General features: G+C 48.0%; 4 protein-coding genes across 31 annotated transcripts; 1 reads left to right on the forward strand and 3 right to left on the reverse strand.

Moving 5' to 3' along the window:
* Positions 1 to 854: 854 nt before the first annotated feature.
* On the reverse strand, positions 855 to 10,481 carry LOC122387862 (GTP-binding protein Di-Ras2-like). Of its 2 annotated transcripts, none has more exons than XM_043378442.1 (6): positions 10,367 to 10,481; positions 7,364 to 7,696; positions 6,768 to 6,913; positions 4,264 to 4,418; positions 3,654 to 3,777; positions 855 to 1,958 (listed from the first exon to the last, which is right to left on the reverse strand). In XM_043378442.1, the coding sequence occupies exons 3-6, from the start codon at positions 6,903 to 6,905 to the stop codon at positions 1,779 to 1,781; spliced, it is 597 nt and encodes a 198-aa protein (XP_043234377.1). In that variant the 5' UTR covers positions 6,906 to 6,913; positions 7,364 to 7,696; positions 10,367 to 10,481; the 3' UTR covers positions 855 to 1,778. The 2 variants fall into 2 exon arrangements, with proteins under 2 accessions (XP_043234377.1, XP_043234378.1); XM_043378443.1 differs by having other exon boundaries at positions 877 to 1,958; positions 6,768 to 6,916; positions 10,367 to 10,480.
* A 6,178-nt stretch (positions 10,482 to 16,659) lies between these two features.
* On the forward strand, positions 16,660 to 21,864 carry LOC122387875 (mediator of RNA polymerase II transcription subunit 30-like). Of its 4 annotated transcripts, none has more exons than XM_043378489.1 (6): positions 16,660 to 16,701; positions 18,539 to 19,282; positions 20,195 to 20,445; positions 20,816 to 20,974; positions 21,108 to 21,209; positions 21,518 to 21,864. In XM_043378489.1, exons 2-6 carry the CDS (start codon positions 18,607 to 18,609, stop codon positions 21,617 to 21,619), a joined length of 1,290 nt encoding a protein of 429 aa, XP_043234424.1. In that variant the 5' UTR covers positions 16,660 to 16,701; positions 18,539 to 18,606; the 3' UTR covers positions 21,620 to 21,864. The 4 variants fall into 4 exon arrangements, with proteins under 4 accessions (XP_043234424.1, XP_043234425.1, XP_043234423.1 ...); XM_043378490.1 differs by having other exon boundaries at positions 16,678 to 16,710; XM_043378488.1 differs by having other exon boundaries at positions 16,688 to 17,346.
* On the reverse strand, positions 21,858 to 26,777 carry LOC122387884 (testin-like). Its single transcript, XM_043378503.1, has 10 exons — positions 26,560 to 26,777; positions 26,153 to 26,292; positions 25,803 to 25,876; positions 25,416 to 25,573; positions 24,501 to 24,609; positions 23,992 to 24,256; positions 23,573 to 23,723; positions 22,935 to 23,355; positions 22,395 to 22,658; positions 21,858 to 22,232 (listed from the first exon to the last, which is right to left on the reverse strand). The coding sequence occupies exons 1-10, from the start codon at positions 26,775 to 26,777 to the stop codon at positions 22,044 to 22,046; spliced, it is 1,989 nt and encodes a 662-aa protein (XP_043234438.1). The 3' UTR covers positions 21,858 to 22,043.
* A 453-nt stretch (positions 26,778 to 27,230) lies between these two features.
* On the reverse strand, positions 27,231 to 46,862 carry LOC122387872 (TBC1 domain family member 5 homolog B-like). 24 transcript variants are annotated; one of them, XR_006257702.1, is made up of 16 exons: positions 46,843 to 46,861; positions 39,698 to 39,798; positions 38,772 to 39,048; positions 37,804 to 37,974; positions 36,041 to 36,132; positions 35,412 to 35,471; positions 34,763 to 34,892; positions 34,345 to 34,481; positions 33,912 to 34,063; positions 33,441 to 33,547; positions 33,066 to 33,188; positions 32,593 to 32,719; positions 30,668 to 30,855; positions 30,235 to 30,410; positions 28,587 to 28,724; positions 27,231 to 28,439 (listed from the first exon to the last, which is right to left on the reverse strand). XR_006257702.1 is itself a non-coding variant. In XM_043378472.1 (15 exons), exons 2-14 carry the CDS (start codon positions 39,775 to 39,777, stop codon positions 28,627 to 28,629), a joined length of 2,175 nt encoding a protein of 724 aa, XP_043234407.1. In that variant the 5' UTR covers positions 39,778 to 39,798; positions 46,843 to 46,862; the 3' UTR covers positions 27,231 to 28,439; positions 28,587 to 28,626. The 24 variants fall into 24 exon arrangements, 17 of the variants coding, with proteins under 17 accessions (XP_043234407.1, XP_043234409.1, XP_043234415.1 ...); XR_006257705.1 differs by lacking the exon at positions 46,843 to 46,861 and adding an exon at positions 46,821 to 46,835; XR_006257703.1 differs by lacking the exon at positions 46,843 to 46,861 and adding an exon at positions 46,714 to 46,825.
* Positions 46,863 to 65,504: the final 18,642 nt, after the last annotated feature.

Raw genomic sequence — 65,504 nt, forward strand, 5'->3', positions numbered from 1 at the left:
TTTGTTTATTTTTTGCGACGACGTTTGCGTTGGCGTTTCGGGCGTGCGTTTTGCGCGTTTTGCGGTGTTTGCGTTTTGCGGCGGGCGGGCGTTTTTCACAATTCAAAGTCCAAACCTTCGGGCCACAGCGCTCCTCGAAAAGCGCTGCCCTCGAGTATAACCCACATACAGGTTTTACAAATTTGGATGACCTGAAGTCATCTAGGGCCTAGGGGTCACGACAAGTTCTAAGAAAATTTGTCCGAATAGCTCCAATAGTAAAAATATGATCCATTTCAACATTTTTGTGTTGTAATCCCTCAGTTTAGATCTATTTGAGATGAATTTGGTGTTTTCTTACTTCAACAACACTTCTGTCGGGTCATCTGAGTTCAAATGAGGTCAAATTACGTTTTTGCTAATAACTGGGCCCACAATGGGGCTAGAGCTTTATAAATAATGTCGTTGTGTTCCTTTTGATCAGCCGAATCGAATGATATGCGATATGATTCAGTTTGGTTAAATTGAACTAAAATGATTAATTTAACCCTCGCCGGCTGAGGGGGGATAAGTTTTTTTGCAATAGCTCAAAGGGGGCACGGTGTCCCGGTGCCCTCCCTGTTCCGCCGCCTATGGGAATACCAATCAATTTGTAATTTTTGGATACTCTGAAGTTATGAGTTATCAATCATCAAACTGTTCGACAGTGACTGGAGAAAATCAGTCAGCGCTGACTTCGTCAGCATGACTGAGATTCGACAATTCCGTATAGTTCAACGTTTTGCAGTGCCGCTTATTCTCGCCTTTCAGATTAATAAAAGTACTCAATGGTACGAAGCATCTCATTATTGGTTAACACTTATTATCTTCTTTTTTTTGCTGTTGTATTCGTAGGAATGTTGTGTGAAGTAAATATATTTTCAACAAATAGCATCATGTTTCTTGCTTAAAATTCTGACATGATAGTTATCACACAATGCATTCGATGCGCTGCCAAACTATCAAAGTAAGCAGAACTATCACTGCACAGTACGACATTATCAATAGATACACTAATCTCGAGACTTCTCTCTATCAACAGTACGCGAAGCGAGTAGATTCAACGGGCACAACATATAAAGCACCTCTCCTAATGCGACGAGGATTGGCACCCAATAGGTGTAGACTTGCATACGGCACATTACATTTCTGCACATACGTTATTCCAGCACAAGACACAAGGTCGTTTACTAGAAGGATTGTACCGTCCACGAGACGCCATATATTCGGGTGACGAGATAAAACCAGCGAGGACGAGACGAGACGAGACAGGCGTGCATACACCATTCGACAGAAGGACGCAGCCAAACGCGCTCGTAGCGAGCCGCACAGCGGCGCTGCATAGTAGTCTCGTAGTCCCAATCTTCACTCACTCCGGAGTCCGTTCTGGTCCCGCCGTCCGGCACGAATCAGATCTGAAGTGCGCTCACTTGCAAACACCACTCCAGCAGACACCGACAAAATTTAAAAATCGTTAAAGCATTGTGTCGGCCACTGGGCGCCAATGCATCCGCACTATATTGCTGTATTCTGCATAACTGCTTAGCTCAGAGTTACTAGCCAACGAGAGAGACTGGTGTTGACTGTTACACACTTCACCAACAGAGAGAGCCAGACCGCTAGGGGTCAGGTCGAGCGGGTCCATTTCCCTCTGGGCTCCCGTCTGTCGGCGTCAGTCCTGGCCAATGTCTGTAGCGACATCGAACACTCGACAGTTGGTGACAGCGACCGACACTCGCCGACCGAGGGTGGCCGCCGGGCTACATCAGCTGGCACTTCTCCTTCAGCCGCAGGGACCCCATGGCGGAGCGCGAGCGGCCGTCCAGGTGCACGGTCATGGTGCGCGTCTTGTCCAGACTGAGCAGCTCCTGGAACAGCTGGCTCACGTTGACGTTTTTCTTTGCAGAAGTCTCCAGGAAGTTACACCGCCACATCTTTGCCTGTGAAGACAGAAGAGTCAGGTTGTCGCGTGCAAAGCCGTTCAGACGCGTTGATTTTCTTTGGCGTACCCTATTCCATATGCGCGAACGAATGACTTGCAGCTGGCTTTATGGGTATGATATCCATATGTGCTTAAGCGTGCACGTTTTTGTAGTATGAAATGTCATTAGCCACCGATACCTTATCACTTACCGGGTACTAATTGCAACGGGTTTTTGTAATATTAATCGTGCATACCTCCTTTAACCCGCGCGGGGCTGGGGTCTCCAGCCGAACGCGCGGGGCTGGGGGGGGGGGGGGGTAAATTTTACCCCCCCTGTTATCTCCCGAACTAATGGTCCGATTTGGAAAATTCAAACGCCAATCGAAAGCTCTCATCACGAACTACTTAAAACATGTACTTAATTTAAAGTTTGAGGTCAAGGTCAAGGTCAGGTCAAGGGTAAAAATCTCAAGTTTCTACAGAATCGGCCTTGCACCGTAGTTGCCGAAGAATGGAGTCATGGACTGAGACTGATCGCCCAAAACGTGTTCTTAGGCTACCAAGACAATATTAGTTGCATACAATATCATTCAGAGGTCAAGGTCAAGGTCAGGTCAGGTCAGGTCAGGTCACCAAAAAACAAAATATAGAAAAGGGCATGTGCGACACATGTTTTATGGGTCATTTTACTCATAGAATTCAATAGGCACACTCAATAAGTGATATGGACCACCTCTGGATGAATTTCAGGTCGAGGTCAGGTCAAGGTCAGGTCAAGTGAGGTCAAATTTTGAAGTTGGTTGTTAAGGCCTCAAAAGGTGTATATCTGATGCAGTTTTTCACGGCGAATCGAATGGTGCTATTTTTGTTTCCGTACGAGGTCTAGAACTTCCAAAAAAGTCATTTTTCAAAATTTTTGTGTGTCGTTACGTCATAAAATTTTGAATAACTCCCACATTTTTGAACCGATTCTTCTAAAATTTGATATGTAGATGCATGTAGACCACTTCTCTGACATATATTCCGTTTTTTTTTTCGATAGACTCAAAATTTTGGATTTTATAATGATTTTCCCAAAAAAATCAGTTTTTTGAAAAAAATTTAGGCCAAAATCCAAAATTTTCAAAAAACCGAGATAGCCATTTGATAGACAAAGTAAAATTACGTATAACCTTTTTTGTTACGTCTTGATTCCTTTAAAAATGAAGATGTTAGCGGCGTTTGAACTTTTGCTGTTTTTGAGGCGAAAATGGCGAACATGACGTCACTAAAACGTCAATTTCTCAAAAAAATTTCCGACGGATTTCGCTCAAATTTTCTGGGAAGGTGTCAAATTGATGTAAGAAAAGGTACTGAAAGTTTGGCGGCGCTGCGCGCCGCCGTTTTTGAGATATCGCAAAAATTCGCGAGGGGGGGTAAAATTTACCCCCCCCCCAGCCCCGCGCGGGTTAACAAACTAAACTAAAGGTAAAAGTCACTCCACTGATTGATAGGTGTAGCAATATACGCCTCTTGTTAATCATGTCTTATACTTATACTAATCTTAATCAATGTAAGTAAGCATTTACGGGTATATTGATAAAGGAAAGTCGAGCGAAAGATCACTTCAGATTTAAAGTGCTTATTAACATTAGGCCTACATTGCCTACAAGTCATATTTACCTACACCTTGCACATTGAAAACGTAATAATCGGCAGTCGAATATCATACCTGTGCCTCCCCTTCAGCTTGTGATACCTCTCGTTTGTCATTTTCGTCGCATTTGTTGCCGACCAGAATTATTGGAATACCTTGCAGATCACCCTTTACTTCCTTTATCATGTCGAATATTGATCTGTGAATTGATAGCGTAAGATATCAGCGGAACAAAGCGGAACATTTTCTCACTTCTTAATTCGTTTAGTGCTTGCTGAATGAAAGGCATTTAAATCGTTTAATTGTTTTTGAATGACCTCCTTACAAAATTATACTTTTCATTCATGTATTTTTGAATACATGAAGTGACTTTTACCTCCTTACAAAATTATACTTTTCATTCAAAAATACATGAGTGAAAAGTATAATTTTGCAAGGAGGTCATTCAAAAACATTTAAAGGAACATTTCCTCATCCAAGCGGTGCTTCATTTGTCATCGTTTTCGCAGAGCTACCCGGAGAAGGCTATCAATAACCCGTCAGAGATGGAAGCAGATCGATAGGCGTCTAAATCTGCTTAGCAAAATTACTTTATTTCTGCAGCACAAAGGCAAGTCAGCAAGCAAAAAGAAAAGAATAAGAGCACTGAAGCAACTTAGGCATGGTATTAATTTTGTGTTCTCACCCGAGCTCCTGCAGACTCTGCCGCGATGTGATGGAATAGACCAGCACGAAGGCATGTCCCTTGGAGATGGAGAGCCGCTGCATGGCCGGGAACTGGTGGCTGCCCGTGGTGTCAGTGATCTGCAGCGTGCAGATGTTCTTGTTGCAGCTGATCACCTGAACAGACAGAAGGACCTTTTTAACCTAAGCTTTTCAACCTAACGCTTTTTAACCTAACGCTTTTTAACCTAACGCTTTTTAACCTAACACTTTTTAACCTAAGCTCAAACGTTTCAATGGACGGATTGACTAGACCCCACGTGAGGCCATGCTTGTTAGTGTGGGCCCGGCCCCGACTCCTACCGTCCCATCGCGCGATTCCGAGTGACGTGATGATTTATGTACACAATTTTGACGTGCCATCAAAGTGTCAATCAACTGACTTAAACTGGCTTCGGTTCAGGGGCGGATCCAGGAAAACTCCAAGGGGAGGGTCATGAATCGAAGTGGTGCCCCTACCTATACCCAAAATTAAAAACTCAACGGATTTCGTCCACTTCATTTTGGTGGTGCCCCCATTTTCATTTTTTTTTATTTTTTTTATTTTTAGTCAGTATCTTAACTCTTAGCCACAACCACATTTACCAATTGTAAGCAAGTATATATGAATGTGCTATGTGTATATATGTTGTGGACGCTGAGTAGTGAGTACTTACCAGGAACGTTATCAGGTAAGCAAATCGTTGTCAGTCCGACGAACTTGACCCTGGCGTCTAAAGGGTCTGTCCTTGACACTTCAGGCTTGTCAGGGGCACCAAAGTCCTTCCAGGGACACCACAAACCTGTCAGGGGCACCTACGGCCTTGTAGGAGCGCCACAGGCCCGCCAGGGGCACCACAGGCCTGCCATGAAGCAGGGGCACCACAGGTCTAGCAAGTATACACGACAGGCCTGTCAGGGGCACAACGGGCCTGTTGGGCCCATGAGCACCCCTAGGGGCAGGGGCACCACAGTCCTTCCAGGGGCACCGCAGGCCTGTGAGGGGCACCAGCGGCCTAGCAGGGGCACCAGTCAACACAGGCCTGCCAGGGGCACCACAGACCTGCCAGGGGCACCAGAGGCCTGCCAGGAGCACCACCGACCTCGCAGGGGTAACTTGGGCCTGTCAGGGCCCAGGGGCACCACGGGCCTGTCGAGGGGCACTTCAGGCTTTTCAGGGGCACCATAGTCCTCTCCGGGCGCAGGGGTAGCAGGGGCACCAGAGGCCTGCCAGGGGCACTACAGGCCTAGCAAGGGCACCACTGGTCTATCAGGGGCACCACGAGCCTGTCCTAGCCAGGCATCTCAGGCTTGTCAAGGCCCAGGGGCACCACAGGTCTGTGAGGGGCACCAGCGACCTAGCAGGGGCACCAGTCAACACAGGTCTGCCAGGGGCGCCACAGACCTGCCAGGGGCACCACAGACCTGCCAGGGGCACCACAGACCTGCCAGGGGCACCAGAGGTCTGCCAGGGGCACCACCGGCCTCGCAGGGGCACCTTGGGCCTGCCGAGGGGCACTTCAGACTTTTCAGGGACACCAGTCCTCTCCGGGCGCAGTGGTACCAGCGGCTTAGCAAGGGCACCAGAGGCCTGCCAGGGGCACCAGCGGCCTAGCAAGGGCACCAGAGGCCTGCCAGGGGCACCACAGGCCTAACAAGGGCACCACGGGCCTGTCAGGGGCACCTTAGGCTTGTCAGGGCCCAGGGACACCACAGTCCTTCCAAGGGCACCGCAAGCCTGTCAGGGGCACCAGAGGCCTGCCAGGGGCACCACAGGCCTAGCAAGGGCACCACTGGCCTGTCAGGAGCACCTCAGGCTTGTCAGGGCCCATGGGGCACCACAGTCCTTCCAGGGGCATTACAAGCCTGTCAGGGGCACCAGAGGCCTAGCAAGGGCACCACAGTCCTGCCATGGACACCACAGGCCTGCCAGGGGCACCACCAGCCTTGCAGGGGCGCCTCAGGCCTGTCAGGGGCACCACGTGCCTGCCGGGGACACTTCAGGCTTGTCAAGGGCGTTACAGTCCTGTCAGGGCCCAGGGGCACCAGGCCCGTGGTGTCCCTGCTAGGCCTGTGGTGCCCCTGGCGGTCCTGTGGTGCCCCTGTCAGGACTGTGATACCCCTGATAGGCCGGTGGTGCCCCTGGCAGGTCTTTGGGCCCCCGGGCCTCAAGGGGGGGGCCATGACCCATGTGACCCCCCCCCCCTTGGATCCGCCCCTGCTTCGGTTGCCCCCAGGAGCACAGCGCTGTACCAACTGAGCTACCAATAGTCATCAATATATTCGTTCTTTTTCGGAACAATTTCTTTTGGGAGTAGACTATAGATTTGACTTAGCCAGTAACAGCTATGTTTACAACTTGAGCTGATGCAATATGATAAATTTTGTGCCTATTTGATTTGTAATAACAAGTTAAAGTGGTTACATACGTGACGCCGTCAGCTCCTACTCTTTGTCACACCGGTTTTCCGAGAGACAAATATTCACCTGCCGATATGTATCTTCGATGGTGGGCACATAGTTGTCCTGAAAGGTGCCCTTGACGAATCGGAGGACCAGCGACGACTTTCCGACTGCGCCGGCCCCGAACACCACCACTCGGTAGTCGTCACTGGGCTCAGGCATCGTGAAACCTGCCGAATATCGCAATTTGACGTCATTGGACCATAATGCAGCGTCATTGCAGCGGAAAACCGCCGACGATCTCTTGTGAATATTGAGTGGTTACAGAAGCGAACGGCTCTGGAGTCGTCCCCGACACAGCATTACTCGGGAAAACATTGATCAGTCTGGCTATTTTTGTGGAAGCAAGGCTTCCAGTAACGAGGGATATTATTTTTCAAGATTTCATTGTTAGCATGCCATGCTATCCTCGAGCGACACGAGTTCTATGGTAATATGCGAGCATCTGCATTACGGTAGGAATTGATAGCTGATCATATCGTGAACAGCAAAGCAGCTGAACAAACGGTATGATGCAAATGCGTCGCCGTCCATCGCTCGAAGGAACGCATCATCAAACTTTCAGAACTTGAATTAGACAACACAAACACACGTTAGGGTACGGCAAGCCGTTGACTCACATCCAGTTCCGGGAGGTTTCTCGCTGTAAGCTCAGCGGCGCTGGGTGGTCCAGAGGCGGCAGAGGAGAGAGGTGACGGGGGAGACGGCGGACCGTTCTCCGTCAGCCGGCACTGGCGCGATGCGGCAGACAGCTCAGCGGTCCCATCCCGACCGACGGCCTCTCAGACACTGCCAGTGAAGGCCGCGGCGGCCGACAGTCTGTCCCAGCGGCGCCGAGGGAGCGACGTCCGCCGGCCGAGCCGCCGCGCCGACCACATCGCCCCGCCGTCCGACCCGGCAGCAACAGCAGCGGAGGCGGCAGGAGTCAGCGCACCGGCCGACATCAGCCGCCACTGGAACACAGAACACCGTCAGCCAGAACAGGAACACCGTCAGAGGCGACTGGGCCGGCAATAACACGGCCAAAAACAACCACATATAGCAGGGGCCTATAGCTTAACGGTCACGGTGGGCCGCAAAGGTCCCTCAGGGTTGAAAAGAACATCACTTATACATTCAACAAGCAACATGACAAAGACAACGTCACAGACGTCCTAAAATAAAAGCCCGGGCATATTCAAACAGACAAGGAGCATTGAAGCAAGAATCATTGTTAAGGCCTGACGTGCAATAAACCATTCACGGCTAAGACACGAAACCATTATCTAGAATTACTGTCCTCATGTCACCATTGATTCGTTCGATCGTTCGATTATTTTTCGTGTGTCAAATGTCCATATACCCATTCATTGATCATTCATTCATTCATTCATTCATTCATTCATTCATTCATTCATTCATTCATTCATTCGCTCGCTTTTCCCGTTCGTTTAAAAAAACATGAAAATTATTATGCATTTATCCATTGCCTTATTCTTGCTTCTATTCATTCATGTGCATCTAACGTAGTGACTTTCTGCAGTCAGCTCTGCTTCTTTCACTTCATTACTTATTGGTATTTGCAGATAGACTCTGTAGATTGATTTTAATCTCTGGTATTTAATTGTAGATTGATTTTAATCTCTGGTATTTAATTAATTAAATCCACAAATAGCAACGTTACAAAAAAATTACTGCGGTAGTTGTGGTTTAAAGGTGGTTTAAAAATTAAAAGTATAGGAGTCATGAGAATTATGGTTAACCCTTGCCGGCCGAGGGGGGGGTGCCGCCCCCCATAGTTTTTTTTTGCGATAGCTCCGAACACGCTGGTGATAGAGAGCTGAAACTTGGCATACCTGACTTTTGATTCAAGCCGGATCTTTTGACACCAACCACATTTTTGGGTCAGGTCAGGTCACTGACCTATGACGTCATAAGTGAACCTCTGCACGATCTTCGGATGTCGCAACTTTGCAACGCCCTCACTGCCAGAGGAGATGTCACAGGGAAATAAAACTTGCAGGATCTAGTATCCATTATGAGTCTCGCAGCTTGTATATCTCGGATTTTTCCTAAAGATCATATGAGGTCAGGTCATTTTCGTGACCTCACCATTATGTCAATGGGGAAAAATGAAAACTGCTATTCTGGCGCCGGGAACGATCTCCAACTATCTCATCTCCATCTCAAGCACACAAGATCGTGATTTGATGCACTCCTTGCAAGGTTAGATGCGTCACTTTAGCAATGTTGACCTTGCGTGACGTCATTTATGACGTCATCAAGGTCATATTAGTTTTTCGTCAATAACTCCCGATCAAATTGAGCTAGCGAGTCGGGAAAGCCACCTATGGACTCAGGAAGACCTGCCGAATCGAATGATATGCGACATGACCTCTTTCGACCAATTTCGTGACCTGGGGGTGCTGACCTGACCTTGACCTGAGGTGAACACCCTAAGTTGACCTGACCCGAAAAAAGTATATCATTCGACGCGCCTTAGCGAGGCGAACACGATGCCGCCAAAATCGCGGCTCTGCGGCCGTTTTTTGCGAAGTTATTCACCAAAAACTGAACCGTACCTTCAGCGTAAGGAATGGAGGAATGGACATAACGTGAGAGGGACGGCCGGCCGATCATCAGCCAATGTAACGTTCGAGCAGAGTCTGTGCGGCGCTATAGTTAACGGTTGGGGCACTTGACCTGACCTCAGAGGTCACCGGTTGACCTAGGACCTTAAAATTGGGTACCAATCTCTACGTCTCGTAACGGCACACACGCTCGTTTTTTTCCGCGACGCGCTAGCTCCACCAGGGGCGAAACGGCGAGGGGGGGTCGTACCCGCCCCTTTCCCCCTCGGCCGGCGCGTATGTAGAAAGCCAAATGGTCCGGCGAGGGTTAAACGGCGGAGATGGAAAACTATGTACTGTAAAAAACAGTAAAGCGATACAAGAATTACTGTTTATGGTATTCCTCTGGATGAACGCTGAACAATGTGCATATCTGCTGTGTTCTAGATGGACCTCAATGTTATGCACGCATTCAATATTCATAACTGTGCGTAGGTAGATAAACGGATCCTCGCCGTACGCACGCTCTCTGTTCTAACAAGATTTTGGGCTAACACGAACCAGACCTTGAACTTATCGATTCGAGGATAGGTGCGGTCGCTCCGAAGTGAGAATCGGCGTGCTTCGACATTGAAAATGCTTTTAATTGAAATCACGCTGGTTATTGCTAGCCTACAAACAATATATTTTGAGGCGGGCCCTGACTCAAAAACCATATGTTAGCACGGCCTTTCAGACAGCATTACCCAACAGCGCCAACTCCTTATTCGGATGAGGCAAGTACCGTTGGCGGTTGTTAAGTTATCAGTTCCTATCACATGTGACGCACAAATAAAACGTCTTTCGCCGTCTTTAGACACCATAAATAACTAAGCGCAACAAAAAATGCACGTTTTCTCCGCATCCGCTCCGTGGGCCGTGATTCACTGTAGCAAGAATGGTCACCTCACGTCTGACCCTACAACAACTATCACTTTTGACCCTCACCAGAACGACGGAGGATTAGGAGGCGGCAGGACAGCACCTGATACCAGTTGGGAACAGACTGCTTGAACTAACCCTGGGCAGACTTACCCGCTCCGTGTGGCCACGCCGCGCTGCTGATCCGCACGGGAGCGGCGCGTCCCGTCCGTGCGACCTTCAGTCCTGGGAAGACATCAACTCGTCGGCAGCCGCCATTCGATAGGCGTCGGTATCGACTGGCCGCCGGTGACGTCACGTTGCCAGGGCGACCGGTGGGGAATCGTTGCTGATGACGTAATAATCTGCGTAGTGGGAGGAGCCTACATCGTTGTCGCAGTGATCTGCTGCAGGGCGGATCTCCGTCTAGATAAGACTAAATTTATTCCTATCACGTCTAGACGGTCAGCTGATAGCTGCCGATGCGATGCTGACATGAGCAAATATCCGAAAATATAGCTCTCTGATACGTGGATATTTAACATGTTACCCGGGACAGCTCACATTGGCACCATAAGACAAGATCCACTCTTGCAATACTTACTAAACTGAAAAACAAACATTCAGAAGACAATCGAAAATTAGAATGTAAAACGTGTGATCACATATATCATGTTACCTATGGTATTACTAAAAAAAAACACACATTTCAATACATGTTAAGTATGTCGTAAGTATGTCGTCGCGATTTGTTCAACGCCTCTCATTTAATGCCTTTTAAAGACGGCCCAGAGTTTTACATTTACAGACACAACTGCAAAACCTTGGCATTACACTACGCGAGCTTGTGCGGTGCCCGTGCACCTAAGGTTTTAACCGTTTCCGGACCTATCAGTTTTCTACGTATGTATGTAGGTAGACAAGACAGAAAGGAAAGGGTTGGAGCGACCAGCGACAAGCGGTAAACTGCATGGGATACGCACGGACAAGGTCTACAATTTTTATTGAGGTAATTTTCAGGTCAGGTCAAAGATGACGTCACAGGGGTCAAAAAAGTCCAAATGGCCGCGCTAGATATGGAGAGAGTTTTTTCTGGAATAACTTTCGAATTAGTCAAGATAGGAAGAAACTAAGGGCATCATCGTGATTCTCTCGTCAATCCGCATCGAATGATATATATATATATATATATATATATATATATATATATATATATATATATATATATATATATATATATATATATATATATATATATATATATATATATATATAAACGTGTGATATATATAAACGTGTGATATATATATATAAACGTGTGATTATATATATATATATATATATATATATATATATATATATATATATATATATATATATATATATATATATATATATATATATATATATATATATATATATATGTGTGTTGACCTCGAAAGGTCAAGGTCAAAGGTTGACCTCAGGCCACGTGACCTCGATGGCATCATGTATATCATTCGATGCGCCTTGACGAGCTGAACACAATGAGACCATCCGCGCGGCTGTATCTTGTTCCGGTACAGAGTTATTGACAAAAAACCTTTGGTGACCTTTGATGACGTCACATGGCCTTACAGCTGCCCAACAGCAAAGCAGACCTCAAGGTAGTGAAGGTTGATCGTAATGAAGTCATGGATGGGTTAAGGGGCCATTCCGACCCGTTTTAGTGGTAAAACAGGGAGTTGATTTTCCCCCATTGACTTATAATGGGGAGGTCGAGAAATTGACCTGACCTTAGGTCATCGATATCAAAATTCCGAGATGAACAAATTGTAGCTACTAATGACCTTATAAAATCCTGCGACTTTCAAAGGCCTCAGACATCTACTGTAGCTCTGGCACGGTGACAAAGTTGCAAATTGAAAGTGACTTGAGGTTGGGTCATTCAAAGTGACCTGGTGACCTGACCTTAAAACTTATGAGGTTCAAACCTGCACAGCATGTGTAAAATTAAGAATAGTCGTAGTCGTAAGAATAGAGAATAGTCGTACCAAATTTCGCGGCGCACCTCAGGGGGGCGGATATCCGCGCCCCCCGTCGGTGCGCGGGTTAAAATGATTGTTGGCCTGCGATTAATTGTCCAGGTAAATTGTAAATATTTGTTTGCCTCTGCAATAAATAACTGCAAAAGCCATCCTAGCATACCCTTACAACGCGGAATCTACATTTAGGTACGTTACCTTGCTCCTAGCCTATCCTATCTAGAAGGGCGCGGTGAGCACAACCACAAGGCCCTATCTCCCCCGGGTTGGCCGGATACCTAAATACCTCGAGCGAAGCCGTCACACGATAACCCCGACTGACTCGCGCTCTCGCATTATAACGACGCTCAAGCTGGTAGTCGGAACGAACGGTCGGACCATCCGAGATGAAAAACTGCCTAGCGCCCCAACGGGGCACCCGCCGACCGGGAAAACGTATGCCTATTTCCTACCGGCGCGGGCTTTGCAAGAGTAAACAGTAATTTTACCAGTTGATTTTTCATTCTGTCTAGTCAATACCCTTTGCAACCACCAGACGTGTGACGGTGTCCGCTGAGCCCGACCCTAAGCTCAAATAAATGTGGAGAATCGTGAAGTTCCAATCTTACTCAATAGATGGCGGCACTAGTCAACGCCTGATGCATGCTGTGCCGCATGTCACAAATGGGCTGCTGATTTTGCTGCCATATTCCTTTGCCACCACCAAAAAGAGTGCCAAAAAGCCACCACTTTTGGCAATTCGCGCACTATTTGTCGCTGTTTTGCCGGCAGTGTAAATTTGGGCTCTCTCTATCGTCTGGATAAAAATAGGCCCCGCCCATCCCAATCAGCTGCTGCATGACGAGTTGATGACGACAACCACTGCTTACCAGCAACCAATCTAGGGATAGCGTACGTGACAGTAATGGTGCAGCGGTTGCAAAATATTTCATTGTTATTCAAACGGTTTTTGCTTTTAGGGCCTTGTTGTTTGATTGTATTGAGATATGTGATTAGATGAGGTGTTGATGAAGGCAGGTATTTTTTAAAAATATTTTTTTTTTTGACAATATTTTGCCCTTGTTCTACTTAATAGCTGAACCCGGGACCACCTGAAGTCTAAACCTTTTTTTTATATAACACGTCAATGCTGATGCTGTCTTGAAATGTGAAATTTAGACAATGGTAATAGGAATAATGAATAGCAATTTCACCAACAACTTGTTAATCTCTAGGAAGTGCAATTAAAATTAAAATCACTGTTTGCCACACTGCTCCGATCCTGGTCATGCAACCAGCGTTCATGGGTGGTGTTTCACGGCAGAGCACTGCAGTGCGCTGCGTGTGTCAGAGCATTGGGTTTCCATGGCAGTGTCAACAAACTTCACTGTGACGCTAAGCTATGACAGCATCCCAGAACGCTAGCACGCTGCGGTACCAGCACCAGCGTCCAGCAGCATGCTAGCAGTATTTGAACTCAAACCTCTGTTCTTGGTACGGTTTTTCAGAACCTCTCACTCTGTTCCAAACACGATTCATCATAAACTAAGAGATCACATGCAGCGTCATTTGAGTGATGCTATGGTATGCCGTAGCTACCAGTGCACACAGTGTCTGGATGGTGAAAACAGGGCCATTATTAATCACATTTGCTTTGCTTTGTTTCAGCAGAAACCTGTCTGCACATGGGAGGAGTGCAACAAAAACCCATCAAGTTCATGCATGGCAGTGGATCTCAACAGGAGAAAACCAGAAAGAACATGGATGCTTGTAGATTGCAGTTGTACACTGCTGTTATCACCTGATGTGCGTGGCTGGCATTGCTCCTGGCAAGAACCACCTGCAAGTGATGAGATGGTGCCTCAGTCGTTGAGTGTGCTGCAGTGTGAGAGGCGCCCTGATCTCTACACTTTGTGATGGGTTTCCATTGGAGGTTCAACTGAGAAGTGAGAACTGACTGTGACCATGCTCGAGCATGCCAGTGGATCTTTACATGCTTAGGGCAGCTTTTGAACAGATGCTGACCATGGCATGTCCCATCCAGTTATCACGTGCACAGAATGGTGGGGGGAGGGCAACTCTGGGCTCTTGAGTCAGCCCTACTGCACAGGGGGTACAGATGGCCGCTTACGTTTGGTGTGTCCTGCACTGCATTATCAAGCCCAGTCTGCTGCCACAGGCAATGGGTCGGGCTGCACTATATTAAAGGCAGACTATCTTGCAAAGGAGGCTGGCATCCTCTCCCATAATGACACACCAATTGACAATCATCGCTGCGATGATCACGAGGGTGTCCGCTTATCTAACATGGTGAGGTGGAGAGCCAGCTCAAGCTGGCCTGAGGCCGAGGGATGGTTTTACTTCATCTGAGGCCCCCTTTCCCCGCCTGCCAGGTCCGGTCAAACGACCGCTTCACAGTGAACGACTTGCAGTGGATGCCGTCCCACAGCGCAACGAGCGCGCCGACCAGAGGCGGCGGCCAAGAGGCGGCCGCGCTCCCCCAGTCGACGGTCCGGTGGACGTCGGCAACGCCCACCGTGCGACCATCAGATCGGCTCGCGACCGCGCCGTCGCCGACTGACCGCATGACTGGTATCTGTTCTTGATGTGGGACCGACTGCCACCGCCGGTCGCGGAAGGGCATCGCTCATTGGCCATCGACGTCCACCAGCTTCGCGTGGGTCACTGTTCGGGTTGCCACCAATACACCGAATCGGATGGAACCCTGTCGGCGAATGCCGGCGGTGCCCCGACATCGACTGCGCGGCGGCCAGTGCATCGCGTGCCGGGAGGAGGCTGGCACCCCCGATCGGTCATTGGTCACAAACCGTGTCCCAGCTCATGACTGCATCCAGCGCAGCTCTGTGAGATGTTCTGCTGCAGTCTGCCGCGTGTGTTGAAAGAAGAATGAACATGAGAAAACCTCAAAACTTTATGCCTCGTCCCGTCTCGTATTTGACCAGTATTGGAATAAGTTTGGATTTTGAGAATTTGTGTCCCTGTGCTTGTGCCTGTGTGGAAAGGCATGCTTTACGGTGTACCATCTCAATTTGTGCGGCTGCTGACAGGCCACCTGGGTGCCAACGTATGTGCGAATCCGCGAATACGTTGTGTTTCGTCAGTCGGTATCGTTCTGAAAATATTGACTGCAATAGGCTATGTAGCGTATGACGGTTCAGCCCAGCAGTAATAACTGACCATTGATTGGGCGAATTTTGTGTGGTGGTTCGCTAATACATAACCTAAAGAGTGTTTTGCCGGAATCGTTTAGTAGCAGAACTGACCGGAATATAAGCAGAATGCAACGGTTTGAATCGTTAATTTGTTGAAACGATTGTTCTCTGAGACCACTGTGTAACTTTTGACCTGAGAATCACCAATTATAACGACAATGGTGGAAGCAGTAGGCACTAGGTAGAGTGTAGGCAGCACTATATAGTTGGCACACTTACGCAAGCACACGACTTACGCAGTGGACATCTGCATCATGCATGTTAAGGTTTACTGGGAAGAGTGAGAAATTAGTCAGAATATAAATGACTAAGGAAAATAGGCGATATTTCCAATTGAGCTGGGGCGGAGAGGGGGAGGGGACGTATGGTCATCTATGCCAATAATTCATTCTCGTTATGCAGCTGTGTAAAGGGCGTCCGTTTTTTTGGGTGAGGCCTTCCCCATTGGCCATTTCCAAGCTAAATCGTGGTGGAGACTCGGAGAGAGTCTGGAGACCTCAGCCTCGGTAGTCGGTACCCTGCGGGCTGCGCGCTGCGCCACCTTGCGAAACATAAAGCAGCAGTCCTGACATCTACAGGCGCTACTTTTCATGAAAGCGCGGATGTGTTCGCGCTTATGCGAAGAAAATTCTTCCGAGTATGGTTGATAATGAGATTAATTGTTGTCATTTATTTATTTATTAATTCATTGGCAAAAGTACCCTAATAAATCGGTAAAGTAGCTTAAACTGTATCGTTTTTCCTTGGGAAAAAATGACGAACTCATCCTAAGACATCCAGATTATTGGATGCGTTCGTCAGTTGTAAGTAGTTCAGATTTTTGGAAAAATTTGTTTGTGGAAAATCATAATATTTCAAAGATATGCCTATTTTGAATAATTTATGCATATATCTGCATTGAAAAATGATTGTAAAGCAAAATGCCAAAAGATTATTGTCAATTTATTTTCTCAAATCACAATTTACGAACGCACAAAACTCCAGCTTTTAATTTAGTGCGTGTGCGAATTGCGGCCAAGAAAAAAGATTTAAACTGTCTTTATTCCTCTTAAAACAATGAAGGATGAATGAGGAAAATGCTGTTTTGAACAATTGTATATTTATTTTTTCTCAAATAAGCAAAAGTACAAAATTTTCAACTATTATTACATTTGCTCTCACAAAACTCATCACTTTTAAGCATGACGTCATGTCAACCAAACTTACTAGCGCCATCTCTGGAGAGCATCTTTCGAAACCTCCAGACGATAGAGAGAGCCGTAAATTTGTGGTGGTGTGTGTGGTAGATACTCTGAAATTGATTGGATATTTTGAAATGAAATGATATAGTTTAGTTATATTTTCATTTTGAACCTGTATCTAGCTAGATTATCACTGCAATAAGGGAAGGTGACTTGTAATCCTCAATTGCTATCGCCTTCATATTTCAATTTGAATTCCCTATTTCTAACCTTTAATTCAAGCATTCCCATATTGTCACTCATCGATATTCAGAAAATGAAAATGAGGATATTTGGCATTCCTGATGGGGCTTCATTCCCGAATATATTATGGTGGCTGCTCAGTGTGTGACTACAGTAACGCTTTCTCTAATTCAGACAATTTTGCACCACTTTGAAAACAAATAAAGTTACCTAACACAAAAGTGAAAAGAGCCAGGCACTGCTTAGTCAGTGAAGTGCAATAATCCAGTAATACATACAATATCAATATTAATGTAAAACATTTTTGACAAGCTTCCATTGTAGCTTATTTATGCACAAGTCGCCACTCGCAACAGGGCTGGCAGGCCCTCCTGGGCCTGCCTGGCACCCAGACTGCTGGTGGGGTGGCACCTATCAAATATAAATACTTACCAAGAATTGGCTTTTCTAAGTGATCATTCCCCTACCTACATATTCAAAAGCTGCAAATAATCGTAAGAGCTTCCAGTGGTCTTGTCAAAATAGGACTCATTATATTGTCCCTGTTCTGTTTCAACTTTCATCTGGGCACAATTGTGTTGGATGAGAGACTTGCAAGCCCTCTAACATTTTAATGGACCAGAGCTTCTGCTGCCAACCACATTTCTGCCTGTTCCATGCTGTTTGCTTTTTCATACCATCTGCTTTTATTTTCCTGCTACATGTTTTTGAGGGCTTCTGGTGCTAGGATAAACAACTGAACTGTTTGATGACATGACATTATTAGTCAATACCAGTACTGTAGGTCAGGTCAGTTAAGGTTAGGCTAGGACCTTGGCCTAACAAATGCAGAATTTTGTGAGACTTTTAAGTTTCACCTGGGAAATTCACAGATGAGGCTGTTAGGCCTTGATTCTGCCAACGTTGCTCTGTGATTTTAAAGTAAATATTTGGATTGGAAAGAAACAAGGAATGAAACATTAATTGAAATGTATTTTTCTTCCTTGATGGTGGCAAAGTCATGCCTTATTCATGGCTGGATGATGGGCCACTTAACACAGCTAGGCTAACATCATCTGTTAGCTTTTCTTAGACTTGATGTACCTACCTATTGATCTTGATTCGCCTAGAAACCAGAGAAGTTGTTTGTCCAATGTTCCAAGTGCCCAACCAAACTGCTACCTATTTATACCAACTGAACATTTTCTATTCTGATTAAGGAGCAGTCAGGTCATGCATCTGGTGATTGGTATAAGGCTTGGCTGGAGATATAGTGTTTATTTTTGAAAGGCTACCTCTTATCATGCTACATGCTACATTTTTTTACCCAAACACCCCTCTCTCAACTTTGTTTTGTGGAATTAGCTGTTTGGTGTCAGGCTATTTCGAATTTCATTTGCTGTTGCTGCATGGTTATCAGCCAAGGAAATCTGAGGCTGTGTAAAAAATCCTCTTGTCAAGTATATTTTTGTGTCACTTGTTGAACATTTTTTGTGTGTAAAATCATTTAATCATGCTGTATTATCCTCCTTCATATAGAAGCAAAAATCTATGCAATTCAGTTTTTTAAATAGCTCAACTGTTGAATGGATATCTGATTGACCAAGCTGGTTCTTTGCTGATTCAAATTATCAATTCTTATTTTGAAACAGAATGAAAAGTGTATGTAAAACCATTGATCATTGCTGCTTGTGCTGCTCCCTGCAGGTCAGATCCTCCATCACAGGTCACTCGGTTCTCAGTGATTAGTACCAGACACCGGATAGCCTGCAGCGATGGCCGGTCAGTTCCCGGGCATGGGCGGCGGCGGCATCAGCCAGAACAACTCGTACATGATGCAGCAGCAGCAGCAGCCGGCGGCGCCGCAGCCGGGCGGTGTGGGCGCCTTCACCAGCCAGCCGGGCGAGGGCGGCTCGTTCGGCGGCCAGGTGACCTCGTACTCTGGCTACCCGAGCAGCCAGCCGGGCCTGTCGCAGGCCGGGCCCGGCGGCTACCCCAACCCGCCGGCCTACTCGCAGTCGGGCGGCGGCGGCGGCGCCTACAGCCTGGCCTCGTCGTACATGAGCAGCTCGTACGGCGCCCAGTCGCCGGTCTACTCACAGTCGGTGGCGGCCGCGCGGCCCCAGATGAGCGTCTCGCCGGCGGGGTTCCCGGGACCGGCCGGCCCGTACCAGCACCACTACCAGCAGGCCGGCTTCCAGCAGCAGCAACAGCAGCAGCAGCCACAGCAGCAGGGCGGCTTCGCGCCGATGCAGGGCTTCCCGAGTCCGCAGCCCCAGTTCAGTCAGTCGATGCAGCAGCATCAGATGCAGGCGCAGTTCGCCATGCAGCAGCAGCAGCAGCAACAGCAACAACAACAACAGCAACAGCAGCAGCAGCAGGGGCAGCAGGCGTACTCGGCGCTACACCAGCAGCAGGCCAGCCTGCCCACGCAGACCATGATGACCTCCGGTAACCATCTCACCCGAGCCCTGCCTGTTTGTCACCTGCATCGGGCTGTTTCCGTATCGTCCACTGCACGGGGATATTAACGTGCACTGCCTGCCTGACACAACGCTGGTGCGAGGGCCGATGCATGTCTGTGTGCGCTACCCTGTGGTTGTTGCCCATCACTGACCCATCGCATGTGACCTGATGTTTCCGTTCTTTGTGGTATTGGTTCGACACGGGCTTTTGTGAGCTGAAACTCCCCTAACGGGCGGTCAAATCGCATACCCCTCCAGGACTTCCTTGCTCCGTGTTGTCTGCCTGTTTGATGTGACCTCGCCACTGTGATATGACGCCTGCTCTGCCATTGGCACGCCTTATGTGTATAATCCGCATCACCAACGTCTGACCCCTCGTCTTCAGCGTGCCCGCCACTGCACTGTGACCTCTGGGTGATACGGTGGCTGGCTTCCGGCTGTGCTGGCACGGGTGACCTCACGGTATGAAGGCGTTGTTCACCCGCACTCTTGTCATGCATTGGTATGGCTATATTGCGCTGATTGCATGCTGTTCTCGCATTGCTGCACATTGCCATGTGTTGTGGTCAGGTAATGATGCTTTGATTGGCCCGATTTCCAATGTAGCTTATGAATTACAATCTTAGGTCTACTGTTCATGTATTAGAAGTTCTATATGTAACTTTGTTCGTTTCCTCTGTAATTATACTCTTCTTTTGTCCAGTCACATCTTCATTTAAATTTGTTTTCGTCGGACATTCTACGTAATGTGCGATAGAGATTTGTAATAATGCCGTCTTATGAGTTATGCACTATCCAGCTATTGTCATAACTGCACACCCCAAGCCGTGATGTCCGTGATATAGGTACCTGTCGTTTGTGCCGTGTGCTGACACCGTATTACTTGCCGTCGTCGCAGCGGCCGGCGGCTCCATCTCCATGAGTCAGCAGCAGGCCGTGGTACCGACCGCCACACCGACACAGGCGCAGGTGTCTGTTATGACCTCACAGCAGCAGCAGCAGCAGCAACAAGTACAGCAGCAGCAAACACAGCAACAGCAGCAGCAGCGGGACTACAACGTGGCGACGCTGTGCCGCTACGCGCAGGAGCACCTTCTGGAGCTGGTCAGCCGCTGCCAGGAGCTCTTCAATGTCCTCAAAATGCATCAGGTACTGACGTGTGAATGGATTCGGGCGCGGAGTCGGCTCTTAGGATGTGTCTGGCAGTAACTTGCATTGACTGTGCAGTGTTCAATGTTCATGATACGCATCAACAGTGTATTTTTCACACTCCAAATATTAATTCACAAATAGTTGCTTCTAAGTATTAATAGTTGTTTCATTAGCTGGTTGTTCATAATGAATTGTGTGGTGTTCAGAATATCGATTTCGGTAAGCACGTCGAACAACTACTTCAAATACCGCTGTTTACACCTTTGTTCTTCATGGACACTGGACAGTGTATCCGTCCGTGACGCCATCCTCCCTGTCCATTATCCAACTCCCGGCTCCGTCCCTGACCACCAACCGTCTCCCACAGCCGCCCAACGGCACGCCTCAGGGGATGACCAACAGTGCCGACAAGCAGAACAAAATCAAACAGCTGCTCGAGTACATCCGCGTCCAGTTTCGGCGACTGCGCGTCTACCACGAGCGCATCTCAGAGTGCTGCGCCAGCTTCGAGTTCACGCCCGTTGAGGTGAGTTGAGCGCCTCTGCTGGTCTTAGTGCTAAGGCAGGGGGAGAGACTGTGTGAATTTGCTACAAGACTGTCAGGTTATTTGCCGGAGTGTTGCTGAATGCTGGCCAATGACGGTCTGTTTGGCGTCGCAGGGCCTGATTCCGTACAAGGACGAGCCGGACAGCAAGCTGGAGGACAAGAAACAGTCGGAGCTGTGCCGCCAGGCCACCGAGGAGTATAATGAGATGAAGGAGGTGAGAGCGAGACCACTGATAGACGGGGAAGGTGATCATTTGTCAGTAAAATGCAGAAGTTGCACCTCTATAAGCGCGTTAACATGCGTTAAGTATTTATAGTCACCGTGGTGTTAAGGTGGTGTTAAGTACGATTAATGGTGGTTCATGTTTCAGTTCTATTCTTTCACATACCAAAACTCGCATTGTCTGTTGAGGTTTCCTCACCAACCGCGGTCTGACTTCGCCCCCAGCTTGACATACACCACACCCTCCTCCCAGTCTTCCCACCCGTTGCTGTAACACCCAACACCGCCTCCTATTCACAGCACGTGCAGCTGCGCAGCCGCTACCTGAAGGAAGTAATCGACCAGCTGCGCAACATCGTGTGGGACGTCAACACCATGCTGGCCATGCGACATCCCACCTAGGACTTCGTCAGGTTCTCCAGCTGAGTGGACTGCCAGACGGTCGCGTTAATCGGCCATGTTATCAGCGCCAAGCGGAGATCTCTCTCCCGTATCATCCTTGCCCGCTGTTACAAGCTAATTTCAGCGTGTTGCGGTGGATATCCTTTCAAAAGGGGCATGGTCATCTGTTACATTTTGTATGCCATGTATTTGTACAAGTGACTGCATATATGAATACACATGTTCATCGCATACGTGATACAGCACGCATTGTTTTACATAAAAAATAAGTTTCGTGTAGCGAGAAATAAGGACCAATGCAGGACGAACACATTGGGCGAAGCATGCTTGGTTTCAACGCTCTATCGGACACACGCACACACTGAACACAACATAATGACATTACCTACGCCGCGCTAAGATCCACCGCCGGCGTCCGTCAGCCTCAGAACGACTGTGCGCAGGCGTCGCTACAGAACACCTTGTTACTAGCACAGATGAAGGGCGCACTGACCAGGCCGGCGCGACACGTGTAGCAGTGAAAACACTCGGCGGTGGCGTGCCAGAACAGCTCGTCGCCCAGGCTGATCCGCTGGTCGGAGGGCGCGATACCTCGGGAACAGGTCACACATACCTGGGAGAGGAGACACGATTCATGTCAGAAATAACATGTGCGTATGTAAGCAGAAGACGAGCAAAGAAGTTTCGGACATTACTAATTAAGCGAATGAGCTTTGTACTCCGTCTTCGGTGCTGTCAGTATAAGATGATACCGAAGAATTGCTTTTATCCGTACCTTTCCGTAGTGCTGTCGGTAGCAGTCGAGGCAGTGCGGCCGTTCCCCTCTCAGCACGTATTGCTGGCCGGCCAGCGGCTGACAGCAGGCCGCGCAGCAAAAGTGCCGCGTGTGCCAGTGCTGGCCACCGGCCTCCGTGTACTGCTGGGAGAAGATCAGCTCGTCGCAGGCGGGACACCGACTCAGTCGCTGCCGCTCAGCGTAGTGGCGGCCGCAGAACACCTGGCCAGACTTGTAGAAGTAGATCAGGTCCACCAGCAACTCCTGAGGCGTGCGGACGGTGTAAGGCGGGTTAGCTAGTGGCGCGTTTGATTGGTGTACAAACACATTTGCCAACGGCACAGCAGACGGCTGGGCAACGGGCAGCGTGGGCAAAGGTTCTCAGGGTTGAAAGCCCCAAAGCTTTTACCCATCCCCTTTGGGGCTCGTCGAAGACATGAGATTAGTAAAGGCTCCTATCACTTGTAACAAGCCCTGGGGTCATTTTATCCTTTTGTCGTGCCCAGCTGTTTTCTTTTCGCAACCTGTTCGTGTCCTCACCTGGCAGGTGGCGCAAACAAAACACTGCGGATGCCAGCACTTGTTGGCGCCGGCCCGCTCGGCAAACACGGCTACATCGCCGGGCTGCATGGCGGCGCGGCAGTGGTGGCAGCACCAGCGCCGGCGCGTGTCCCAGGCCGGTCGGTCGGGCGGCGCCGCCAGCGCCGGGGCCGAGCCGCCGGCCGCCGCCAGGCTGGGACTGGAGGCGGCCGCCGGCCGGCCCACCGAGCGGGAGCGGCGGGCACTGACCGGCCGCACCGAGCCCTCGGGCGCCGGCGGCACGCTCTGCAGACCGCGGAACGGCTGGTCGCCGGTGATTGTGACCGGCGCGCGGCACAGACCGCCGCTGGTGCCGCCCATACTGCGGAACGGAGCGCGCGGCGACGGCGACGGAGAGCGGTGAATCGAGGAGCTCGGCCACCTGGTCAGGGACGAGGCAGGGTGAGTGAGTAGTCGGCGAGGGGCAAGAAGCGAGGGATAGGTAACTAATTCTGGCAACCTCTACAGGTTCTAATCTCTAAGGACCGAATGTGCTGTAATGTTAATTACACGCACAGCAACTCGAGCTCCGTCTTGTACCCACATATTTTGTGAGCGACTCCATTCACCCGCCGACTCGTGCAAAGAATGAGACTGACCTGACCGATTCCGGCTCTGCCGTGAAACTCCCGGAGAAATGAAGACTAGGACCGGGCCCGGCCGAGTCCTGCGGTCCCTGTGGCGATGGCGGAGGCTCCTGGGGACCCCACTGGGCTGTCGACGGCAGAAGACCAGCGGCTATACCGCCGTCTGAAAAAAAAAACGAAAACCAAAACGCTCCGATATCTGACGGACTAACGAGGATCGAGTGAATATGCTAGCCGAGAAGTGACTATATAGCTACTCGACTACAATAGTTACACTTGACAAGTACTCGATCGATGGCTGTAAACAGCCGGCTTGGGACTAATGGAACTCACAAACGGATGGCACCAACGCAAAAAACGGACAAACTAATGGAACTAGATACAAACGGATGAATTATCTAGCTCAAGCCCGCATCGGACTCAACACTTACTGGACACCCGTCTGCGCTGTTGCTGCTGCTGCTGCCACTGCTGCTGCGGCGACTGCTGCCACTGCTGCTGCTGCTGCTGTGGTTGCTGCGGTGCCCACTGCTGCTGGGACTGCCAGTTCTGCTGCCGCTGCTGCTGCTGTGTTGACGGCTGTCCACTCACCATACTGGCGAAGTAGGTGGGCTCGCCGCCCTGGAGAAGCGGCTGGCAGACAGAGGCGGGCGAACCGCCGCGCCACTGAGCCGCTCCGGCCGACGGCGGACTCCACTGCAGGGGAACATGGCGAAGTGCTAGATCGACACCCGGAGGGCCCGTACGCGAAACTCTAACCTTAATCAGAGGACTAATTTAAGCCTGCGGACGCTACACTTACATGAATTAGATAAAATTCGAAATAACGTATACTTTGAAACTCTTTGAACACTTCTACTTTGTCTCAGAGTCACGAGCATCATGCTCCCATCTGTGTCATGACTATTGATACTTTTATCTTCCAGCGTGCGGTACTCACTGCGTTATTCGGCATGAAGCCGCGCTGGTACGGCCCGTTAGGAGGAAACTCGCAGACGATGCCCTGGCCAACGGCGTTCTGTCTGACATCTTGCACGTAGGACTGCATCCTGCGATGAACACATGCTCAAATCACAGCAAAGAAGTTTGCGAATGACGCAGGCGGCAATGAGAGTCGGCTTGATTTCTTAATTTAAGTAGAACGTGTTCTGACACACAAGACACTTTTCATAGCTGAACTTCAAATAAAGCCCAGATGACTGACCTAAATGTCCTTGACTTTCCCTCTCGAGCCCCCTCTGACATCTGGATACACCATTTTGCTCCCATAACCGTAAACTAGCCTTTGACCATTCCCACTACACCCTCCGTCTCCAGAATGTTCAAAAGTCTTGCCCATTGCGCTTCGCCCTCCGGCTGACTTTTTACCCAACAAGTTGGCTAATGAGCCACCTCACGCCCTCTCAATGACCTTATGTTCTCTGCCACACTCCCGCCATATGATACCACGGGACAACGTTCTGGTTCTTGAGCCCATTAATTGATCTTTGAGCTTTCTGACAAAACTCTGGACCCCCGTCGGATCTTCAACAGATCTCTTAGCCCTTTGACCCATTGGCACTTTGGTGGACACCGGTCTGGGACTGACACCGGATGAGGTCGAGGTCCCTAGACTGACCTCCGGGCCCCTCCCACTGACCTCAGCTCCCCCTCCCCCACTGATCTCAGCTCCCTCCCACTGACCTCTGGGCCTCCGGTCCGCCGGCCTGGAGATGCCACCGCCTGAGGTCGAGGTCCCTAGACTGACCTCTGGGACCCTTCAATTCAACTCACCTCTGGGCCTCCGGTCCGCCGGCCTGGAGGTGCCACCGACTGAGGTCAGGTCCTTGAACTGACCTGGGACTATCCAACTGACCTCTGGGCCTCCGGTCCGCCACCCTGGAGATGCCACCGGCTGAGGTCGAGGTCCTGCGGAGGTAGCTGGGTCTGCAGACTACGCTGACGGAGTACGGCGCCGCTGGTACCGCGTACCGGTACCCGCCCGGGCGGCAGGTAACTCAGGTACCGCTCCGCCTGCGGACGGAAACACACAGCATTACATCGGGTCAGTTTGGCTGGGTCAAAGCAGTTGAACAGCAGTCACTAGGCCAAGACACGGTCACAGAAGTTGACAACCGCTGACATTATCAAGACAGGGCAAGAAGTCAGCTGAACAGTACATCACCATTCACCAGGTCAGGGTAGAGTCAGTTAAGACCACTGACCAGGACCACTAACTAGAGGGTAGGGTCAGTGTACTCACCAGGTCAGGGGTCACGCCGGGCGGCACCCACTCCAGCTGGGTCGGCTCCGAGGACACGCCGCCGTACCGTCCGCCTGTAAACGAGTTGAGATCAGTTCGCGTCAACGTCCGGCACGGGTGAATTCAGGCCACTTTAGTTACTCTAAGAGCTGAGCTGGATTATAGCAGACACAAAGCGCATACAGGCAACACAGTACAGCACAACTTCGAATTATCGACAACCATGTCATATTTTCAAAACCCGTCTAACGTTCATACATACGTCTCATGTGACATGAATGGACCTTTCATCCAAGATGACCTGAACTGACCTAAGGAAGTTCTGTCCTCTAACTTCCCTGACCACTCACCGCGACTGTTGACGGCCGTGTAGGGGTGCGGCGGCGGCCGTCCCGAGTCCAGCAGCTGCCTGGCCTGAGCTGCTCCGGCCGTCTCGTCCTGGTGGACGCCGTGCTCCGCGGCGCTGCAGCTGCAGTGGCGACAGGCCTTCCTCCACAAAACACGGCGTGGGTCAGTCAGAGTCAGCACATACGGCTGATTGAGTGAAATGTTACAGTCATGCCGAGTCGTAGCTAGAAAAAGCCTTATACGTAGATCGTCCTAACCTCCGCTGGCGCACTCCACTAAGAGTTGCTTCCGTAGCTCCATCATAACTACAAAAATGTTTCTGATACGCATTCCAAACTATGACAAATTGCATTAGCAGAGGAGGCAACTTTAATTCAGCCATCTGTATCCTGTCAGGCCGGTCTCTTACCTCCAGTAGTGCAGGTCGAAGCCGGGACAAACGGGTCCACACCGGAGGCAGGGTGCACCCTGTCCCAGTTCATGGCAGAGTCTTGGCGGTCCGCCGCCGCCAGCCGAGCGCTGGGTCAGGACGGCGGCGCCGGCCGGCGCTCCCTGCTGGTACAGCGCGGCGCTGCTGGTCCGGCCGGGTCCGGCCACACTGGGCCAGCTGCCCAAAGAGCTCAGCATCGCGCCGGCGCCGGCTGCTGGAAGGCGCTCAGCTGGCCGAAGTCAGGGCATGCTGTCCGAAGTCGGTGAAGTCACATTGCATGGCTTAGCGATACAGGGAAATACGCAGGCTAGTTTCAATTGCAGCAATTAGAAGATTAAATTGAAAATAAGTGCACCGCTAAAGCGTCGATGAGTCTACGATTAAGCATATTTATGTAGACCCTTCAGACCCTTCGATCCAGCATCTTTATCACTTGAACAGAAACGAACAGAAAGGGCAGAAAGGAACAAATCCGAAACAAATCCACACAACTCACAGAGCCTACAGTTCACGTGCCCTGCTGCAGATTCTACCTCCATGTTTAAAAAGTCTTAACTTCCTCAAAGTCACATATTTTGATATTGTAGCTTGACCTTTGTTCTTTCGCAGTCGCGCATTTCGGTCCCGTAATGCAGAATGACTCCAAGCTGTTGCATTGTTCACCATTTGCTTTATTATTTGACGTGTACGTAAAACCACAGTAATGCATTGTGATAAATAAGCATCGTAAGATTCGTTTAAAGTCCCGTAAAAGGAATTAATCACATTAGTAGGTATAGTTCGGAATGCCCCAATACGATTCAATAAAAATCAAGCTATTACACGAGGAACTGGCTATAATTCGTTGATATGATCGTTGAACCAAGAAAGGCGCAGCCCGGTACAGTGGCCTATGCATAACTAAATATACTTGTACTTGAAGATCTGGCATGCAGCATACAACAATGGAATGATCCGGCTGATAAAAGAACTATAAGCACTTCTGGAGCCCCGGATACCTGAGACGGGATCCAAATGAGATACACGGGAGGTACAAACGTAAAACAGCCACCCCGACGTACACTATGGCACACGTCACAGCAGACACACACACAAGTCGGAGTGGACCGCACATGTCACTCGCTATTCTGCAGCACTGTTCAGATCTGAGGAAGCAGAACGGAAGGAAAGCGTTCACCGCTCAGCCGTCTGGCATGGCTAACAATGCAGCGCATACGTAGCGTCCACAGCCTCCATACACTATCACAAACCCACGCATTACCGCGATATCGGCCCCAGTAGCAGCCACACCACGGCTGAGCAATTGCAGTACTGGCCCGAAGAACACAATCGCACCGACTGGCACAAAGTTCTGTGAGACACCAGTCACTTGGTCATATCGCGCCGGCCGGGAGACGTCGTCCTGGCGACACCACTTGTCACCACACCGGCACGAATAATTATTACGGATGTGTCCAAGAATATGTAAGCTTCGCTACGTTCATCGGTTGCCATTCTAGTCCGGGAAACAGCCGTACACATCACTCTGTGTCTATCACAGGATCTGTCCGTCCACAGCCCGCCGCTCACCGCTGCTCGGCGGCCTCCGACATACTCAGGTTGGCCACATCCACAGCCAAAGTGTCGTACGCGGGCGACACTCCCACTGCGGGCAGGCCGTTGGAGACGGGTGCCGAGCCGTCCTCCGGGGTGACCTCCTCCACAATATCAGCGGCGGAGGGCGGGTAGAGGTCCTCCGGGACCGGGGTGGAGAGGGACGGCGGCGCAGACTCCTCGTCACTGGTCCCGTCCGGCGGCTGACGCGGACACTGCGGCTGCGGGCTCCAGCCGCCGCCAAACGGCCACAGGTCACGCAGCAGCTGCGGAAACAGGACGTGACATCAAAAGCCTTTAGTAAGATGGCGATTCCCAATTATAACTTACAGAAAACTAATGAGATATGCAGCATAGGTGCTGATTGTGTTGGCATCATTCCGTGAACTTTGGAGAAGTTGGACAACACTGACCTGTTTTTGAACGTTGACTAGCTCTCTGAGCGTCCTTAGGTCAACTTCCTTGTTCTGCAGCAGCCGGTCCATGGTCTCGACACAGAGGGTCTGGCGCAGCACCGCCCGCCGCACCTTGCACGGCATCCCCGTCAGACCCTGGAACACATCGTCGTTAAAACTCTGCAACATAATGTGGTTAAAGTCTGCAATGAAATGCAATTATTAAACTATGAAACACAAGATAATTAACGTCTGCAACAAAGACACCCAAACGCTGCAAAACATCTTTTGTAATAAACACCTTAAAACAAAGTCGTTACGATTTAACATTAAGATCGAGCCAAGACGTCAAAAATTACACACTGTATTAAACTTAATCTGAGGAATCATGAAATACATCACTCTAATGCCTGGGAATTCGCCAAAGCAGCGACGCCTAGGATAATTTAGTCCAAGGCTCAGACGCCTTGATATTGCGGTCGCCTTCGACATAAAAGCAAATGAAATCAAAGATATCATCCGTATTTGCTACCGCGGCCCGGCGCGCCACACACCGTCACCCAAAAGCATGCACACACGACATTTCCGCCCGACATTGCCACCGGAGAACACCACTGCAAAGCACGCACACAACGAAAATGGAACAGCAACGCGCTACACGAACAACCAGTCCCAACAGCCAGAAACCGACCAAAGAGGAAACTTGGAACTCTTGAAGAAAGTGGCGTGAGACGCCCAAATTCAACACACCAGCCTATTACGGCAGTAATCACAGATTGAAGACTGGTAAGACGAAAATCATAGCACAGTGTGGAGCTCTCTGAGAGAAACTCTACATCCCAATAACTTCTCAAAGCAGAACAAAACGTCCCAAAGAAGAACAAAAATCCCTTTAACATCACCAAACGCGAAGACGACCCATCACCATTGGCACAAGAATCACCCCATACCACCCGACGTCACGTCACACGTCACCACGCGTCACGGCATGTCACACGTTGGCCTCGGCCGTCACCTGACCCCGGACGCGTCACCGACCGAAGGACACTCCCTCACGAGGAAGCACTAGAACCATCTCAGGTTCGGTACACTCAGACACAACTTTCGGTAAAACATTCGCAGCGTCTTTCTGTCCTGTAAGGTAAGAAAGCCAAAAGATTTCGATTAATCATTAATCCAGATATTTGTCAACTTCAAGAAATGAAAAAAGGTAAGCGCTAGCCTATTTTGGTATCTAAAGTCATTCTCAATTATCGAACGAATGGCTGCTTTCCTCAGAAATAGATGATTAGGTGAGCGAACGAGCGCTTTCTTGAGTAGCTTATCAGCCCCAATAGCTCTGGCTGCCTCTAGCTAAGTTCATGAGACCGTTGTGACTAGCTACACTACATACTAACTACGCTCGACAGATGACAGTCGACGCGGCTCTGAAACCAGACTACTTCAGAGCAGAAGCCTGGAAAGAATGTGTAGCCATTTTAGCACTTATACTGCTTATGTTAGTAGGTACCGCTCCGAAATCTGTACGAACTAGACATAAGCCCGCGGTACGTTTTCCGAAGTTGTTAGCAATAATTTTCTCTGGTAGCAATAGAACGTCATAGACGACGCCAGTTTGCGCGTTTCCTAGCGAGAAGCTGCGTTTGTGGAAAACGCCACCACTGACCAGCCTCGATTCTTGTTGTTTGCAGCCTGGCTCGCAATGTGGAGATGGCAGACACTAACCAGGATCCCCTCTGGCTGTGTGCGAGTTGGCTTTTGGCTGAAACAGGCTCGCTCTCACTTTGATCAGCGCTCCCGCTGTGCACAGACCGGAGATCCCTATGCACAGCCTCAGTCTCACTGCGAACAGCCTCCCTCTCAGCATGGACAGAATCCCTCTCATTGTGAGCAGGCTCGCTCTTACTGTGGGCAGACTCGTTCTTACAGTGAGCAGGCTCGCTCTCACTGTGCGTAGGATCCCTCTCACTGTGAGCAGACTCGCTCTTACTATGCACAAGCTCCCTCCCACTGTGAACAGGCTCACTCTCACTGTGAACGGACTCGCTCTTACTTTCCACTGACTTTCGCTCACAGCGCAAAGGCTCTCTCTCACTGACCGGATTCCACTCGGGTGGTGTGGACGTCTGTTTGCTCTCCATGACTGCGTAGGCAGACGCCTCGGACGAGGCTAGCAGGGCGTGCTTTCCCCGCAGTGCAGACACATCCTTCATGGCCACGGGCGGCGGGCCATACGTCACGAGATCCGCCGACGCCGCCGCTACGGTGGCTGACCCCGACCGCGACACTGTGAGAGGGAGACAAAGGACGTCACAGATATTCCGCTGATGCCACAGTTGGCGTCTGGGTGGGCTTAAAACGAGTGCGATTTATATGGACACATAAGGTATAGGTAAGGCGCTCCCAGAGGCTGAATGAAGATGGGCTGATGAACGATTGAATGAATGAATGAATGAATGAATGAATGAATGAATGAATGAATGCAACTAAAATCATAATTCATAGCAGAATTATCAAGTGAAATCACAGAAAAGTGCTTATTACGGAGCGAGAGAAGCGAGCGGAGTCTTTCCTTAGATTAACGGAAATTTCTGAGGTATGAGCGGCCGGCCGTGCGGACGCTTTTGCGAGGCTTATATCTCAGCAACCACTTGACCGAGTTACATGCGGTAATTTTTGTAGGGTAGCTTCATTCCTTCTACCAAATATTGGCCTATTCCCGATGCATGTGGGTGACCCCTTATGCGCGTGCCACGTGCAAAACGAAGAGAGGTCAGTTTTGTAATTGTTGCAATATCTCGGTAACTACTTAGCCGATTGCGCTGAAAGTTGGCATGTAGGTAGGCACTCACTACCAGGGTTGGCATTTTTGCCGGCAAAAACTAGTTTATGCCATTTGCCGGTTTAAACCGGTTTTAACCGGCAAAAAGTGGCAAAAACTGGTAAAAACTAAGAAATATCACAATGCTATGCTTGGACATGAATTTGAACATGAAGCATTTTAAGGAGAATTCGGTGAAAGCTTTATGCTTTCAAACAGAAGTGACACTGACCATTGAAATGCTTCATAACTCAAACATTTTCATGGGCTTTCCATAAGGAGCTAGTAAGATGCCTTTTGGGGTGACAAATGAGCCAGTGCAAGGGTGACTGGGTGAGTCCTGCACAATCAGAAGTGCGAAGGGGCATCTGCCACTGATATGCGCACGGCACCGCATGACACCTTACTTACCGTGGCTGTCTTGCCCCACTCTCCCCTACATGGAAATACGTTCCGTTGTGGATGTCTACCGACATGCATAGACATTTTAAGCAGGGATAAGTAATGAGGCAGCTTTAGAATGTTTAGTGCATCTATATAACTACCAGAAATGCATTTGTACATTTCAAATCCATTCCTAACTAGAAAAGTTGTAGGTTTGGCCATCTGAGTTTTAGCCAGTTTTTGCCAGTTCTTGCCACCAGGGTTTCTGCCAGCCGGTTTAAACCGGTTAAAACCACTGGCAAAAACCAGTTTTTGCCACCCCCTGCCAACCCTGCTCACTACGCAATGCATATCCATGTGCCAGAGTTGGGGTGCTGCTGCACGTGCGCACGTGCAGGGGTGGTTTCCAGATCTCGAGAACGGCTCGACCGATTGCGCTCAAATTTGGTACAAAGTTAGGGACCGGTTAGTAGGGTGCCGTGCAAAAGTCAGTCGGGACCCATTTTGCACGTGCGCACGTGCAGGGTGTCACTTCCAGATCTCAAGAACGGCTGGGCCGATTGCGCTCAAATTTGGCACATCGCTAGAGACCGGTTAGTAGGGTGCCGTGCACAAGTCAGTTGGAGGTACCCCCTCGCAATTTCGCACGTGCAAGGCCCACCCTCTCGCTCGCTCCGTTAGTCGCCCCAAAAGGCGTTATACTAGTTTATTATCATTCATAATCAATATAATAATGCATGCTGCCGAATTTCTTACGGGTTTGCAGCTCTGCTCCTAGATACACATGCTATGGCTGTAGTGTCTGCCACGAGTTCTTACCTACGGTCTCTGATCCACTGCGTGCCAGGCCGACCAGGCCGGTCCGGCCCGGCGCCGACATTGGCGGCGGCTGGGTCATACTGCGGGGCCGAGCCGGGCTGACCGAGCCGCTACCGCTCTCAGACTTCTGAGGGAATAACACATAGAGTCGTCACAGTATGGGGGACAAAACGGAACTGTGCGGAGAGATGACACAAGAGGGCCTTTAACTAATGATAGCTGAATGAGCAGTCATTGACAGCGGTCAGGCGTATGCGCACGCTACATCTTATCGGCTTCCACATATCCTGCAGTCAAAGACTCCTGGCAGTGACATCTTTCACATTTACCTTTCTCGTTTAATGTTTTAGGCATGGAAACCAAACGCCACGTCATTCAATGACTCCCGTTCAGTCCACTGTCCAGCATTCATTCCAAGACAGTCTTTTCCCCTACCTCTCCCCTCCCATCGTGTTCCTCCCACCAGCACTCACCGGCTGTCCGACGGCGGATTTGGACCGCTCCACCGACCGCCGACGCAGCCGGATCTTGGAGGCGGCCGGCTTACGGGGCGACACCGGCGGCGGGGGCGGAAAGTTGTTCGGCTTGGGATAATCCTGCGACAGAAAGGGGTATAACTGAAGGTTCAAAGTTGCAGGAAAAGTGATAAATCGCGACTAATCGAATCTTCACAATAAGTACATATGCAGACTATTTGATCCCAACTTTAGTAGGAAACGTCTGGATAGCTTATCGCCATGAAGGTCAAATCTCAACGCAGCACCGTCAATAGAAAATGCAGGTCAACGTCAACGCAGCACCGACATTGATTGGTGCGCCTACAATGGGCGTTCACAGCTCGCACCCACCAGAGGGTTCCGGATGTGGAGTGCGAAGGCGATGCAGCCAGCAATGTCCGGTAGGGGCGGCAGGTTGAGCAGCAGCGTCAGCGCCTCCATTCCTTCCCGCTCCAGAACTGAGGCAGGTGGCGCGGAGATACCAGCGCAGTCAGAGGTAGGGCGACGAGCTCGGGGATCGCAGGCACAGGAACAACCCAAGGACTTATCTATGGCATCCTCGAGTGCATTATAATTAGTTCGAACTTGTAGTCCATGATTAATCCTAAACGGCACTCAATGCACAGTAAACGGGCTTCATAATGTCTCTTTATAATAAACCATTCCTAGGTATCAACAGCTCATCCGTAAAAAATTGCTGGTTTGGTACCCTTCACCGGTGTATGAGATGAAACACGAACCTTCATCATATGAGCCTTCTCCCACCAGTCAATGCACCCTTAGACCCCCTCCCCCCCTCGATACCATCCCTCGCTTCCTCACTCTGTCGCCGATTGTAGATAAGGATGGCACAGAAGACGTAAGGCACCAGGTCGAGCGTGCTGGTGGCGTGGCTGTCCGCCAACAGGGCGTCCCACACCGAGCAGAGCTCCGAGAGACGAAACTCGCGGCCAAACAGCAGTCGGAACATCTTACTGCCGGGCACATAAACATAGCGATCAGGTGGGAGAAACATTAGCTTGAAACAAAGCCTTACACACTGCAGGACATAACTTGACTGACTTCAACGTCTGCATAGATCTCAGATACGGAAAAAATGTACGTACTACGTCATCAATATGCGCAGAAGCTCCTCTGATCAATCTTTCAATTAACCACATTCAATAAATCACGTGAGCCAGAACCGGTTATCGGTCGGCCGTCGGCCCCACCCGGCGCCACTCGGGCGTTAACTCCCCGGCGCGTGAGAACTCACAGCCCAAACACCTGCGGTTCCACGCCCAGCTCGGCCAGTTTCAGGTAGAGGTCGTAGTCGATCATACAGAGGTGACGGCGCACGGCGCGGTTACACGGCGACGGCCCCCACTGGTTCACACTAGGACTGGCCCGGTCCTGAGGGGCAGACACGGAGGGAAGCGATTGGGATATTGTCGAAAGGGGATGTAGCAATTGGAGTCTGGCGAGGAACGAAGCATCATACAGACGACACGAGACAGGCGAGCATCATATTGATTCGACTATGACAGTTTCGATGCTATAAGATGGATGAAATACGCTAAATGCAACTGATGAAAGTCTGCAGCCATGAAGCAGCGTGCTTTCGCTTTATACTAGTCGCGGGTCGAACCGTTGATGAATCATCCTTCCCACGACCCTCCCGTCGCGCAGTGTACCTTGGCGAAGAGCGGCGGGTGGAGGAGATCGGGCGCGGGCGGCGGCGCCCGCTGCATCTCCTCGTACTCGCGGCGACGGTTCACCGAACTACTCCAGTCCATCATCTTCAGCAGCTTCTCCAGCATGTAACTGGACGTGGTGGCAGGTCAGGTGAAGGCGGATAGTGTAAGGCAAGGTGGCATTACAATGGGTTAGGGCAAAGACAGCTGAGCGTCGAAAAGAAATGTAATTACCAAATACCAACACCAAAATACAGTAAAAACGTATATTTATGTCATAATCCTCCACAAACACACTACACATACCGTTCACGAAGCATGAAACCGTTTTCAACAAGACATAAAAATATATCTTAAGCAATCGTCACAAACCCGGATGTACTGAGTGTCTTTCCCTGTAACATCTACCATTGCCTATAAAGCTCGAACCATGCTCGAACCCTAACATTGGAAGGGAAAAAAAAACGGAAAACTGTACGGATGAGTATCGCCGTGACCCGGATAACCGAAAAACTAGTGACGTCACAATGCCGTAACTCCATTTACAAGATTGATAAGAGATCCACGACACAATGCTCGCTCAGCTCACTGTTCGCGATTGCAATATTTCCCGCTAAAGCATTTAACAATGCTCTGGGGTAGTACTTACAAGGCATCATGCTCTACGTAGTCCTTGTCCAGTAGAACTTCTAGAAGGTCGAATGTGGGGCTGAAAGGGTACACGACAGCTGTTAGTATGGGAGCATTGTAGTGTTGGTAAAGGGAAACATAGGGGAAAGCAGGCATTCACAGTACATCCGGATGCCTTACGACATAATATTGAATAGGGTAATAAGCAGCAGGCAAAAATGGATATAATAGCGAAGATTTGTCTCCTAAGACGCGTACTACGTGCATCGCTAGGATGTTATTTAGATAACTGTTCGGATAAGACGGCCGGTTAGCTGAAAAAAACAGCGGCCGATAACCGATTTATCCCAACACAGGGCACTGTATCTGATTCGTGCATTAGTGGATCAGCAGTGTCAAGCGGGACGTAGTACTAGGTCAAAGGTTAACGCGCAATAGCCAGCTTCGGAAAGTGTCCTGAACTTTTAACCTAAGGCAGCCGCACGCTGTTTTAAAGCAAATACGTCTTGCCCATAAAATCCCCTACCTTTCCAGAATTTCGATTCTCCCTCAGCTAAACGGTAAGCAAAGTTGTTCATTAGGAAACCAGAAATGAAGCCTGGACAGATTACGTACACAGCTCTCATACACTGTTCGGTAGCCACTCACTGGTTGGCACGATGAGCGGCTCGCACATCGGCAAAGTTGCTGTACTCTCTCCGCAGCAGGTAGATGATGGGAGCCAGCAGCTCGTGCATTCCCTGTGCGAAAGGATGGACAGCGGGCGTTACTCATACAATGACATAACTGGGCCACGAGGCAAATCCACGATACAGTTGTGCGATTCACGTGGTTCATCGAGTGACGCAGGTCCGTTCGCGCCTGTGACATTACCAGGCAGCACAGCGCGACATGGTACCCGATCTGACAGTGTCCATGCTGGCATTTATGTCACCTGCCAAACCATGACGAGAAGTGTGCACTGCATGTCGGACTGTTGTAACATTGACCCATTTTAATCGTGATACTAACCGGTTGACCCAGTTTTTAATGTCACAGATTCCGCTTAACCCTCGCCCGTAAACGGCGATCTGCCACCTTCGCCCATGCAGGTGCGACCCCCCCCCCCCTTGGCGTTTGAAAACGGAGCGTCGTAGAGCTTAGCGGAAAAGACCAACGGATTGCTCTCGCCGAGATCTCGCGATTAGTGGTATATTTTTTGGTCCTAGGTCAACATTTGGCCTACTTTTGACCGGTCAAAGGTCAAATTTTCGGAAAAATAGACTTTTTTCAACTTTCGGCGGCGATTGCGGCAAAACGGTGGGAGATATCGACTTGAAACCTTCACTATCGTGTTCCTTGATCAATTCTCTATCGTTTGGTATGTATTTCGTTTCCCTAGCTCTAAAAATGGCGCGTTGGGAGCGCCGGAAGTCGGCAAGGTCACAGTCGGCGGCAGAAATTCGAAAAATCAAAATTTAAATTTTTGAAATCTGATTGTATTTTTGGATTTGGGAGGTCCATTTGCTCCCTATAGAAGCTAATATTGCTGCATATTCCCATTGAGGTGACAAGAATTAGCAAAATAGTGGTTCGGGCGCTTTTCAAAAATAGTACCGGACGCTGTTCCTCTTGTGACGTCATAGCTCCGTGACCTGACCTGACTTGGTCAAGTTTCTTATACCATATGATAGCCAATACTTGCCCCAACATGCATGGGAAGTTTCATCACGATCCATCAACCGATCTCCGTACCACCGGCAGGAAACCTCGGGCGTTGGCACTCAGTTTGTGAAAATCCGGCCGGAGGCTGTTCCCTTTGTGACGTCATAACTCCGTGACCTGACATGACCCGGTCAAATTTTTTTTATCAAAAGATGCGCAAGGTTTGCCCCATAAGGTACCCAAAATTTGGCGGCGCTGCGCGCCGCCGTTTTTGCACTATTTCCGAAAAACCTCAGGGGGGGGGGTTGCACCAACCCCCCCCCCTACATGGGCGAGGGTTAAAGAACACACTAAACCGGTAATTTCAGCTCCAACTGCCGAAGCGTCCTCAATTTGGGGACCCCCAAATCTTATCATCTCCCTAAAACGCTCAAATCTTCAAACTTCCCTGAGCAGCCCAAATCGTTAAATCGCCACATCTTTACGCATCTTGTGACTTGTGACTTGTAGACACTTATATATACCCGAATACGAACACCGTCACTAAAGCCCGCATAAACTTACTGGACAACCCCATATGAGCATTCAATTCATAAACACATGAAAACGCACCAGTGTCCAAGCCAATGCTCACCACCAGATCTTACACAATACACATCCCATCCAGCCCTTCCCTGTCGGACGCCATCACTCCCTCCCCCTCCTCCCCCCCCCCCCTACACACAAACACGCTCCTCCAGTCCACACACCCTCTCTTACACACCTACCTGCACATAGTCAACCTCCGGGTGCTTCTGCATGAACACGAACAGAACGTCAGTCATGCAGCGGCACACGTGCTCGTCCCGGAAGAGGGCCACGTCGGGCATGGTGCGCACCACGTCCTGTTCAATCACCCGGCGCAGGTCGGCGTGCTCGAACAGACGGTGCCACGGACTCTGAACGAGAGATGGAAGGGGTGGTGAGAAAGATGTGGGGTGGAGGGGAATGCGAAAGACGGCAGTCATCGCGGGGGGGGGGGGGGGGGGCACGTGGAAGGCAGCGGTAAACACCGGTGCGAAGGACTTTAGCGAGCGTCATTTGAGCGAGCGTCATTTGAGAAAACCATTTCCTGCGACTGTCATTACAGCGAGACATCTTTGCTTGACATTGTATGGTAAACTTATCGACATTAAAGGGACCCTCCCACCTTCAACAAAGTTTATGAATTGGCATGAAAGTGATGTCGCTCGGTTCAGAAAGAGCGAAAACGAATATCTACCAAATTTCACCGAAAAATATTCACCGGTTTTCAAGATATTAGACTTTTACTTTTGTTTACTTTTTTGGGATCTCTGCTGTTTCTAGCGACTTTATTTTAGAAGTGCGGCGTTTGCGGCAGATGTTGCGCGCAAATAGCATATACCACCGCGTGCTACAAAACGTTTTAGTCAAACATTTAAAAATCGTTAGATATTTGCGCTTACGTCACACATTCAGAGGGGTATTCCTAAGCATTAGCCCCTCTGAATCAAAATGCTGCAATTTTGAAATTCAATATTTCCGATTTAAGGCATTTCTCGATGTTGTGAGTGCCGAAACCGGTAATTGTGAGCCAGGGACCCCATTTTGGCTATCTCAACTCAAATCTAATGTTAAGGTCGGAGGGTCCCTTTAACAAAACTGAAATAATGTAATTCCAGTATCCCAAGCCCCATCAGTCTCCCCACACAGACAGAATCGCACTCCAAGTCACCTGTTCGTCATGTGAAAGCGGATTGTTCACCTCACACCTGATCCGCGTGTCATTCACATCCGTGTAATCACTGTAGGTGGTCTTGGCCAGGCTGTAGAGGCGTCGGTGCTCCTTGGTGAGCAGCTCCCAGCTGGCGGGGTCGACCGGCAGCACCTGCAGGAAGAGGCGCCAGGCCAGCGAGCGCAGGCCGCAGCCGGCCAGCTGTCGCAGCAGCGCCTGCTCGTGCAGCGCGCCGAACGACCCGGCGCCGCCCGAAAAGTACCGCTCAAACTCCAGACTGGGGGCGGAGGAGGGGGATGGTCGGTGATGGCCTGAATAGCGTGTCAGTGCCGCCCAATCGGTCCTCATAAGACTCCAAGTGTGGTAGAAAAACTGAGTGAGGTTGATTGAAAACATTCCTACCAAATGATGTACACAGGGATGTCACAATCCACCCTGCATTTTCCACTATCAATTTTGTTTTTGAATCACTTTCAGCTACAGAGGAGGAGGATAGACAATAGGCATGTATCAATCGGATGGCCTAAACATTTGCACTTCTTGGAATATAAAAAGGCAGATTTCAGTCAGGAATATTTCAGCAGTAACAAATACTTAACTGGTGGATGATTTACTGATCTATGAAAAGCTACCCTCCCTTCAGACAGTTCGGATTAGAAAAGAACTACGTAAACCTGGAGGTTTAAAAAAAAAGGACAGAACAAAGTGTTAGTTGAGCAGAAAATGTGAAAACTGAAGAATGGCTATTAACACCAACAATTCAGAATGTTTCTAATATAGTAGAACAATTAATTTCAAAGTGAGCCAAGCAGTAGCCCAAACTACAAAAAGTCATATCAAGAATTATCCCCACCCTGCCTGCTGCCAGCTCCCTAGACTTCCCAAATTATACAGCCAATGAGCAGCAGGAGACAAATAGATCTTACAGATATTTTGTAGAAGCATCTCTTGCCCAAGCAGGAGATGCCTGTCTTCTTTGTCCTGGCTCTTCTTGCCTTGCTGCCATGTTCTTTTCAATCAGCTAAACCTGAAAAATAAAGTTACTCATTTTCATTAGGCACTTGTAACTTTTGTAACATTAATTGTAACATTTGCAATATTTTCATCTGTAAGCTTACAAAACAGTTGTGTTAAAGGGACCATCCCACCTTAACATTAGTTTTGAGTTGAGATAGCCAAGTTTGCGGCCAGGCTCAGAAACCACCATTTATCCTGGTCGCAACCCCCGCAGCTTTATGGTGTTCAAGAAATTTCTTCCCTTTACTTGCAGGGTGGGACCACTTAGTCCCTATCTCTTAACCATTAGCGGTTTGTTGATGACGTCAGCAGTCATTTCAACGCCCGCCATTCCTTGAACCCGAGTTTTGCTGACCTTGAGCTCCCTTTTATATCAACGTGAAATCCGTCTTCGGCGCTGAGAAAGCCTATTGCTTTTCATGTTAATTTGAATATTAGAAGATACCCACCACTGGAACTTGGACTGATATTATACCAAGGCCGAAGATGATCAAGCTGCCTGCTATATCTGGAGCTTGGTGTTCAACTTCAACATGGAATGAAAAGCAAAATATCAAAGCAAACTGGATATGGTACTGCAAGTTTAAGTCCAAAGAAATTTGAAGAGCTGACAATTGACATTAATTCTTTTCCCGCAAGGTTTCCATAGCAGATCACACCATGAAGAAATATTTTTGATGTTAACAGTTGAAAGGGGATTGATCTTCCAGTTTTGACGAAAGACGCTGCTGACTGTCCTTGGAAAAGGATGTCGGCATGAGGTGCAATTGTGCTTGTGAAGTGGTTATAACTGGTCTTTTCACAGTGTTAAATTAAATGTGCCATTGCAGCCAAGTGTGTTATCATGTAAGGTAAAATCAAAACTACAATGTTGGTTTTACGAGCATTGAGAAGGCTGGTAGGTAATGCCTGCCTGTGCTCGTAAATCATGCTGCCAAAGTATTCTAAATTAATTTTATCATACACTTTTGTTGTCCAGAATGGTTGCACTATTGTTTGGTATCATATTATTCCATGTACATATGGTAGTGTTAAGTCCGACCAACATGTTACCAGATTTGAAGCTGTTACGTTACCTAAGTACCTACCTGTTTTTTTTACTGGCGTGGTGAATGTCACCTGGATTTTGTTTTGAGGTGCAGACCTAGTAACTCTGACTACATGGGTTTGAAGCTATTATCTATTCTGTTTTTACTGGCCTGGTGAATGGCGACTGATGTTGTCCGTGGATGGCACTGAAACAAATTCTGAGTGTCAACTGCCATGTACAGTGTTTTAATACAATGCTGAGGGCTGAAAGTTGTCTTGTTTAGAGTGGTGAAAGTTCAGGATATGCCAGCCACCATGGTGGGTCAGAGTTAATGTGTTGCAGTCAGTTCGGCTTCGGCAAGCACACGGATGGGCATACGCATCAAGACCTGCTCTGCCATACTTTCAGCCAATTTTACCTAGGCAAGTCTTTTCTTTTTTTCTGCCAAAAGCTATGACATTGTGAATTTCAGTGCTGTGGCCTGTGTGTAGCTTTCAGGAAAGCAATTCTAAATAAAGCTCTGATAAAGTGCATGAAATCAGCAATGCAGCCCTCTATTACATTTTCTACAACATCTTGCTTGTTCCTTGCATGGAGAGAAAAATGCAATTATGAATTCGTTTATTCACATAATTTGACAAGCATGCAGTTACCTGCTACTATCACTGCACAAAACAGAGCAGAAAACATCAGTTGATCAAACACAAGACACAACAGAAGTTTACAACATAGGCCTGCCGAACCTGCTTCCTCCCACCACAGTTGATGCCATTTCCTAGCCTGGCTTGATGTGAGCACTGAATAGCTGCTTTGTCTAATTACAGCTCACTACCATTCAACTTAAACTACTCTCTTTAAAGTAAGAGTGAGAGCGTTCAGTGTTCATAGCAGCTCGACAGACGACAGACAACAAACATCTTGACAAACCAACCAGTATTTGATTTGGCTAATGATTTATGTGCCTGTTGTATCATGGCCAAACTACTTTAACAGCAATAATCCCTGTTTCATCTTGATCTTGCTTTTAATTCCATTTGAACTCAGATCTTGAAACAATCATCTGAAGTGATATCAGATACTGGCTTCTGTTTCTCTTGAAAGCAAGTTAAAACAACAATGATAAACTAAGGCAGGAGATGTGAGTTGTGGCAGTAGATTTTTGATTCAACATATGTCAACCTTATATTGCTTGAGACCTCTGTGACAGACAAACAAATATTTATAGTTTTTTGATAGTTTGGATTCTTGGCTTGATTTAGCAGATCAGCTGTGAACCTTGACTTTGAAATCACATAAATGTCATGGTACCCGAACGAATCCTCGCATGACATTTCTTCGTCCGCATTTCTTCGTCTACAAATCTTCGTCGGTGCATTTATTTGTCCATCAATGCTTACTCTTGCATATATTTGCGTTGAAGAAGAAATGCGAGCCGATTTTCATATACCCTGATGCGAGACAAAGTAATGCGATACGAATAAATGCCCTGACGAAGATTTGCAGACGAAGAATTGCGATACGAAAAAATGCCATAAGAAGAATTGTCCTGGAATCCTTTGTTGGCCATCATATATTGACCTTGATAAGATAAACGCATCATTCGCGCAATATTTGTCGCACTTTGATACCAAATTATTGCTTCCAAATGCCGACGTAAAGAAAACCTTTATGTGACGTCATAGAAACAGCGGAATTCCCAAAAAGTAAACAAAAATAAAAGTCTTATATCTCGAAAACGGTTGAATATTTTCCGGTAAAATTTGGTAGATGTTCATTTTCGCTCTTTGTGATTCACGCTACATCACTTTTATGCCAATTCATTAACTTTTTTGAAGGTGGGAGGGTCCCTTTAAAAAACAATGGATTGCAACACTCTATCAAACATAATGCTATAAGGAAAAGGACACAGTTCCAATCAGTGTTCTAGAATAACTTTTAAGCTGAAAGGTCCAGTGGAAACTGCAGACCAAAACAAGCAAAAGGGTTGAACTTTGAGCATGAGAAGTGTGTTTTCTCACCATCATCTTAGGGTTAACTTGTAATTCAAGGATAAGGATATTGAGGGTTACGCAGAGGAGCAGTACCAAGGCCGTATATTAGGAGGTAAAATCGTCAGGCGGTTTGTTTACATTTGCTCAGCTGACGAAATGACGTCAAAGGTCGTCCACCCTCACGGATCAGGCAGCCGCATGCAGTACAATATGCGGACGTTTTTGGGAATTGCGACGACTTTAGCGATATTGAACGATTAAATTACGTTATACCAGCTTCTACAAACCGGTTTATGCTAATGTGGTGCCACAAAAACCAGTGTGGAAGGAGTTTATATTGATGCATTATCGGCTGGAAAAACACCATAACTTCGACCGTAGCCGACTGAGCCAACATTGACCTATGCTTGGTTATGGGTCAGCATAGTTGCCAGAATGTCATAAGTTACGCGGATTTGAACAACTATAGCATTAGACGTACGATTACGAGGTTTCGCTCACAACAGTTAGGTATACCGAGCAGAGCATATACCCGGCCGGGGCACCAGCGCCGAAACTGAAGCGTGAACGGTGGCCTGCGACAGGAACGCATATGGCTGCCAGTGATACGGTATGTGGTGGCGCATCGGATGCAGCCCTGCCACTTTCGGTCCAGAACTGGCTGCCATTCGTTGATCCCAGTCCAGCTGCCTCAATCGGTCCCGGTTTAGACGCCTTTGCCGGCCCCGGTTCAGACGTCTGTCTTTCCCGGTCCGGAAGTCTCAACTCAAACTTTATTGAACAATCTTATCGACATTATCTTGGTAGAAAACACAAAACAGTAAGACAGAACAAACGAGCAAACTCAAGCAGCACTTCAAAATGACGATAGGTACACACAAACATCAGCGTGTTTCAGCAGCATCCACGCGTCGCTCCGCGCTGTCTCACAGCACCCCACGGGGTCAAACCACTACGTGGGTTCAACACGCTGGCCACAAAACATGGGTTACCAGCGACCAACACAAAACTCTAAGAGCAGGGGTCCATCCAACCTAATTTACAAACACAGCAGCCCAGTCAATGGCCATTAGCGCCAACCCCGCCGGCGGCAGCAGGAGCGACAGGCAGGGACAGCGCATGCAACTCGATCGCAAAACCATTCTTCTGGCATTGCTCTGCGTCTATAAAGGAGAATATCCCGCCCTCATCTACCCTTCAGGACCTGGCCGGGAACACTAACGAGACGCGGACATTACCCACTCAGCTGAGCAGTGAGCACCCTTTCGACCGGTCCGGGGCCCAGCTCTCGCCACATGACTGAAGGCTACTGCTAGGGTGCTGTCCTGTCCTGCTGTTCTTTTGCTGTCCTCCATCAGTCGGCTCCGAACCAACAGCCTCGCTGCCGCGCAAGGGTTCCGGACAAGTTCCGGAGAAGAAGCTGCGCTGAGACGATCTGGAACCATCAGCCGGGCTGTGAGTCCCCACCGCCATGTTGTTGCTGGGACCGGGGCGGTGCAACCACACTCGCGTCCTGACTGCGCTTATGTGCTTCTCTCCTCGGAGCAGAGTCCGGCAGCGCAACCTGACTGACCTGAGCACGCCCCGCGCGAGAAGGCGTCTGGCGTGGCGCGCCGGCCTCGACCATCTGTCACACCGCCTCGGGATTCATGATCCAGATCCGATCGAATCGTCAGATTAAAATGTCTCTTGTATGGTAAACACAGATAAAAATCCCTCCTTTTTGAGTCGCAGAAGGCCAGGGAGACTTGACAGTCTACGGAGGTCGACGACTGAGAAACGCTCCAGCAGCCGCAGTTGGTCAGCTGCTCAGCAACACTCTCCGCCAGCGAGACTGAAAACAAAAACCTTCCATGAAATGCAAATTAAGGATGGCTGAAGGATGCATAATACCCAGTAAAACGAATAACTATTCAGTAAACAAAAAATGTCACTTCCTTGCTTGGAAAATTGTATTTTAGTCACTAAATGCCATGGCAAAGGAGCTGCCTAAATCGATGAATGTCAGCAACTCGCCAAACAACCTGTGTAAAACAGTTTGTCATTGTATGTGACTCGGTAGACACAACCTTTTGACCTTGCCTGCACTAAATATGATAGCAAATTAGCCATGCTCCATTGTCATTTTCCCCTTTGAATTAGGTAATTGTTTTTGGGAGCTGCCACAACTGCACAGATAGGCACATTAACATTGCTCACACACACAGATTCACTTACTTGTGAGTTGCTGGGTGATGTGTCGTGCCTTGGTCACCAGTCACAGAATAACTGAAGCCTCCTGGAAAAGCGCTGTAGCTGTTGGCGACTGGCGTCACCACAGCTGGTCGATGGGACACTGTAAACAAGATGTGACTTTAAACGCTGCTCCAGGTACTTTGGTCATGATCTGTCATAACATAGTTAACATTTCTTCTAATCAAACTAGGGCCTAGGGGAGTTGGAGTGATACTCCTCCATCATACCAATGCGCTAACAAGGATTGAAGAAAACACATGAGCCCTAAAACCAATAAAAAAATGAACACAAAACATACTTACTCATTCATAATTACAATTTTTTAATTTGAAAGGAATCCTGTTCACCTAAAAATATTCAGCAAACCACTCACCAATTGCCTGACACCATAGTGCACACAGAAGTTTGAGGCCTGTGTAGGCTGTGCAATATTATATGTGTAGATCAAGATGAAGTACAGTGAGACGTGAGTCAGTAGGTTTTAAGTTGTAGGTTGGTAGATTGTAGGCTTTAAATTGTAGGTTTTCGGTTAGTAGGTTGTAAGTTTGTAGATTGTAGGTTGGCAAGTTGAAAGTTTTTGGTTAGTAGGTAAGGTTAGGTCAGGTTAGATTTTTTATCTTCACTGTACTTCATCTTCACATTTACCGGCTGTGCGGACTGCAGGCCTGTTGGACCGGATCTTTGTAATGCAAAGCACTCGCTCATTCTAAAAGTACTGGTTGTCAAAGACAGAAGAGAAGCGGATGGCTCCCCCGTGGATGTCCAGATACTTATCAATTATGGCAGCTTACATGAGTTACAGAAGCAATTGCAGCTTCCTTTGTCCGTCTAGGCTTTAGACAATTGACCACACTTAAAACAAACAAACTACAAACATGCAATTTTGTTTGGTATTGGAATACATACCAATATTTCTACATTTACAAAAGTATATGATAATTCTTATTAACGTTACTTGCTGGTAATAATCAGAAAAAAAAACTCAGAAATGCCAGACAGAAAAGTATCAAATAACAACTAACAATTGATATCAATTGAAATACACAAATTTGCAAGCAGAAGATTGTAACACGCGCGCAATAAATGTAAAAAATAACAAAATTTCTGCTTCAATTCCTTAAACCACTGTCATAAATCGTAATTCCCAACTAATTCACTGCTACGCTAGAAATCAAAGACTACAAGTTTTTAGGTATTGTAACCTTTACAACATGTAGAAAATGTCTTATTAAACCATTTGAGACCAAAAACGTTCCACTTCATCCCGTTTTAGTTGAGAAAACAGCAAAGAAAGTGGACGACCTTTGACGTCATTTACCTTCTGATTGGCCCAAAAAGCCTTCCCTATGGCGCAACATAGAAACGATGACCCCCTGAGCAGTACGTATTAGCACTGAAAGCATGTCTGTGAGTGTGAGGCTGTAATACATCACCTCATTTATTATCTTTTTAGCTTAAGAATAACATGAATTTATGGTGCTAATTTCAAAAAGGAAAAAGAGGGATATCTATCCTGACTGGATGCACTTTGCAGTTTGCATCAGACTTTCTCATTACATGGCTTAGGTTTATATCATATCTGTAAGAATCTTGGTTTAAGCTTGGCTTAGGTCAGGACTAGAGGCTGAGGTTGCTACGCCTCAGCACCCCAGGGCCCGATTCAGCTTACTTCAGCTCAAACAAAGGCTCAATAATAGTAAGCAAAGGCCACAGATTGTGGCGAAGAATATTTTGAAGAATAAACTTAAATTGACAAAATCTCTCGCAAATTCCCACGGTCAACACCACACTGACTCAACTCGTGTAAAAAAAAAAACATCCGCCGCCCCCAGATGAAATTGAATGACATAATGTATCAGCTGCGCCATTCTCGGCATAGTTTGGAAGCAAATGCTAGGCTGCCATATACACCTAAGGGGATACGAAAAATTTCGGTATTAGTAAAGTAATCTAAGTTTCATGCATTTCATTGATCACAGATGCATTTAGGCCAGGTCAGGTTAGTTCAACCAGTAGGGGCCCTGCCGGGTATTCGTAACAAGTCAACCGCTTCTGAGTTCTACAAGCTTCGTAACATGTTACGAAGGTACAAAACTACTTCGTAAATGTTCAGATGATTGCTAAATTCGAATTCAACTAAAAAAAAAACGAGCCTAGAAACATGTAAAACTCGAAAAAGTGAACCGAGGTCATCAAAGGTCAATGACCTGGCCTGACCTTCAGATGACCTTTACACCCACCCTAATGCATGGGACCAACATCATATCACATGTTTGAACGTTTGGAACCACGAAAAACTGCAAACTCGCGGCTAATACGGGCCGACATACCTACGCCGAATCGCGATTCCGGCCAAACATGGTCTCGAGAAATGGGTCACAGGTCAAAGGTCATCTGAGTCAGGGTCATGAAATATTCAGGGTAGGTGCAAAATTGATTATCTCGAGGGTGGGGCGCTCCACGACAAATCGACAAATAAATAATTAAATTTGCACCCTCATATTTTATTTTTCGTTGAAAACTGGTGTAAGGGGTTCTGATGGGCGGGGAAGCCAGCTGTGGCAAGGATTTTTTTCTTCGAACAACGGTTTCCGAGATATAGCCTCGGGCAATTCCAGCAGGTCGCGCTGCAGCCCTATGTTTGGCGGCCTATAACTCAGAAACTATTGGTTTTCTACGATAAAAACTTGATATGGTTCAACTCGCAATCAACCAACAAACATTTTGGCTATCTCGGATTTTCAATTTTTGAAATATTTGATCACGTGACCTTTTGACCTATTTTTCGAAGAGTGACCTTGATATTTTCCCCACTGAAAGTTGCAATTTTGTCTGATGACGATTAAAGCCTTATCAATTGTCATTCATATGCGAAAATAAAAAAGTGGATATCGCCCTGCGTTGACCTCAGGTCAGGTCATTTTTATGACCTGTCCATTATTACGAGCGGGAGCGACAGCGAGATCTCGAGAATAAAGCAAGATAGCGACAAGCGGTAAACGGTGCAGGGTACAAATGGATAAGGTCTATAATTTTTACTGAAGTCATTTTCAGGTCAGGTCAAAGATAACGTCACAGGAGCAAAAAGGAAGTCAAAATTGCGGCACTACATATACATGAAGTTTTTCTAGAATAACTTTCAAGGTATCACAGCTAGGAACAAACTAATAGTACCATCGTGATCCTCTCGTCGATCCGCATCGAAATATATGTATGTAGACCTCGAAAGGTCGAAAGGTCAAAAGTTGACCCTAGGTCACGTGACGAGCGGGAGCGACAGCGAGATCTCGAGAATAAAGCAAGATAGCGACAAGCGGTAAACGGTGCAGGGTACACACGGACAAGGTCTATAATTTTTATTGATGTCATTATCAGGTCAGGTCAAAGATGACGTCACAGGAGCAAAAAGGAAGTCAGAATTGCGGCACTACATATATGAAGTTTTTCTCGAATAACTTTCAAGGTATCCCAGCTAGGAACAAACTAATAGCACCATCGTGATCCTCTCGTCGATCCGCATCGAAACATATGTATGTTGACCTCGAAAGGTCGAAAGGTCAAAAGTTGACCTTAGGTCACGTGACCTAGTCTCACCCGAAATTTTCAGGAAATGTGCCCAATTTAGTTTTAGGAAAAGTCAGAAAATTTCAGCATCGTAGCTTCAGCGGTTTCGGAGATATTCCCGAAAAACCTGAGGGGTGGATAAAAACAACCCCCCCCCCCCCTGCCACTAATAGGGTTAAACCGCGAGTACACACAAAAAGTACACATTTCGACGCGCCTGAGCAAGTCAAACACGATGCTGTCAAAATCGCGGCTCTGTGACCATTTTTTACGAAGTTATTCGCTAAAAACCGAGCCCGTACCTTGGGCCACTTGACCTGACCTCAGAGGTCACCGGTTGACCTGAGACCTTAAACTCGGGTAGGTACCAATCACTGCGTCTTGTAACGGCGCACACGCTCTTTTTTCGCGACGCTCTAGCCTCTAGCTCTATTAGGGGCGAAACGGCGAGGGGTTCGTACCCCCCCCCCCCCCCGTCCGGCGCGTACCTTTATAGAAAACCAATAGTTCCGGCGATGGTTGGTACACCGTGCAATATATATATATATATATATATATATATATATATATATATATATATATATATATATATATATATATATATATATATATATATATATATATATATATATATATATATATATATATATATATATATATATATATATATATATATATATATGTTACGGCCCGTTTGAAAACCCGGTCCGTATTAATACTGCCCGGCCCGTATTAATACTGACCGGAGGCCTGGCCCGTATTAATACGGCCCCCGGTCAGCATTAATGCGGACTGCCTCGCGGTCGGCATTAATACGGGCCGGGCAGTATTAATACAGGCCACTTTTTTCCTCGCGGCCATATCAAGACTTGGGCCATATCAAAACTAGCCAACTACAGTCCTATTTCTGTTACGGACTAACTACAGTCCTGTAATTAGTCCTATTTCATGTCTTGGCAAATGCTCCGTAGGCCTGCAGTGACCCAAGGTCACCCCCTGAGGTGACCTTGGGTGAGGTGTTAGACCTGCTCATATTCTCCCAGGCAACATCTAGCCCTCGCCGGCCGAGGGGGGGGGGGGCGGGTGCCCCCCCCCCATAGGGTTTTTTCGCGATAGCTCCAAACACGCTGGCGATAGAGAGCCGAAACTTAGCATACCTGACCTTTGATTCAAGCCAGATCTTTTGACACCAACTGCATTTTTGGGTCAGGTCAGGTCACTGACCTATGACGTCATAAGTGAACCTCTGCACGGTCTTCAGATGTCGCAACTTCGCAACGCCCTCACTGCCAGAGGAGAAGTCACAGGGAAATGAAACTTGCAGGATCTAGTATCCATTATGAGTCTCACAATTTGTATATCTCGGATTTTTCCTAAAGGTCATATGAGGTCAGGTCATTTTCGTGACCTCACCATTATAAGTCAATGGGGAAAAATTCAAACTGCTATTCTGGCGCCGGGAACGATCTCCAACTATCTCAAGCACACAGAATCGTGATTTGATGCACTCCTTGCAAGGTTAGATGCGTCACCTTTGCAATGTTGACCTTGCGTGACGTCATTTATGACGTCATCAAGGTCATATTAGTTTTTCGCCAATAACTCTTGATCAAATTGAGCTAGCGAGTCGGGAAAGCCACCAATGGACTCAGGAAGACCTGCCGAATCGAATGATATGCGAAATGACCTCTTTCGACCAGCTTCGTGACCTGGGGTGCTGACCTGACTTGACCTGAGGTCAACACCCTAAGTTGACCTGACCCGAACAAAAAGTATATCATTCGACGCGCCTGAGCGAGGCAAACACGATGCTGCCAAAATCGTGGCTCTGCGACCGTTTTTTGCGAAGTTATTAACCAAAAACTGAACCGTACCTTGGGGCACTTGACCTGACCTCAGAGGTCACCGGTTGACCTAGGACCTTAAAATCGGGTACCAATCTCTGTGTCTCGTAACGGCGCACACGCTCGTTTTTTCTGCGACGCGCTAGCTCCACCAGGGGCGAAACAGCGAGCGGGGGGTGGGTCGTACCCGCCCCCCTTCCCCTCGGCCGGTGCGTATGCAGAAAACCAATAGGTCCGGCGAGGGCTAGATGAATACCGCTAGTTGTCTTTATGGAATCATGAAATGTCTTCGTTTGTTTTCTCTACATGATATTTTGAACTGTTTTGATCATGTATAATAACATCTATTTTATCGAGCACGCTTTGTTCTATATCATTCGCGAGCATTAGTTACAACTGCTTGTCCTATTCGCAGCCTATCGATCTTGATTCGCTAGACTCGGGGTACTAGTTCCGGAATTGTATGGAATGGTTGTGGATTCGAGGCGTGACTGGCGAATGTTCACATAGGGCGTTCAACTTTTATCAGTAAGTCACCATCAATATGGACATGCATTCATAGCTAATGTAATTAACCCGCGCACCGACGGGGGTCTGCGCCAACTTCGCACCGACGGGGGGGGGGCGGATGACCGCCCCCCTGAGATCTCGAGAACGAAGCATGATAGCGACAAGCGGTAAACGGCATCGGATACGCACGGACAAGGTCTACAATTTTTACAAAGGTCATTTTCAGGTCAGGTCAAAGCTGACGTCACAGGGGTCGAAAAAGTCAAAATGGCGGCGCTAGATATGGAGAGAGTTTTTCTCGAATAACTTTCGAATTAGTCAAGATAGGAACAAACTAAGGGTATAATCGTGATCCTCTCGTCAATCCGCATCGAATGATATATATGTTGACCTCGAAAGGTCAAGGTCAAAGGTTGACCTCAGGTCACGTGACCTCGAGGTCATCATGTATGTCATTCGATGCGTCTTGACGAGCTGAACACAATGAGACCATCCGCGCGGCTGTATCTTGTTCCTATACGGAGTTATTGGCAAAAAAAACCTTTGGTGACCTTTGATGACGTCACATGACCTTACAGCTGCCCAACAGCAAAACAGACCTCAAGGTAGTGAAGGTTGATCGTATATGAAGTCATGTATGGTATATGGGGCCATTCCGACCCGTTTTAGTGGTAAAAACAGGGAGTTGATTTTTCCCCCATTGACTTATAATGGGGAGGTCGCGAAATTGACCTGACCTTAGGTCACCGACATCAAAATTCCGAGACATACAAATTGTAGCTACTAATGACCTAATAACATCCTGCGACTTTCAAAGGCCTCCGACATCTACTGTAGCTCTGGCACGGTGACAAAGTTGCAAAAAAGTGACTTGAGGTTGGGTCATTCAAAGTGACCTGGTGACCTGACCTTAAAAGTTAGGAGGTTCAAACTTGCACACCATGTGTAAAATTGATGAGAGAATAGTCGTACCAAATTTCGCGGCGAAAAAGGGGGCGGATATCCGCCCCCCGTCGGTGCGCGTGTTTTGAAGCAAACGGATATTTTTTTCACTAAAAGGTGGGCAGCATTAATACTGCCCACCTAAATCGGCCGCATTAATACCGACCGGCAAGGCGGCCCGCATTGATGCTGACCGGCCCGCATTAATACGGGCCGGACCTCCGGTCAGTATTAATACGGGCCGGGCAGCATTAATACAGGCCGGGTTTTAAAACGGACCGTAACATATATATATAAGAAAAAGCTTCAGACGTTTCGATAAGTATTATTATCTTCGTCAGAATAAATGGCCTCATCGTTTCGCCGCAAACACAACACAGGCGCGTAACCACCACTGGGGACACTGGGGACCGGTCCCCAGTAACTTTTGGGTTACTGGGGACCGTCCCCAGTAACACCAACGAACTCCTCAATTTGCTTAAATAGCCAAATATTGTCTCTAAAGCGACGTGAATAGTAATATCTATGTAGTCAACGAAAGACACAGGATGTTTTGTTTAGCCAGCGTCCGGGTGGGCCTCTCAGTCAACTTCGCCATGGTGGGTCAACTTTTTGGCCACATCAGATTATCTCGGAAAGTAAGCAAGCTAGAAAGATGCGGTAAAAAGCAACAGATAGCTCGCTACAGTATCTTAAAAAAATTATCTATGTCATTTTTGATCAGGTCATCGCTGAGGTCACTGGAGGTCACCAAAGGTAAAACTTTCACAAACTTTTGTCCTCAATTTCAACAACTTTTTACAAATCGGCGCATGAGTCAGGAACCAATAGAGATGCAGTGCTGCCTGCGGGAAAGTGCATTCGATAGCTCTTTCAAAGGCCTTTCTGAGTTAATGTTCTCAGATTTGACCTGAGGTCAACGGTTTGGCTTCCAGGTTGGCGTTTTTGCGAAAAAGGTTTTTGTATAAAAACTTTTGACTCAAAACTTGTATGACGCTGGTTTGACCGTCATCGCGTTTGTCTCGTCAGTCGTCGAGACGCGTCTATAAGTTGACCTGAAAAGGTCAACTGGAAAATTTGATCCCTAGTCAAGGTCACGGAAAAGGTCATGTTGCATGCCATTCGATTGGTATTGTTGAGCTGAACACATCCATGGTGTTTTCAGCGCCCTAACATGTTTATACCTAAAGTATGGTAAAAAAAACTGTTGGAGATGTTTCTGACCTGAGATGACCTCAGGGGAATTGGGAAATTAAAGGGGTTACTGGTGCAATTTTCCAGTTCAGTGTATCATGTTTACCTGTGTCGCGGTGTTTGAATTTGTTTTCGGCCAAAAGAAGAGCATTTCAATTTTCTCCCAACGACTTATAATGGAGAAGTCGCAAAACTGACCTGACATTAGGTCACCGAGGTGAAAACTTAGGCATACGAATTATTCATACTGATTTTCTCATGCAAAAGCTCGAGTTTCAAACTTCTGAGATGTAAACTGTAGGAATGGCACAGTCACAAAGTTTTTTAGAGAGGCATGGTTACTTTACTTGACCTGTTGACCTGACCTTAGGTGACCTGGTGTCCAAATTTTCACACACGATGCGAAAATGAGGCATCATAAGCTATACCAAGTTTCGCGGCGGTGCGCGCCGCGGTTTCCCTTAAAGCGCAAACAACTGGCAGGCGTGGCCAAAAACGTCTCCCACCCTCCCCCCCCCCCCCAATCGGGCGAAGACTGATCCTGAAACTTAATGTTTGGTCTTCACGGCCCTCCATGTGGTCCCCAGTAACTTCAGACTTGTGGTTACGCGCCTGACAACACATACGTGGCGCACATATCAACATGAGCGTGATAAACATATTCGTGCACGTCCAATAAAATATACGCAATAAAACAGGACAGGAAATTCAGACAATATACGTACTACGCGGTATACCACGAACCGAAAACGACTCAAATTTACACACGATGACATACACGCCTGTTCCATAATCACCAGATCCCTCCGGCCGTGTTGCGGTTCCAAATTTTGTGAAAACATTTTACTTTAAGATTTTGTGGTAGGCTGTGCCGCGTGACGGCTGTGCCCTGCGGGTCAGTCTAACTCGTCGCCAGCCGACACCAGTTCATCCGTAGCGCTTGTTCATTCCCTCCTTTCCGCCTTGCGTTCCCAGCAGATTCATCCACCGCTTCTCTCTTGACCGCCTGTACTCGACATCTTGGCTCCACACTCTTTCTAGCCCGACGACCCACACATCATCTATACTATGTCAAGGGGCAAGAAAGTGGAGCCGAACCGGGAGGGACACAACAGGATTACTGGCCCTTATCGACGACGGGTGGTTCTGGATGCGAGTGTACAGACAGCCGCCCGTCTCACCCACATAGCACACACATCGACACACACTGCACCATATCCCATATATCACATTTACACTCCTACACCCAATCGTTCGGTCATAAGTGGTGACACACCCATGTCTCGGTCCCTGCACTATAACTCCCCACTCGCATATGTCCGCTTACAAATAACACAACTTTTACCACAGTTTTGGACTTTGCGCTCACCTTCGTCAGATATCACCCGCCTAGTCTTACCATGCACAAGTATGTCTTCCAGATTTTTGCCTCGTTTGTACGCTACCATTGGGTCAGAGGGGAAAATGCTAGCCATCCTCTCAGAGCGATGCAGGAGATGCCGCTTGCTTTTAAGAATGGCTGTCATGTTGGGAAGGTAGCGGGAGTAAGTGAGGGATAGTGGTACTCTCTGTTGTACATCTCTGACTCTTTCTACTGGTTAGAATTGTGTCCTTTTTGACCTTATCGACCTTTCTAAGCTCCTTTTCGACTAGAGAATCCGGGTAGCCTCTCTCCAGAAGTCTCCCCTTTAGATTAAGTACCCCTGTGCTGTCTGTAATCATCCTCCCTGGTACAAATCCTCTTCATGCGAAGACCCAAGCCGTAGGGTATTGCCTTTTTCATGTGGGAGGGATGATGGTCGATGAAAATCGTGATGCAAAATTGACAAAAAAAAAATGTGTATTTCAAAATTCCTTAAAATTTATTTTTTTATTTACCTAAATGCATCATATTGCATATCATTCACCTCGGCTGATGAACAAGAACACAACGACACCATTTTTGAAGCTCTAGCTTCATTGCCTGTCGCGTTATCTGCAAAAACGTAGTTTGACCCTAGTTGACCTCAAGTGACATGACTGTTCCTGTAGCATACAAACATAAACTTAGTCACTTATTGATAGAAACTGATGGAGGGTAACTAAAAACCGTTAAAATGGAGCGGATATCTCCCATATTTTACAGTAAAAACCAGGCAAGCAATCGCCCTTCATCCATACCTGACATTTATAGACACTGGAATAGAGCGACAGGCCGAAGAGGCTTTGTCTATGATAACATGTTTATTTTCGAAATTTATCTTTGACTAAGGTGTAAACCACACCTACTCAGTACTTATCTCATGGAAAACAGTGGTTTAGTGGCATTGCTCTCGGTTGGGGGTAAGCTTGGCCACTCGCCCGGGGTTACCCCGATGTGCTAATTTTTATTTTAGAACAGCGATGTTCGAAAAAATGTCATACTTAAGCCAGCCTGCCTCGTCACCCCTCACTACAAACACTTAAACGGTCCTTACATAACATTCGTATAAATATTAAGACTGTTTGGTATAAAATTAACAGTGCAACATATCTCACTTTTTAGCTAAAAACCCTTAAGATATCGTTTTTGCTCTATAACTTTAACAATATACAATTTTTGTTAGCCTAAAACTTTTTTGCTGGCGTTACCTTAGCTGCCACGCTGAAAGGACAAACAGTTGAGCTTTTTAATGTGAATAATTTAGCCGGAAACGGGATGGCCGGGCTTCCCCGGCGCCCGGACTTCCCCCAGCTTCCCCTAGATATGTGTGCCCAGGATGTGTGCCTGTATTTTTTACGTTTCTTCATCGGCCCCGTGCAGTGCAAGGTCCACCATTAGAGTGACAAAGGGCTGTAATAGGCTGCAGATGCCGTAGGTAGCTGTCTCTAAGGCAGCGCTAATCGTACTGTAATTACATTTCCTCTTCCGTGATCGGCCCTGCAGCTGAACATTAGCGGCCCAATCCCGGTGAACTTTACCGCCCTATTACTGCTACCGGTAGCCACTCGTTTTATCATGCACATCGTAACTGATTCCATGGCTCATGGTCGATAAACCATGATCAGGGCCATTTCGACAACGTATAGCTAATAGAGATAAGTCTCCAGACGCACTTACCAATGATCATGGCGGCGGCAGCCATATGGGACTGCATCAATCAAATGAAATACTACATTTAAGTACACCGCTAAATAATTGTGATAACTTTGGCTTGAAGCGTTCCAAAGCGTACTTACCCTGTACTTAGCCTGGGCGTGTTAAGGGTTCATCTCAACGACGATGTGAATCGGCTTATGCAAAGGTGACCTTTTCCGGCCACATCATGACTTTGACCCGAGATCAAACGTTCAAATTGTCTTAAAAGACTAAATCATAGTTCATCTGTTGCGTCTCGTCTCCACAAAAAATGCTAGGATAAAATCAAAATATCCAGCAAGTTTTTGTCTAAATGAAATCAATTCTCAGAATACGACGACTTATAACTATTTCATAATTTCAGTATATTCTTTCCACTGCCTCTTGGTGACCTGACCTTTGACCTGACCATAAAATGACCCCGAAGTGAGTGCGTACATTTATAATTAATTTCACTTCCTTTCAAACACCGCGGCGTTTCGAGGTACAAAAGTAAGCGGCGCGCCACTTACCTACTGTTTATCGCTACTTGATCCAAGAGCAAGGTTAGACGGACGTAAAAGTGCCCCTCCCCCTTCCACCATGATTTGCTATCAGATTACCGCCCTAACGCTGGTTCGCAGCAGCTTGCCGCAAAACCTACGCAACAGAATAATGTGTTATATATGACGAGTGAAGGCAGCATCCTGCTTGCCAAAAGTACAGCAGGATGACGCGTCATGACAGCTGTGTGCTCGTCAGTCATCGCTGTGCATTTTGCAATGCAAACTGGGAAAGAAAAATAACGGTAAATCGCCGCAAAGGCACACTCAACACATCTCCACGGGCTCTGAGTCACAGTCGAATCCATGCCGCTGGCGACTGCCCTCACCGCCGGACTGTGGTCGGCATTTCTGCAGGCGTGCCGTCGACAGTGACACATGATGAACGTTCGACTGGCATGCCAGGGCGAGGGAGGCTGGCTAAACACAGACTCTGCCGTGTAGTTACAGAGAACCAGTCCCACCTCCCTGCAGACAGCGGGACGGTCGTGAAAGACTTCCTGGTCACCTTCCGAATGACCGACCAATGGCCATGAACATGAAACGTGACGCCGTCTGCCATAGGCGTCGCCAGAGATTTTCGGTTGGGGGGGCAAAATCAACTTTTGTGTTAAAACTTGCCTTTCCCCAGTCTTTACTCACTCGTTTTACATATCATTCGACGCGCAATGGTGCGAGGAATCCGATGGTGACAAAGGTTTCCTTCTAGCTATGACATGTAATTTTTACAGAAAAATTCGAAATTTTGAAATTCAATGACAAAAACGACTGGTAGAATTATAACTAGTATATAGTGGCTGCGATTGCCGACGCACTGCAGAGGGCCCCTGTGCAGACGCTCGACTCTAATGATCATTACCCAGAAAAAGGTGAAAAACGCTCCATTTAATCGGATCACCCTGCTAAAACCTCCATTCACGCATGCATGCAGAGGTTTTACGTGAAATGCATAGGACTTATCCCAGCCGCCGATCGTAGCTAAGTTGGGCATTCGGCGGAGAGTGAATGTCGGAAGTGTGAATCGGAAGTACCTAATTCATCTTTGCTCTAGTGAGAGGAAGTGTTTTTTTTCACTCGAGTGTGAACAAAAGTTTCTCGTTTTTCGTGTGAAGGGAAGCGCTGCAAACGTGCACAAAAACTGTTAAACGGAACCAAAAGTTACGCACGGCATAGCGGCAAGGGATCCATCAGAGATAGGTTTGGGACTTCCAGGCCATTTCAGGCCACTAAGGGTCAGTGCTGACTCTCAGAAGCATGCTTAGGGTCCCGGAGATCGGCGTGGGTCACCTCAAATATTTACGTGTACGTGGTGCTTTAGGGCTTTCCGAGCCCAAGGTGGGGCCCTCAGAAGCCAGTGTGAGCGGCGGGCGCTAAGAGACTAGGCCCAGGGTGAGCCTGGAGCCCTCGGATAACAGTGTGAACCCTCGGGGTCTGTGTCGAATCCCTAAGGACCCTACGTAGGGACATAATAAACATGGTGTTGCGGACCTCAGAGGGACACGTGAGCTGTGACCCCTCAGATGCCGGCTTGGGGTTAGCAAGGTCTGTCGCCTCCAAAGTTTGACTGAACTATCAGAGGCCAGTTAAGGTTCTCAGAAACGTTCGAACTTCGAAGGCTCGAAGATCCCTGTATGGGCCCTCAGAGAACATGGACACCAGTGGAACTTTCAGAGGCCGGTTTGGGCCCTCTGAAAGCTTCTTTAGGGCTCAGTGGAGCTCCTTAGGAGCCTTTGTTTAAAGCAAGCTCATGAGCCCTGCGACACTTGTACGGTACTTGAGTCTGTCGCAGACATTTGACGAGAGTTGAGAAATGCCCCTAAGATTTCGTTTCACGCTTCGAACGAAAATTGTGTCAGCACTCCAAAACTTATGAAAATCAGCTGTAAAATGTAATAAAGAACGAACTAGGAACATGGAATGGATCGCAGCATTGACATTTCCGAGTCTGGACTCGGAGTCTTGAAGATTTTGGCGACTGCGAGTCAGACTCTGGTTTGAACTGCACGCTCCAACCGAGTCTGACCTCACAGGCATTCTCAGAAAGGTACCCCCATTTTTTCCCGACTCCAAAATCTCATCGGATCTGTATCGATCTCAGGGGGTGCCCGGTCCGAGGTTGGGGGGGGGGGGGCAAGCTGCCCCGCTTGCCCCCCCGTGGCGACGCTAATGCCGTCTGCAGAAGGAAATTGTAATGGCTGCGACGTAGAAGGCATTGTAATAAATCAGATAGCAATATGCATTTTGTGCTTGCAATTTGTGCGTTATTCGAATTTTAAGTAATAGCAACACAATAATGAGCGTAGGAACAACATAAGAATGCATGGCTTGCTGCGAATAAAGCAGCGAGAAGGATTGCGAACAATCTATCCTGTCATTCTATAAAAGTGCTATGCTCGTTTATAAGTTTATTTGTTTATTTGTTTATTTATTGGCATAGCGTCCACAGGCAAAGCCCCACTTACGGATGCAGTCGCACACTGACAATAACAACCACTCACACACACTGGATGGAAATAAATATGAGTGATAACACTGATCAAAATCCAAATAAATTAACAAGATGGCAAGAGCCTAAAAGTAAACCGACAGGCAACAGCCTAAGAATACAGCAGACATGAGCAAAAGCCTAAGAGAATATACAAGTATAGGCACCTGGCTAATGAGCGAGGCTAAAAGCATACTGACATGAGAAATCCCCTAAAAGTAAACAGCACAGGCAATAGCCTGAAATCCTAAAAGAGTATAGGTATAAGCAAGAATGACAGTGGATGAAATAAAAAGACAAAAAAGACGAAAAATGAGTGCAGACAATGACAATGAGAATAAAACCGGTAACGGCTAGTTACTACATGAGGAGCTATATCAGTGACCTTAGGCTAAGTATGCTCCCTGGTCGTCAGCAAATTTGGCTATCTCCGACCTTAGCCTGCAGCTAGGCATAAAGAAATCGGCCTCGGGGCTGCTGTGGACAAGCGAGTTCACGTGCTGGGGAAGACGAATCAGAAATCCTCGCTTCACAGTGTCCACTCTTCCGCGCGGCACATGAAAGAGCTCGGGACGGCGCGTGCGACGGCCGGGTGCCGATAGAGAAAACATGGCCAAGATGTCGGGACAGTCCAAGCGACCACTGACCACGGAGCGCATGTAGTTGATGTCACACTGTGTGAATCGTGACCTCACTGATTCGCAGCCGAACAGTTTAAGCAGCGATGCATAGTCGAGTGAAGGGCACCTCGTCTGTGTCCTGGCGCCCAGCCACATGAGAAAACGGTGCTGTAGTCGCTCTAATCGGCGCAGGTGGGTGACAGCGGCACCCGACCAGATAACACAGCCGTATTCCATTACGGAACGCACGTGCGCCTTGTAGGCGGTGAGGGCTGCGACACAGTCGAACTGCGCTCGATGCACCCGTGTCGAGACCTGCATGCTCCTCATCAGCAAGCCCAGCATGCGGTTCGACTTCGAAACTATAGCGTCAACATGGTCTGCGAAGTTAAGCTTGCTATCTAAGATGATGCCAAGGTCACGCACGCTAACACACCTCTCGAGCTGGTGACCGTCGAGCGCGTATGAAGCGACATGAGGTGATGAGCGCAAAGTGAAGTTCCTGCGCCCTACAAGGTTCCCTTGTCTAAAACTGCACACGCCACTCGCTGTAAGAGTGCAAACACACGGTGCACTTCAGCCTACCACGTGCGGCCGGCCGGTAACCTACTTGTTGGATTTCCGATCCCCGAGCCAACAAACGGTAAAAATACCTCAGCTAACAAACCTTTACAAACCGTGACATTAGTCGGCCGAATGACGCGTCACCGAACCGAACCATCTCCCAGACGAGTCATGTTGCCAGAGCTCCCTCACGAAAGCGTCAGACCTGTGTTGCGCGCCTCCCTGCGCGCGCCCCTCTGCATCCGCCCCCAGGCTCTGCCCCGGTGCGGTGGCAGTGACTCGAGCGGCGCCGACCCCGCCGCGGGCACCGACGACGCTCCCCCGTCTTGGCGGCCTGCGCCGACGGCGATCGCAGGCCAAGGTCGCGCGGACGCCGGGGGCGGCCGCCGCCGCACTCCCAGGACAGCTGAGCGCTGGACAGCACCGCAGGCGGTGACCGGTCGCGGCTCGTGTGTGTGGCGTGCCCCTGCGATTGGCGTGATGCTGTGCCGGGGGTCACTGAGACCGCGGAGGAGCCGGGATCAGCGCGCTGCCGGTGGCTGGTAGGTGAGTACTGACATCGGACCTTGGTCCCACTGCCCCCGGATGGTGTCACGTGTGTGGTGGCTGGCGGGCTGCCTGCTTGTCCCAGTGCGTGCTGGCACAAATTCAGACTGCTTGTTCTGCTGTGTATGGCGCAAGGTTTTTATCGCAAAGGACGGAGAAATGCACGACGACCAACTCAACACTGCGTCTTGCTATTTACGACATTGTGATCCTTTGTTACCACTGGTCCGTTTGATTGACATGCTCGAGGGGTCGGGGAGAGCTAGCGAACTTCGTGTTCTCCGTGTGACGGACTGTTCTGCGCCAACTACCGACGGAATCGGGTGACGTCACCAATCTCGGCTGACGCAGCGGTTAGCGTACATACGGCGCCCAAGCCAAGAAAGACACAGGCTTGAAACACGGTGACTTGCCTTTTCGTTCATACGATATACTTTTAGCGTTTGCGTAATTAACGTTTATGCATGCTTTGAATGCATGTTATTAATTTCCTTAATTTTCATTGCCTATCGTTTGATCTCACCTATTTTAGCTGAACCATAGACATAGGTCATATACATAGGTCTAATGAGAGCCATAGACCTCTGTATAGTGTATACAGAGGTCTATGGCTGAACATTATTGCTTTACTGAAATGACGTGATGAAATGGAGCAGACTTGGAAACGGAAGGATGAAAGCTCAAAGTCAAACTGTAAAAAAAATGAAATAATATTCCTTTCCCGTCACCTTTGCCCTCAGGCGCCGACCCGCTCGCTCATATTGATCCTCTAGGGGTGCAACACGTCGCCGGCAGTTGGTTTGAGTCGACTTATCGATCCTATACGGTCTGCGACCCGTTTGCCGTTTCGCTCTCCCCTCTCACTGCTGCTAAGCTCACGGCAGGAATCAATGGTTGGGAAATGCAGGCACGGATGTGCGTCAAACCTATGAATAATGTCGGAATGGTATGAACGTCCTATGTCGTAATGAATCAGAAAGCACGAAGGGATGAAAATGTTAAAATGCTTTACATTTCTTTGAATGTAGTGATAAAGTTAGCCCATTTTTGTTGTGAAATTATGAACCCCGAAAAGGCGTGAATGAAGCGAAATGAGGTATGGGTACCTGGTAAGGCAGCTCTACCGTACTAAATTCCATTTTAGATATCATCTATGGCAGTCACCTGTTGTTAACCCTATTAGTGGCAGGCTCCTGGCTACCCCCTATTAGTGGCAGGGGGGGCTGTTTACGACCCCCCCTTGATATCTCGAGATCTAACGGGCCGATTTTCAAAATTCAAACGGCATTCGATTTCGCTCAACGTGATCTACATTTCTAAAAAAATAAAAATTAAAAAATGTCAATAGGGGGGGGGGGGGTAGAGGGGGGTAAAAACGGGCAAATTGCAGATACATTTTAGACTGTTTATCACGGCCAGGTTTCTGAACCAATCTTAACGCATCTTTTGCCGATCGATAGAGAATGAACCAGGAATTCACATGGATCCTAAAAATATGCATTTTCAAAAATCATAGGCGGATACAGATCATTGAGATTGGGGGTACACAAAAAGTACCTAGTAAATAAGGTTTTTGTTGGTACTGTTTCTAAAAAGGGTGGTAATGGTCTTGTTATGTTATAATTTTCTTATGAGAGAACGACTAAAATTGTATTGGTAATGCATAGGCGGTGTCAGGGCACCTATGTTGGGAAGTAAAACATAACCCCCCTTTTTGGACGCCTGGATCCGCCTATTATAGCAAAAACGTGTCAAAAGAGGATGCACAATAACTGTATATGTTATCACATGTTACCTTTTATTCACTGTTCGTAAAACTGGTGCAGCATCGTGATCTTCGCCCAAATGACTCGCTTCACGAATAGGACCCCCCCAATTCCCAGTGCTCTGGAGCCGCCCCTGGTAAAGTTATGAACTTGAAATTTTCAGGGAATGTGCCCAATTTAGTTTTAGGAAAAGTCAGAAAATTTCAGCATCGTAGCTTCAGCGGTTTCGGAGATATTCCCGAAAAACCTGAGGGGTGGATAAAAACAACCCCCCCCTGCCACTAATAGGGTTAAGGCTCCTGTGCTGGAGCTATTAATATTATCAAAGAACAAACGGAAGACAGAAACGAAACCTTATGCCTATAGATGTGAGCAGTTTGGACTCTGGTACACTGTAAAAAATATTGACGAGCTATGTGTCAAAACAAGGGTCTCGAAACAGTCACCAGGTTGTCAATGCTTCCGGTACCTACCACTTGACTAGTTACCGCTTAGTTAGCTTACAGGCTGAGAACTATCCAGATCGTTATGATCCGGTATTGTAATGATACCCTAGGTGTACCTTTGTTTTGAAGTGCTGAATTAACTATCAAGGTTGTTTGACGTTTGTTTTCGCCTCAATCCGAAACGAGGAAGACCCTCATCAAATTATTAGGTGAAAGCCAGCCTCAGGATGATCAAAATACTAGGGGTAGTTTTGTCATAGTAATCTGTGAAGGTTGAGGAACAAGCCGTAGCAATGCACTCGTCACTAAACCAGCCTGAGATTATTCGCCAGGTAGCGGCTGCGTTTCCCTACTTGCTGAATCATGTTAGCAACTTTCCATTTCCAGACACTTTTTACGGCAAATAAATTGTTGGGTTATTTGGGAGGTGAATGACAATTTTATTTCTATAAGTCAATACATTTGTATTTCCGATTGCCCTAAAACTTTTTTTTAATCGTTTGCGGTAGGTTTTTATTGTTCGCAATAAAGTTGCGCACCTGTGAATCCTTCACTTAATGCGTTCACGGCTTCCCGGCGCCAGCTGTTGCGCTGTGCCGCATGCCGCGTTCGGTCGGGGGTGCGCGAGTCTGTGCAGTGCGAGTGTTTATCACTGGGCAAACCTGTATCGTTTCCATTTGTGCAGTGTCTAGTTATGAAGAATTGCTTGCCGATATATGACCTGCAGTGATCGACGTTCATTCAATAACTTGCCATAAGCCATTATTCTCAACCAAATCGCGCAGAGACGTTTGCAAAGTTGTCGAGGGGGGGGGGGGGGGGGCGAAACAAGAGCGATTTTAAATGAATTGCTCTCCATGCAGTGCAATAGGACTTAGGTTTAATTTTTCGAAAGTTGTGGAGCCGCCCCCGGTGTCCGGCCTGGCCAACTCTCTCAAGAACCGACAGCTAACGGAACACTGAAGTTTCACTACGACGATTTCCGCCAAAGTTATGAAGAAAGGGCAAGTGCAAGAAGTACAAAACTTCTCTTGGTAATCAAAACTTAGGTTTGGCAAATTCCAAACCCTAAGTCACTACAACTGTGGATATAAATAAGCTGGTTATTGACGGCCAAGCTCTGGCCAATCTGAGGTTCAGACCTATCATCAAGTTCATGAGGCAGCTGCGGTTGGGCGGCTCACGGGCTCCACTGCATAGGCTCAGACAGGTACTCTACAAAATGTCGTCTGTGTTCTTAGGTTCAGATCTATCGATAGGTATGTGCATGCTTCTGATTCGATTGATAACTGTAAACGGGCGCTGGAAGTGAAAGATTCGCTTGATATACGAAAGGTGCATTGCAAGAAAGCATATTATTTCAGAAATACACCTTCATTTTATCTTGAGCGTTTTTGGAATGGGCCGGATGAATTCGTCATCAAACTGGTAAGGGATTTCGTTTGAAGACCACCGATATTTAATAATATGATGGTCTTCAAACGAATTCGCTGGCAAATTCGATGACTGGATTGGGCGGCGTAGGATCTACTGGTCATCTGACTATGGGTTGAGCAATACGTTAGTTTTGACCTAGTTTGAGCTTCATTCGTTAAGTAGGAACAAGACGATGCTTCTTTTGAGCATCGTCACTAAACAAGCCGCCCTCGTTTTGACATTGTTTTTCGTTATTATTGTTACTAGGTACTTTGTTATCATACACAGCATTAACGAGGACCTGCTTCCAAAACAAGGCAGAAACGCTCCAGCTATTTTTGGGACGTGGTAAAAACTAACCGACACCTGGTAACTGTCATCTGACGAACACAAAACAAGCCAGGGGCTCGCAGCGTGTGTCAAAAGTAGGATGCAAAACTAGTCTGTACCCCCGACATTTAGCGTTGAGAATCATTTGACGAGGGGCTAGTCAATATTTTTTACAGTGTAAGGCCCGAGATGAATGCCACTCATCAGTCGCTTTCTGTCACCCGTTAGTTACTCTCGTCAATCGGTACAATTTGTAAATTTGTAGATGCAAAGCAAGGTAGTAGATGCATTGAGGTCTTTTATCTGCATCACCCAGCGTTACCTTTACATTCAAAGCTACAACGGTGATGGGTGACTGTTTGGTCTCAGTCACATGCGTGTCGCCCACATTTGACATCATGCACATGTGCCGTGTGTCGACCATCTGTGGCAGAAATGGGCGCATACAACAACCCGCCGTTTCTGACAAACTGATGTCCTATTCGACACGGATCGGGTCCCTGCACTCTGCAGTGTGACGTGGACGTACGAGTACGTACTTTACCTCATCGATCAAACGAGCATGCGGTTTTGTTGCGTTTGGCAAGTCTGGAA

This window comes from Amphibalanus amphitrite, unplaced genomic scaffold (genome assembly GCF_019059575.1).
Source record: "Amphibalanus amphitrite isolate SeventyFive unplaced genomic scaffold, NRLGWU_Aamphi_draft 000301F_arrow, whole genome shotgun sequence".
Taxonomy (NCBI): domain Eukaryota; kingdom Metazoa; phylum Arthropoda; class Thecostraca; order Balanomorpha; family Balanidae; genus Amphibalanus; species Amphibalanus amphitrite.

Bases quoted from the DNA above. Each gene is read 5' to 3' on its own strand.
- LOC122387862 (XM_043378442.1), bottom strand. From the start codon at position 6,905: ATGCCTGAGCCCAGTGACGACTACCGAGTGGTGGTGTTCGGGGCCGGC. The intron at 4,419-6,767 runs GTGAATATTTGT...CTGTCTGTTCAG, and splicing joins TCGAAGATACATATCGGCAG to GTGATCAGCTGCAACAAGAA. The intron at 1,959-3,653 runs GTATGATATTCG...CTGTCTTCACAG, and splicing joins AAGCTGAAGGGGAGGCACAG to GCAAAGATGTGGCGGTGTAA.
- LOC122387875 (XM_043378489.1), top strand. From the start codon at position 18,607: ATGGCCGGTCAGTTCCCGGGCATGGGCGGCGGCGGCATCAGCCAGAAC. The intron at 20,446-20,815 runs GTACTGACGTGT...CGTCTCCCACAG, and splicing joins ATGTCCTCAAAATGCATCAG to CCGCCCAACGGCACGCCTCA. The intron at 20,975-21,107 runs GTGAGTTGAGCG...TTGGCGTCGCAG, and splicing joins TCGAGTTCACGCCCGTTGAG to GGCCTGATTCCGTACAAGGA.
- LOC122387884 (XM_043378503.1), bottom strand. From the start codon at position 26,777: ATGCTGAGCTCTTTGGGCAGCTGGCCCAGTGTGGCCGGACCCGGCCGG. The intron at 26,293-26,559 runs GTAAGAGACCGG...TGTTTTGTGGAG, and splicing joins TTCGACCTGCACTACTGGAG to GAAGGCCTGTCGCCACTGCA. The intron at 24,610-25,415 runs GTCAGTTGGATA...TGTTCATCGCAG, and splicing joins GGCGGACCGGAGGCCCAGAG to GATGCAGTCCTACGTGCAAG.
- LOC122387872 (XM_043378472.1), bottom strand. From the start codon at position 39,777: ATGGCAGCAAGGCAAGAAGAGCCAGGACAAAGAAGACAGGCATCTCCT. The intron at 34,482-34,762 runs GTACACTGCGCG...TCTGCCCCTCAG, and splicing joins ACCCGCCGCTCTTCGCCAAG to GACCGGGCCAGTCCTAGTGT. The intron at 32,720-33,065 runs GTGAGTGCTGGT...TTATTCCCTCAG, and splicing joins AATCCGCCGTCGGACAGCCG to AAGTCTGAGAGCGGTAGCGG.